The sequence below is a fragment of the Copadichromis virginalis genome, linkage group LG3 (genome assembly GCF_057382275.1).
Source record: "Copadichromis virginalis isolate Kocher_CV1m ecotype Utaka linkage group LG3, C_Virginalis_male_GT1.1, whole genome shotgun sequence".
NCBI lineage: Eukaryota > Metazoa > Chordata > Actinopteri > Cichliformes > Cichlidae > Copadichromis > Copadichromis virginalis.
Window position 1 is genome coordinate 48,570,136 of NC_140620.1, and position 72,089 is coordinate 48,642,224.

The window sequence follows — 72,089 nt, forward strand, 5'->3', positions numbered from 1 at the left end:
TAGATCCTTTTACTGGGAAACAGGACACTTTTCAGTATATTCTAGGGCTGCTCGATTATGGCAAAAATGATAATCACGATTATTTTCACTGAAATTGAGATCTCGATTATTTGACGATATTTATTTAACCCTTTAAGACCTACTATAGAACCAAGTCCGCCAGAGCTTATATTATTTTTTTACATGTTGTAGTGCCATTTGTGGGAGCATTTCAAGTTGCTATACAACTGTTATATCCCATATTTTAATAACATGTATGCATTAAGTCCATAGTAACTACATTAATTGCAAAAAAGTGCAATAAACTACAAAAAAATTGAAAATCGTTTTAGTTTTGTTTTTTACATATATTTCTACTTCGAGAAATTTAAGAGGCTTATCCCTCAAAACTTTAAATACAAAAAAGTTGCAAAAAATAGTTTACAACAACAGGAAATTTATTTTGAGTGTCTTCATAGTTTTATTTTGGAGATACAGCAATTTTTATATACTGCAGGAAAAACGAAAAAACAATCCTATGATGCAAATTTGCAAAGAAAACAGCAGGTGCATCAAAATAAACTATTTCCAGCAGTGCAATTCGAGTTCTAAGCATCCCAGAAACTATTCAGAAAAGTCAAACATGACTTATAAAAATACCAGTGTACGGTTTTTTACTAAGTTAACTACCTTTAATTTAGCAAACTCCCACCGTAAGGGTGTGTTTTAACTGATGAAACTGTGTCGTACTCAGGCTCGGACATCTGATTGCTGCCTTTTATAAATTTTATTGCACAAGCATAAACTAACACCAGTACAGTAACCGTGCCTTTACAGAAGCCAGGTAATCAACTGAAAGACACAAAATAAAACAACCATACAACATTAACAAAGCAACACTATTAATGACAGTACAGTTTAGTAATAGTCATATTTATAGCTTTAACACGTTACTTAGTTAACACAGAAACTCACCAGCTCGGCTTCATCAGTCATAACAGCAATATCAATGAACAGAAGATCCGGCAGGTAGGATCTATGAGCGACCGTTAATACGTACCATCCCAGACTTACATAAATCACTCCGTCTTAAATAAATTTGTCATTTAAAGCAAATATGAGTCTGGCTGATAATAAATCACAACAAACAAATTGGCATGTTGGTAATATGGGAAAAACCACACAACCAGTATAGGCTTTTAAGGCCTACAAGTAAAAAAATACATTTTCCGTGAAAATGATGTCACTTCCGGTTTCGGGCAGGAAATGGCGGACATACGATAGTTCACGCTGACGTCTGTTTCACTGTGGGAAGTGTTACGAACAGCTGATCGGATCGGCAAAACGTGTTTCTGGAATATTATGTTCTTGTTCCTGCAAGCGCTTTTTATGCAATTTTTGCAAAGCTATATGTGGAAGGAAACCGTGACCGAGGACAAGCTGATGGCATAAGATGTAAGTACAACTCCTCCGGTTTCATATGCAAAACAAATTATTGCGCTAGCTTACGCGGTTCCGGTTCTACAGGGATTTAAAGGGTTAACAATAACAATGTATTGAATAATGATTTTAAAAAATAATATAAAATAGTTTGCAACACCACTGAAGTTTTTTTTTACCTCTCTTTTCAACCAACGGCAGTCACTCTCCTCTCCAAATAACTTCTGCTTAGCTTTCCGAGCTTCCCTCGGGCCCTGTCTTAATTGTTGTGACACGTGTTCGAAATGCAGAGAGGTGCGCTGGATTTGCCACACGGAGCAGCGCGAGAGTAAAGCATGAGGGAGGGGCTAATAATCGGCTCAGTCATTTTTAATGATCGTTGAAAGCCCAGATCGTAATCGTGATTAAAATTCGATTAATTGAGCAGCCCTAGTATATTCCACTTCTAAAAGTCTTAGAATTAATATGTAATGATCCTAACATTTTAAGACAAAATTTTAGGCCAGATCCCCGTGCTCCTGAAACCTTTACAGATTTTAGTGATGGGAAAATTTACAAAGAAAGTGAATTTTTTTAACACAGACAACCCACATTTGAGAATTCAGTTGTACACTGATGAATTTGAAGTTGCTAATCCAATAGGATCAAAGACACTTCTACATAAAGTGTCTGCATTTTATTTTACTTTGGGAAATATTCCACCAAAAGACAGATCTGTTTTAAGACATATTCATCTGTTGATACTTGTCAAACATAGATTGGTGAAAACATATGGATTTGAGAAAATATTAGAACCATTAATTTGTGACCTACAGGTTTTGCAAGAACGTGGATTACGATTAAAATTTGAAGACAGACAGTACTGCATCAAAGGTGGTCTGGCCGCAATATCTGCAGACAACCTAACCTCTCACACACTTGCCGGTTTTAGCTGCTCATTCAGTAATGGTAGAATATGCAGGTTTTGTATGTGTCATTACGAGGACCTGTCTAAGATCATTAGTGAGGGAGATTGTATTCTTAGGACAAAGACTGTTCATGCATACCATCTGCAATGTGTTGAGGATGACCCCCACTGTAGGTCAGTGTATGGTGTAACTGGCCCATGTGCCTTCAACAAGCTGTCATATTTTGATACCACAAATGCATTCCCACCTGATGTAATGCATGATTTTCTTGAGGGGGTCATTCCTCTTGTTTTGAAGTCTGTTTTAAAAGCTTTGCTCAATGACAAAACCGTTACTATCCAAGAGGTTAATGACAACATAAGGAATTTTAGTTTTGGACAGAATGACTGCACCTCCAAACCTGCTCTAATACCTGAGAAGGTAGCACTGGATGGAAATATCTCTGGAACTGCTGTTGAGAAATGGACATTATTTAGGACTCTGCCTTTCCTCATAGGCTCCAGGATTGAAAAGGGTAACAAGTTTTGTCAGCTTTATCTTTTGGTTCGAGAAATAGGAGAGATTATTCTTGCTCCAACCATCAAAGATTTAAAATGGTTCTTTAAAGAACCACTCAGAAAAGGGTTCTTTAAGATGGGTCTTTAAAGAACCATTTGAAAGACCTTTTTAAAACTAGTTCTTCAAAGAACCATTTTAAAAAAGGTTCTTTGAAGAACCTTTAATGGTGCCCCAAAGAACCATTTCTTGATTGTTCTTTGGGGCACCATTAAAGGTTCTTCAATGAACCACTGAAAGAAATGGTTCTTCAAAGAACCATTGTTTGAAAGGTTCTTTGTGGCACCACAAAATGTTCTTCTATGGCATCAGTCTAAAGAACCGCTTTTGGTTCCAGTTGGCAACTTTATTTTTCTGAGTGCATGATAAAATCTCTCTCTCTCTCTCTCTCTCTCTCTCTACTTCAAGAACAGTTTCCTGTCTAAAAATCTATTTTCTGCATTATTCGCTTGCTTGTTACGCACAAGTCTACCGTTGTTTACAGCGCTGTCGGCCGCTGTTTTATTTTCCTTTTACATACTTCTGAAAAGAAAACCTAATTTCTGCCGTTCAATACTCAACAAATTATGCAAAATGCAAAACGCTTAGCTGTGTCTCTAATAAAACCGCTGTAACTTCAGAGGTAATGTTTATAAGTTGATTAATAGTTTTCTTTCATTTTTGATGTACTGCAGAATATTTTTATAAAATCCCAGGCCAGGAAAACCACCTTCATGTTTTTCTGTGTTTTATCTTGAGGTGCTTTGACACAAAGGCATCTGCTGTGACGCTAACACATTTGATAAAGTCTTGCATTTGTCAGCTTCCTTTTTATAGATACAAAAATATGTAAATGTACTGATCTGAATTATATTTCTGACTGTCAAAATTTCCCAGATTCAAATCTAATTGAATCAAATTGAATCGATTCGAATCGTGGATCGAATCGATTCGGGACCTTGTAAATCGGAATTTAATCGATTCTAGAAATCAGTGACGATACCCAGCCCTAAGTGGCCTCCATCATCTATAGATGGAAGACGTTTGGAACCACCAGGACTCTTCCTAGAGTTGACTGCCCAGCCAATCTGAGTGATCAGGGGTAGAAGAGCCATAGTCATGGACGTGACCAATAACCCGATGCCACTCTGACAAAGCTCCAGCATTGCTGTGTGGAGAATGGAGAACCTTTAAGAAGGACAATGACTTCTGCAGCTCTCCACCAATCAGGCGTGTATGGTTGAGTGGCCAGATGGAAGCCACTCTTCAGTAAAAGGCACATGACAGTTTACCTGGAGTTTCGCAGAAACAAAATTCTTTGGTCTGACAGAGGGAGATCCATAGTGCTGTGTGATTTGAACCTTCAGCTGTTTAATAATGTTTGAAACTTACATTTCGGGTTTGCTTATCTTCTCCCAGAAATGAGACACGACATGCGTTTCAAACTGCTCAACAAACATAAGCAAACACACAAACTGTTTGTGTGCTGTAGAGATCACTCTGCATTTCTTCCACCGCTTCTTGTAGAGATCCGGTTCCCAGTAGTTCAATTCCTTGGAATTGTTAGTCTGCTTGCCTATTGATTCTCATCGGTTCCACTTGTACTTGTACTACAATCTGCTAATTTCAGTTCATGCCAAAGAAGGAAAACAGCGGTGCAGTCTAGAGCGTGGATATTACTTTTTTGTGTGGAAACTGTATCCAGGGCAGAAACACGGCAGTATGGTGGTAACACAACTTCAGCTCTTTGCAAGCATCAGCACCAGTCATTGGTCTGCACAGATATGCATTATAATCTACAGCATCTACAAAGACACCTTCCAACAAACCTAACTGTTTGTAAAAGTTTACAATTTACTCTGAGTAGAACATTGTGTTCCAACAGTGTCTCATTTGTTTATTAATACTTATCATCATTCAGGTTTGCACATGGCCAATTCAGTAATGAGCCACAGCTGTCGTCTTTCTTTGTGAGTTTCAAAATTTGTAAAACTAGGCAATTATAATAATTTGAATGTCTTTTACTAATGCTACTTAACAAACTACACAGACATGTGGTTTAAGTTTACATACAAATCACAGATTCAGACAAGAATAAGCCTCTGCTTTTAGTCCAGCAGCACTGAAGGGAGCTTAACTATATAGCTCATTATCCTCATCACCTGGCATTGAGGTAAAACCAGAAAAAATAACCTGGCCCTTTTATTAAAAAAATAATAATAATCCAGCAGTTCAGGAGGCCGACCACATGGCCAGCAATGCTCCACTGGGGAACGGCGGAGGTGATGGGACACCTTGGGCGGCTTGGCAGGTGCCTGCTTAGTGCAGACTTCTGGCTCATCCAGAGCAGGACTAGCAGTCTGCTCTGGATGCTGGTACTAGTGCTCATGTTGACGGCTGGCCATTCTCTCCCTGGGAGCAGGTACGGGTGCTGGGACTGACCAAATGCAAGGACTTGCAGGCTGGCTTGGAATATGAACAGTTGTATTATAGGAGCTAAGAGACCTGAACACAAATGGCTAAATTAAACAGTCGCACACACGAGGAGTAACGTGACCAGGAGCAGAGACAAACTGAGGGCTAAATAGAAAGGATAATGAGTGTATAAAAGCCCCCAAACATCATAGGACAAGTCTATTCTGTTCTTATACAGATGTTTATAAGTTTATATACCAGTTTATATGCTGTTCATTTAGCATTTAACCTTCTGTTAGTTTGAGCCAGCACAACGATGTCATCCAACTAGTAAGGTGGGCAGTTTTAGTGTCGGATGAGCGTGTTGGTCCAGTGGGGGTGCAGTGATTCCTGTGGGATGTGATGTGTGCGTGAAGGATAAAGAAAAACACACACACATGTGATTACAGCCACAGGATTTAAACTGTGAAAGAATAAACGGCCTCAGAACAAACCTCGAGTTTCTTCTTCTATACTCTGAGACAGTTTGGCCTTAAATGGTGTTGTGGCCGACACACCGGGGTGACCGTAGTGCTAAAGACTGAATCAGTGCCACAACCGTGTAAATAAAAATATTTCTCAGTAACCTTACAATCATAGGATCTCAGGCAATGGGCACTACCATTATATAAGTACCACTTCTGTTCTCCTGAAAATATTCATGAAGGTAAAAAAAAAAAAGAAAAAGATCTATTCATCTATTTGGATTTATCTTTTTAATTTATTTCTAATATTTTTGTTCTAATAGTTTTGTGGATACAAAATAATATGACAGGACTTGAAGGAAAGTAACACATTTACTCTCATTTGGGGCGACTGAGGATGGATCAGATGAGTTTGCCACCTACCTTGTGTCCTCATACCTGGTGGTAATGGACAGCATGTTGCCTTATCAGCACTGGGGTCTTTTGTTTGATGGTTCCACAGTGCCTCCCTCTGGCCGTGATGAAGTATCACACCCCTCTGCGCTTTCTAATACAGGGAATGTCTAGAAAGCACAAACCTTTAATAATCACAGCTGAGATCATAAACTGTAGTTATCCTTCCTTCCTTTCCTTCTTCCTTCCTCTTAAGCACTTAAGGGTTGCTTGAGATGGCTTGAAGACTATCCCAGCTTTTACAAGGTAAAACTCAGGGTACACACTATACAGTTCACCACTCATGATCACATTCCCAATAGATGATTGTATTTCCCAAAAGAATCAACAATTAACCTAAAAAAGCGAGTTGTTGGACTGTGAGAGGGAGCCGGAGCACCCTCAGAGAACACAACATGCAAACAGCAGCCAGCAGATTCACATGCACGACCTTCTTGCTGTGAGGCAACAGTACCAACCACTGCACCACCGTGCTGACCTTAGAGTGCAGTCGTATGGTGGAAAATGTTACTGTGGATGCTTTAGATTATATTACATACAGAAAAAAGTACTGATTTATTATTTTAGTGGGCAAAAGAGTCAAGATTGGATCTAAAGGATGTAAATGGAGAAGCACAGTGCATTTCTACTCAGTCTGAACACTTGACACAGCCTCATTCACACAGCTGCACACACATGATTAGGGGAAACTCAACGTTCAGTATCTTCTTTTTTCATCAAAAGACTTTCTCTGTATCTCTGCTCTGTTTGTTTTTGACTTGAAACACTAAATAAAAGTTTTACTACACATCTGTCTCTATTGTTTAATCAGCAGCTGTAATACTAAACTGTCCGAAATGTAAAAGTCTACATTTAGTAGATTTAGAGATATTTATTTCACTACTTTTAGTTAATGATACTTTATAAACCTATTCTGCTGTTTAACAAAGACAGTATCATCATGTTTAAAGCACTTTTAAATCTGACAGCAGCACTCAGTTCTCCTGCACATGTGTGATCTTGGAGTGAACTGAAGGTTCAGATGCATCTCTCAGGTCCTGTGTGGAGACTTTGCTGGACTTTGTCTGTCTGTTAAAGATGTGATTTTCAGATGCTATTCAGCTGGTGTAGATAGTGGGGGTTTAGGTCTGAAACATCTTCTTTTGTCCTCCATTCATCCAGTTTCATGAGATAACTTTTTGGTACAAGGACTGGACTGAAAACGACTGAAAAGAAGAAACTTTGAAAGAGTTTTAGAAGCCTGGAGGAAAAGCAGTGCTTGTTTAATCAAATGTAATAATACACATTGTTTAAATATCCCAAAGTAAAGAGATCTCTCTGTGAACCTTTAATTCATCACCCTCTTGTGGCAGCAGCTGGCTACTGTTTGCACATGTGCATTGTGGTTTTTTATTCCGTTATAATTTAATACAAAACCCTTTAATTAAATTAGTGAGTTGAAGTAATATGTGAAATATTAGTGTTAGGTAAGTCCCAGAGTTCAGTTTATTTGACATTAGCTACATTTAACAAGAAGATATGAGATCCAAATATATGCTTATGTCAACACATGTTCATTTTGATGAAGTTTAGTGAGAAAATTTGAATCATCACAACAACCAAAATGTTAGCAACACACCATAAGTCATGTGGGGGGGTGTCATGTGACAAACTCTTTGGCTTCCAGAATCGTGACACTTTTTACACTTTCCAACATGTCTCTGAAAAAACACACAAGAAAAGAAAAATTACAGCCCAGCTCTTCTCTTCTGGCTCAAGAAGACAACATTCAAGTTCAGAAGATGTGCTTGGAAGAAATGCATGAGGAAAATCTCATGAATAAGCACAACAAACAACACCCGGCCCAGGCAGAGAGTTTCTTTAAATAACGAAAGGAGATTATCTTCCTCAGAGAAGAAAATGAGAGAAAGACTGCTGAAGTAGATAAATTGTTCAGCCAGCTTCTTGAAAAGGAAGATATTCAGAAGGAGAAAGAAATGGAACTCCAAGACGTGCGTGGAAGGAACTTTGAGCTCAAAGCAAAGATAAAGCAATAGAAAAACTCAAAGAAATCCTCCAGCAGAAGAAAAATGAGAAAGACAAGGACAAAAAGGATCAGGAGCTGCAATTAAAGCTTGATGAAGCTCTGCTAAAAAATACAGAAATCCTCCAAGAGAAGAAACGGCAGGACATAGAACTCCAAAACTTGGGGATAAAATACAAAGCATTGCTTCAAGAGAAAAAGCAACAACAGAAAGAAAGCAAGCTTGAAAGCGAGCTGAAAACAAAGCTTGATAAAGCACTGCAAAGAAATGACCAGATTCTTCAAGAAAAAGAACAACTGGAAATAAACCAGAGAGAAATGCGGTGCCAACTCCAAAGCATGGAGGAAAAATGCAGAGTCCTTGAAGTAAAACTTGATAAAACTGCAGTGCACAAGCAGAAATATCAAGAGCTGCTTCAAGAGAAAGAACAACAGGACATAAAGCAGAAAGAAGACAAACGTTTACTCCTGCACTTTGAGAGAGAAAACCAAAAGCTGCAAGAACTTTACAAGAAAATGAACTACAAAGCAACTGAGATGGAAGGAGAGAAGGAGAAACTGCAAAAACAGTGCTCAGCAATGCAGAGTCAGCTCAATGACATGCTGACAAAAACACCGAACTCAAGGAACTTTCAAACACCTTGAAGCGCAAAAACACTGAGGTGCAGCTGCTAAAGCAGCAGCTCGAGAAAACAAATGAAGACCTGCAGTGCAAACTTCAAGAAACCGAGAGGAAAAGTCAGCAGTTAGAAGACACTCACAACAAATTACAAGAGCGTTATACAGAGATGCAGGAGGCAAAGGTAATGCAGGAGGCAACATCTAATGAGTTGAAAGAAAGGCTCAAAGACAAACAAGCCGAATTAGAAGAAGTGGAGAAAACATGCAGGAGACTTGAGAAGGAGAATACCGAAACAATCGATCAGCTGAGAACCCTGATCCTAGAGAAAAAGGTTCTCGTGGAAAAGCTCCTGTAAAAGAAGAAGAAACGGTTCCGCTTTTTCTGGAGGAAGGACACTCCTGCTTTTTCTTCTCTTTCTACTTTTTCCACTGCTGATGTCACCTCGTCTTCCTCCACCTCTGTTCCATCGTAATTTTGACCTCCCCTCTCCCTCTCTCCTGACACCTTGACACCTCTCCCTCCCCTAGCTCCCTTGAACTCCGAACACCTGTCCCATCTCCCTCCCCCCTCTCCCTCTCTTTTCACCCTCACCCCCCAACCAGTCCCGACAGTTGACTGCCCCCTCTAGAGCCTGGTTCTGTCATAGGTTTCTTCCTTTACAGGGAGTTTTTCCTATCCACTGTCGCACCTAGTGCTTGCTCAGAGGGGATTGTTGGGGTTTTCTCTCCTCTATCTCTTTCCTCCTTTCTATCCCTTTCTTTTACCCTCTACTTTACACCCACCCTCCCACCCTTCTATTTCCTCAATAATTTAATAATAAACACAATTGGCTGCATTTTAAATGTGTCTGATCAACGTCTTCATTCAAGAATGAATTGTCTTTGTCACAGAGTCATGTGTATTTTGTGTTTTCCTCGGGCTGGTGATCCTCACGGTCGTTCAGCCCAGGAGTCCAGATCATTCGTGTTTTAATCACATTTAGTGTTACATTTTAGATCATCACAACAGGATATCCACAATTTAGGATTCAGGCATTTGTTTTAGTTTGATATCGTAATCATTCTATGATTGAGTAGTTTACAGAACCAGCAGTTAGCAGCAATAAATTCAAATCAATGATATTTGCAAGCATTCCTTTATACACAGCATTTCAGTCAGGTTGAGGTCTGGACTTCCATGCTGTAGATTTGCTGCTGAGCTTGGGGTCATTATCCTGCTGCATGGCCTAATTTAGAAGAAGCTTTATCTGTCAGACAGACAGCCTCACATTTGACTCTAAAAAACTTTGGCATACAGAGGAGTTCGTTGACTGCAAGGTGCTTTATTGCTTGTGTCTGCAGAAGAAGCTCAAATCGCCACACTTGAACCAGCATATTTGACAGTGGGTTTGAGGTGTTTAAGTGTTTGAATGTCTGAAATACTGACATGTGAACGGCAGAATATAATGGTGAGATTTTAGTGCTGGTCAGATTGCATACGGACTGCACATTATCAGGTTTTACACTTTTGGATCTGTGACCATTCAAACACCAGACAGTACTGTTTCTTCTTTCTTTGTGCAACTTTACAATCATAATCTGTTTTGGGGGTTTTTTTTAGGGAAAGAAGGGAAGTTTTATTTTTAATGATCAGTGTCAGGGATTAATCACTACAGTGACACAAAAAAAACTCGAATTATAACCATAATCCTGATTATCAGTCAACACAAAACACATTCAGAAGTCATGTTTTCACAGATTTATTTTGACATTACATCATATTTTTAAGAGGAACATTCATTAGGCTTAAACAAAATCATACAAAAGAATTTTTAACGCTTGCATATTGTTAACCTAGAAGCACTTTTAGTCTTTGTTAGGTTTATCTAAAAAGAATTTGGCAAACACCCTTTTTTGAATGTCATGCACTTGCAGGCTGCAGTAACATTTGAGTTTTGTAAGTGCAAAGGTCCATTCAAACAGGTGGTGACATTACAATCCTTGGTTTATGTACATTTTGGAGCTTGTCAACATTCAGCATTTCCAAAAGCAGAATAAAAATTTGAAAGCTTGAAGATATATTTACATGTACATTTATTTTCCTTCCTTGTGGTCATACAAATTTGGCCTCTGATTCTTCTGACTTCAGATGTTAGTAAAAAAAAAATTGTTAATTGGGCAAAACTGTTTTTTTAAACATATCAGGAGATTTATTTTCCCTGACATCATCTAAACACAGCTCCTTTGCAATACTGATAAAGTTTCTCTGTACTTATATTACAGCAGATCTAGAAGCTGTATCTAAATGGCGATTCTCTGTTGTGTTTCCCTGTATGTGTCTGCACATATACTTGGCCAATAAACACGATTCTGATTCTCCGTTAATGAATTTGTATAAGGTCAAGTCCTGGATATTTTACTAACTGTAACAACAAACCACTGCTTCCTACTCTATGCATTATAATCTACAGCATCTACAAAGACACCTTCCAACAAACAGCTACACTCTATGATCTCAGCTAAGTTAATTAAAGGTTTGTGCTTTCTAGACATTCCCTGTAATGGAAAGAGCAGAGGGGTGTGGTACTTCATCACGGCCAGAAGGAGGCGCTGTGTAACCATCAAACAAAAGACCCCAGTGTTGATAAGGCAAGGTACTGTACGTTACCACAGGGTATGAGGATACAGGTAGGTGGCAAAAATCAATCAATCCATCATCAGTCACCACAAATCAGATTAAATTTGTTACGTTCATTCAGGTCCTGATGTATTTTTAGCTGCATAAAACTACTGAGAGAAAGATATTAAACAAAAAAAAGAGAAATCCAAATAGATTCAATTAAATGTCTCTTTTTTAACCCGTCATAAACTTCAGTGGTATTTTTAAGAGAATAGTAGTAGTTATGAAAGGGTAGTACTTCAGAAAGTCTGAGGATCCATGAGTGCAAGGCCATTCAGAAATAGTCACGGTACATCTTGACCCTGCTCTACTTTGTGAGTGAAAACTATGAAGGTGTGGATATTTAACAGTTTATAAGGTCCTTTCTCTTTTGTTTCCTTCTTGAATTTGTCTTTCAAGTGGAAGACATTTGATTTCAGAAGGGACAATAAGGCACAGCCCCTCACAAGCTCAGGTCGATGATGATGTGCTCAAAGATCTGCGTGTTTCCCTTGAAGCTCGAGGAAAAAATAAAGTCCCTGCGGTCGGTAGATACCACGGTGAAAGAGCGTGGAGCTTGGATGTACACCTCCTTAAAGCGGTCAAAGATTTTGTTGTCCTCGTCCCACAGGTAGATCTGTGAGAAGGTGTAGTCGCTTCCCAGAGCCAGATAGTAACGTTCCTTGAAAGAGAATGGCTGGAGAATCATGGAGCCTCGAGAGGGCAAAGCTTGGATCTCAGCAAACTGTTTGGTGCCCCAACGCAGAACTTTGGAATCACCGATATACCGCGTCATAGCCAGGTAGAGCTCTTCCTTGATCCGGAAGTGTTTCACAACCACTACATCCTCCATGTTGGGGATCTCACCCTGCAGGATGAACTTCTGGTTGCTCCGGCTCCACTGGTAGATCACTGGAACCTGTGAGCGGCTCGCTAGAATAAGGTGAGCTTTCCCATCCAAGTCGAGAAACTCTACATCCGTGTCGCGGTACCACTCGTGCAGTGACTGGTACGAATAAAAGCCATTATCATTCCACTTGTAGAGGGTGGAGAGGCCGGCTTTTGAGCTGTCAGCAATCACAAAGAACCAATCAGAGCCAATCTGGAAGGCCTCAATATCATTGGGCTTAGAGATCTTGGACACCTCGATATCCTGGAACTTATTGAACCTGCTTTGGTCGTCATCAAACTTGTAAATGTGGGAACCACCAAACAGCTGAGCCACAATGACAAACACCTCATTTTCGATGATGACAGATTTGCACCCCACAATGGACTGACCTAAAGGGCAGAGAAACAAATGAATCGCGTGAGAATGAAACTGGAAGCATTCTGGGAGTGTTTGTTAGCCTAATGTGGTATTTAGACTTCCTAACTTACAGTGTCACTGGAAATGCCCTTTAACCCTTCACCTAACCTTCCACGTAACCTGACATGCACCTCCTGAGAGATGTAACTACACGTTGGGTCGACACAGCCTGCAAGGACTTAAACGGTTAGAAGGTTGCGCTGCAGGATCAAGAGGGGTTTCCAGTTATGTCGTAAGTTAGGACACATTTCCTGCAGAAGGCGAAATCAAACTTTACCTGTGATGTTATCATAAGTCCTGAAGTTCATTTCTATGTGGTCCCACTGGAAAATCATACAGCTCTCTGTGCTGGGAGCAGAAATGGCCACGTAGACATCATTCTTATAGCTGAATGTGTCAACAGACAACGATTCTGAGGCAACAGACTGATGAAGGATGAAATCTGTGGAAAGGAACATTGGGAAATGTATTTTACACAAACCAACAAAGCCACGTTAAATGAATAACCTCTACACTTCTTAGAATGACTTTGCTGAGTCCTCTGATCCTGATCTCAACTGGACATGAGAGAAGGGCAGCTGGCTCAGGTGTTTCTCACCTGTGGAGACACACTCATTCTGCAGGCTAGTCATATCATTGAGGCGCTTGCCCTTCATGTCCTCTGGTCCAGCACACATAACATCTGACACTGTGGCATTGGTGTTCTTTAACCACGTCATAAGCCACTTGGCTCTGCATTCACATTCAAAGGCATTGCCTCGCAGGTCCCTGCAGAAAGAGAATATTGTATTTCACAGCTGGACAGGGAGAAAGACAGACTGCAAGAATTACACAGTACGCTATTTACCTATTACTATGTACAAACTCACAGCTCTATAAGGGAGTCAAGGTCAATGAAGAGGTCCCTGGGCAAGGCTTTAATGTTATTGTTTGCCAAAGACCTGGAAACAAATGCAGTTGATTATGAAAAGAGACATCATTAAATCATGCATCAGTTGTATTTTCAGTCACTGGAACATACAAGTGAGTCAGGTCCCTGAGTCCTCTGAAGGCATATTTTGATGTAGTCTCTAGTTTGTTACTCTCAATGAATCTGTGGATCAACAAGAAGAAAAAGAAAAGTATATTTTTGATCAATTTCAACATTTTGCCAGCTAAATGGTAAATGGCCTGTATTTATATAGCGCTTTACTAGTCCCTAAGGACCCCAAAGCGCTTTACATATCCAGTCATCCACCCATTCACACACACATTCACACACTGGTGATGGCAGCTACAGCTAGTAAACCAAATGGTAAGTGGACTGGTTCTTGTACAGCACTTTTCTATTCTACCTGAGCACTTGAAATCCTTGAAACCTGTCTAATTCAGACCAGGACTTTTTTCTGTGCATATTCTATTGATGTGTTTTCTATCAAACACTGACACTGATGGATACAACCGAGAGGAACTTGAGTATCTTGCCCAAGAATATTTGGCATGCAGACTGGAGCTGCTCTGCCTCCCTAGCTACAGCTACCAATTAAAAGAAGGTTCAAAAAAGCAGCTACACACACTTTATATAATGTACATATTTTCTTTTTTTACAATAATCAAACAATTTGAAAACATACAAGACAATATATAACGAGGCCTGTTGGGGGGATGTTGAGCGCACTTTCTATATTCTTGCTATTTCAGTTTCAGAAAGAATATTTCTGACATTGTACTGAATCTGGTGAGCTTTCCAGAGTCAATTTATACCATAATGTTTGTAAAGGTTGTGTAAGAGCTGATTGTGATCATAGCTACCCTTGTATTTGATGTTTCTGTTAAATAGCAATAACTTGATGCTACAGTCACATGTATTTGTTCTGGGGCAATGGTTCAGTGAAAGGCTTTGTTTATTTTGTTATTTGCAAGACTTTGGAATATGTGCATATAGACTCACCAGTAACGTTTTAGGTACACTTGTTCCACTATCATATGGCAGCTACTCAATACATTTATGCACATAGACATGGTCAAGGCGACTTTCCGAAAATCAAACTGAGCATCAAAATGGGGAAGAAAGGGGATTTGAATGTGGCATGGTTGTGGAGTATTTCAGAAACTGCTGATCTGCTGGGATGAGCAGGGGTTCTCTGGGTAGAAATGCCTTTTTGCTGCCAAAGGTCAGAGGAGAATGGCTAGACTACTTAATGTTGATAGGAAGGCAATAGAAACTCTAATAACAACAGGTTAAACCGATGTGTGCGGAAGACCATCTCTGAACACACAAGTTGCTGAACCTTGAAGCGGACAACTGCAGAAGACCCCACCTAGTGCCGCTCTGTCAGCTGAGAGGAACGGGAAACTGAGGCTACAATGACAGGGGCTCACCAAAAATGGACAGCAGAAGACTGGAAAAACGATGCCTGGTCTGATAAGTCTCACCTTCTGCTTTAACATTTGGATACTAGGATCAGAATGTGCAAGCAGATGAAAACATGGTTCCATCCTGCCTTATGTTAATGGTTCAGGATATTTACTTGGCACACTTTGGGCCACATCATCTAAACATCACAGCCTACCTGAGTATTGTTGCTGACCATGTGCATCCCTTTTTGACTACAGTGTACCATCTTCTGAAGGCTGCTTCCAGTAGGCTAATTCGCCATGTCACAAAACTCAAATGATCTCAAACTGGTTTCTTGAACGTGACAATAAGTTCACAGTTCTCAAATGGCCTCCACAATCACGAGGTCTCAGTCCAATAGAGCATCTTTTGGGAGGGGGGGGGGTGTACCCAGTAAAGAAGCTGGTGTACTTTGGTGTGATGAATGAAAAGAGAAACAAAGATTGTTTTCTAGTTGTACTGGAACCACTAGAGGGCGTGTAACCAACAACTGCCTACCCCACTGGAAAAATGCCAGCATCCAACAGAAAAGCTTCATTCCCATTAAAACAACCTCGCAAGTCTATTTTCACCAAACTGATGTAGAGAACTGAATATTCAGTTATTTTCTTTAAACTACTTTCATTAAAAAACAAACAAACAAAGAAACTCACAGGTACTCCAGATGTGGTAGCCCTGAGAATGCATCATCTCTTACAGTTGTCAGGGAATTGGAATTCAGAAGCCTGCAAAAAAAATAAGCATACAATCAATTACAGTGCAGCCAACTGCAGAAATGCAACGCTTCAGGCTTTTCTCTAAAACATAGAACAGATTAAAATGTTTCAGCTTCCAAAAGCAGAGCCAAATGCTGTAAGCACAATTATTAAAGCAATGTCCAAACAAAATTGAGTTAAATTAGTTATTATATTATCATATTTTATGGCCTCTTGTCATTTGAATTCAATGTTTTACTGAAAAAAAAACCACCCTACATCTTACCAAATAAAGTATTCAGCTGAGAATTATTGTGTATGATGACTTTGGCTAGTGCCACGCCTTTGTTTAGGCTGACATCACAGCTGTCACTTGTGTTGTAACAAAGCAGACTGATGGTTGAGCACACTGTAGGTACTGGGCAGCACTAAAAGCTCAGATTTGGGTTTCCATTATTTATTTCCAGGTGTGCACCATTTGAAAAGCCCCGGCTACTAAAAAGCTTAACCATGCACCAAACAGTCTTTATAAATCGTTACTTTATCTCCACTAAAGTAATACCCCATGTGCTACAGAAGCATAAATGCCTCATTTGATTCGTGCTGCTATAACCAATGCTTTATGTATAATGACCGTCGTGACTCCATTATTGGCCATCTGCCATTTTAATGCCCAACATTTGAAACTGATGCTTTATGTACTAAAAGTAACTAATTTGAAATCTGCCCGATAAGAACCTTTACTTAAAAATGTCAACCAATCAAATCATTTTAGAAGTATCAAAGGCTGGCAAAGTATCCTTACAATAGCTGGAGAGATGGTATGTGGGAAAACATCGCCTCTTTGACCTCGCTGAAAGTCCCATTCACGATACTCCTAAAAACAAGGAGCAAGCAGGAGAAAGTAAAATGCTGAAAAGTGATCGGCGAGGAAACAGGGAGAAAAACACTGCATTGCTTTTTGCGATCAGCTCTTATTTTATAGGGTGTTATAAAATGCGCACAGCTATAGAATCATACTTGAGGCTGTGGCTCGAGCATATATTGCATGTATGCACTGCGGAAAACGTACTGTTCCATTTAAAACATATATCTTTACAGTGCAGGCCATCTACTCACAAAGAAGTGATTTCGTTGGGGGTCATTCTTGGGATATAGGAGGACCCGACGCAGATGATGGACTCCTTGGAGCAGCTGCATGTTGAAGGGCATCGGAAAGGCTTTTTTAAATGTCCCGGCTGACACAGGCAGCACAGCGACACGAGGAACAATGCCCAAATGTTGAGAGCTGGCGGCATCTTTCCTGTCGGGCTTTCATGTGTGAGGGTTGCAGAGAGCACGGATCGAGGCAGATGGCAGCGCGCGTTTCCACCCTGCACCATGAAATGCTGCACTGGCTCCCTGACATCAGCAAATCAGCTGCGACTCCCCTCCGTCCACTTTAAATATTTATTAAGTCAGCGCTCCAGTCTGGTAACTGTTGGTTAAACAGCCACACGCGGGAATTGATTAGACGTTATTAGTCAGCTTGTGACCACCACGTCTCTTCTGAGCTGATCTGTTTTTGCCCCTACGTTTCATATGTGGTCAGCGTCGCTTGCCTTTTTATTTTTTTGAAGATAGGTGTAGTTTATGGAGCTGTGGTGTATTATTATCTCCAAACAAGCACGCTAATTATAGATTTCAGAAATTAATTTCGAGCGTCATGTTTATCCCCAAGTGCATTTTGTTGCCAGTTTACACGTAATTTGAATGTTCTTTGTGTTATTTCTGGCAGTATTTAAACACAGCTGGCTGCTCAGTCTGAATAACACGAAGTCAAACCATTTGACTCACACGTAGGATGTTATATAATGTCGGCATACCGTAAGCTGTAGATGCTTCCTTCATATAGAAGGTCAGAGGCGCATAATTGCAGCACCAAGGACAGCGCCTCCCCCAGCGCCCTGCAGCCATCCTGCACAGGCTGTAAAGGAAACGCTGAGCAAATCACGAGTAAACAGCGGCTTTTTAAAATATCTGGACAGGCCAACATTTGATCTTGTTAAGCAGTAAATGCAGATAAGGATGGCTGCTGATCTGCATGTTTGAAGGAGTACATGCACCATACTTATCTGCACTCACTGCTTCACAAAATCAAATATTTCAGAAAGGATGGTATATATACAGATGTTCTCAAATGTGCATTTATGACACATACATGTTAAATAACACAGATCAGCTAGAAATTTGTTGCCAGTTTTCACGTAAGAACCTGTCTTAGTGACTGATTCAGTACAACAGAAGTCCCTGTGAACCCCACAAACACCAGTGTGAAGCAAGAAGAGCAGCAGTCCAGCGTAAACACTAGAGCAAATCCACTGTGTTCCACTGAACATGCAGACACAGGTGAGGGCTTTTTGTGGCCACTCACTCCACCCTCTTTCCTTTTCGGCCTGTTGTGTCTGACCTGTGGGCACTGAGGAGGTGCTGTTGCTCGTTTCCAATCAGTGACACTAGCCAGAGCTCAGTGCTCAGTCGCTGGGTGGCTCTCCTCCCTGACACACTTTTTTGGGTTTTGGTCCCTCAATGGTTTGGGTTTTTTTGCATTTACAACACTCTGTGCACCATTTCTTCACCCATGCAGTACTGATGTCACTCACCATAGTTAGTTAAAGTAGATTCCTTGTTTCTTTCGTTTACAAGTCTTTTAACTGGCATTTGGTGCCGACCAAAGAAAGATGCTGAGGAAAAGCACCTCATACCAACTGTGAAGCACCTTTAAGGCTGAGTGACTCAGATTCAGTTCTGCATCATATCAAAGAGTGCCTATCATCTTTCTGAAGGTTAGACCTGAACCAGAAGTGGACCCTTAATTCCCACATTAGGAAACCCAGTATGGAATGATTCAAATGGAAGTGGAGGGTTCAAAAAAGCCCACTGAAAGACCAGGTTTGCACTGAAATGCAGTAAGATTAAATATGTAAGAAAACACTCAAACATCATGCACCTCGAGTGATCAAAACTTTCAGTAAACAGCCAGATTCAGCCAATTAAGCAAACTTTTCCCTGAACTATATTCCGCCTGTTTATCTACTATCGCTGCCCTTCTGGGACCAGTCTGCATATCTGCGGCCCTTTTTTTGTGCCACTCTGGCGCTCCATCATCACTGCACTCTTCCTGGCAGCAGCAGACAACCGAAAGAGAAGAGCCATTTGTCATGCAGCAACATCCCTGGGGTACTTAAGACTTATGATTGAGTGGGCGCAGCGCAGACTCAGGAGTAGTATATTTAAAGGTTGTCTTTTTTGGTGAGGAGCGATGACGGTATATAGTATTTTGGGTTTAAAAGCAGTAAGTGGCTTTGGAAATTTGAAACCACTTTCACTTCGATTACTTCTTTGGTAGCACGGAGGGGGGGAGCAATGATTTATGCAAGGTTCTCTCTCACTGAAATCCTTACCTGATTTACACACTAAAGAAACTATTAATTCCCCTATAAGTCACCCGAGATCCAGAGTCCAAAAATATAAAACAAAAACGACAATATTATATCAGTGCACAGCAAATGCACTTCAAAATCCACCCACACCTGATCACTTATTAATTCAGACTAAAGCTGATGAAGAGATACATTTTTTCTGCGTTCATTAAAAAAAATCATCTGTGAAAGCCACGTCTGCTCTTCAGAGTGCTGCATTGTACCAGCATGCGGTGTTTTTCCACTGTTTTGTTAACGACTCAGTACAGCTTGGAACAGTGAAAGTGTGCTGATACAGCAGTCATATCTATCAGAGCTCAGCCCGCTTTCAAAGGCTGCTGGCTGGATTCGCTCTGCTGCTGCTTTTAGCATTTAGCAATGCAGGTCAGGAAACGTGTAGCAGCTGGAAAAACAAAAATACTCATACAGCTGCTGACTGTGTACATTTGTGGACACAAGCACACCTGGGCCCAGCACTGCTGCGGAGGCTTGCCCCGGACTCTTCACAGCGCAGTATTTCTTGATAATGTATGGAGAATGGAGGGACTTGGACAATGCAGTGTTGAAATATGGATTAGACGGGAGTTGGCAGGAGTGAATGTTTGTGCCTGAGGCCACTACCTGCTGTGCTTCCCAATGATTGTGATTACAAAGCAAAGGGATTAACACACAAGACTCAAGAAAACTGCTGAACTCCACAAATACAGTGAAGCCTGACGTGATTAAAGATCAAGTCCCTGGTGAAGCTCTCAGTGTAATTACAATTTGCCCATTGCTCCATAACAGCAAAACACGCAATTAAAATCTAATTACAGATCTCTTAAATTGTTAAATGGACAATTCATCATTCGTCATTCTTCCAGCTTAATTTCTTTTGGTGTGAGCTGCCTGATTTTGGGTGAGTTAAAGCCTCATATCTCTGCTTTCTTCTGCAGAGAGGTTTGTTTGATGGCTACAGTTTAGTAGGAGGAAAACTCCACACAGATAAAACACAGCAGGCCAGAGGGACAAACGTGTTAATTCGATTTCACAATGAACTGTCCTTTTAATGCTGCGAACATTACGGGCTCTTACCGAGACTAACAGTGAGTATTTGTTTTGCTGGACACGTGAGTGATCTGTGCTTGATGTACATCATTGATTATCTGCTCTGTGTGATCTGTTGCAGAGCCTAAAAATAAATGAGCTTATTGAATAAAAAGGGTTCAGACAGAGTTAATGGCTCAGTACCACTGGCATCACGTTACCGTACACTGGAGAAGGCATGGTAAAACATATGACATTACAAAGATGCACTATTTTATGTAACGATGAGGGGAAAGTGTACGAGAAAAAGAGATTGTTTTCAAAGTGAAAGAAAGAAGAGACACATGAGAGGTCCTTTTATAAAGGCTGGATGTGTAATTAGCTTTAAATTAAAGTTAAACATACACAGTCAACAACAGTCTTTGCATACATTTGGTCTATGACCAGATGCTCCTAAGCAGCATGTGTATGCACGTTTTGTCCTATTATCACTTGATGAGGGAATTAATCAGTGACACGTGCTTGCATTATTTTGGTTTATGACCACCTGGACAGTGTTTCACTGCCAGAAGTAATGACTCATAACACAAACACAGTCCAAATCAGAAAGAACTGCATGAAGGCAGCGCAAGGTCAAAGTCTTCCTGTTGAAATGTTCAGCCTCAGTTCAGTCACTCTCCTATAGAGACCTCTTGGTCCGACGAAGACACCGCACCGCCCTCTTTCTTCAGAGTTTTCAGGCATTTGTCGAGCCTTTTGATGCAGACCGTCACATCTTCTCGAGTGATACCCACAGCGGAGGCAGCGTTGAGGTAAGGACAGGGGTACGACTCCGAGTGGGACATAAACCCGCGAAACGTGTGTCCGCTTACGGTCTGCTCCTTGCCCAGTGGTATCACCCTGGAAACACGAGTGAACATAGTAACACAGAGCAATGGGATTTTAACAATAATGTAAAAAAACAACAAAAATAACCTCTTTATTTTATGCAATATTTACCGCAGATCAACATGTCTCACAAATAAAACCAACACTGCAATGTACACTCATGGGCCACTTAATTAGGTACACCTGTTCAAGTGCTTCTTAAAGCAAATATCTAATCAGCCAGTCACATGGCAGAAACTCAGAGAATTTAGGAAGAAGGCCTGGTGAAGTTCAAACTCTGCATCAGAACTGGGAAGAATGGTGATTTAAGATGCTTTGAATGTGACGTGTTTGCCGGTGCCAGATGGGCTGGTCTGAGTATTTCAGAAACTGCTGATCTGCTGGAATCTTCCCACACAACCATACGCCCAACATTCAGATGGTAGGGTCAGAATTTATCATAAACAACATGATCCATCCTGCTTTGTTCAGGCAGCTGGTGGTGGTTTCTTGGCATACTTTGGGCCGCTTAGTACCAAATAAGCATTGTTTAAAAACTTTAGCTTACAATAAGTATTGTTGCTGACCACGTGAATCCCTTTAGGATCACAGTGTGCAGGACCCATATTCTGAGGGCTGCTTACAACACGTCATGAAGCTCAAATAATCTCAAACTGAGTTCTTGAACATGAAAATGAGCTGAGCTCAGAGTCCCCAGATCTCAATCCAACAGAGCACCTTTGAAATGTGCTGGACCAGGATGTGCGGGGACTTCACCTGGTTTCAACTGCAATACTGTAAATAATAATCGTGGCCATAAATTCTGGCAAGGTTTCACCACTGTCAGCAGAGTTTAGACTCACTTTAATGTGAAATCAATTACTGCCCAGCTATAAGGACTGTGCACGCAGCACAATGGCAGCAGAATGCACTAGAATCAGATGAAGATCTCTATTAATCTCTTCAGCTGGAGAAGAGAAAAGCTCACTACTGATGTGAAAATGCAAAGCCGGGTGCCTCCCATTCATGTTTGGCTCTGAGAGCATTTCATTTAATGCCACGTCCACAGCTGCAAACTGTTCACGAAACTCAAATCTTAAACATTTCTTTTCTTTTATGAAAACACAACATGCTCAGGACGTACAAGGCTAAAACATTTGACTACACTTCACACTAGGACCTTGGAAAAATCCAACTGGGAGCATTAAATTCCAAACAACACTATAAACAATCGTGACAGAATGACCCAAATAAATCTTTTATTCTGGATATATAAAATATTTAGATTAGCTCTCATGCACGATTGAAAACTATAAAGGGAAAAAACACAAAATGAAATGTGCGGGGGTGGTGGGGGCCATGCTCCTAATTTGACATTGTGTATTTATGCAGATCCATCGATTCATGTGACAGAGTGAGAACGAAACAGTTAAAAACTGACAAATCCTCCTCACTAATGCTGCTGCTTTCAGAGCTGGTGCCCGCTGCCCCAGAGGAGACCACATCCTTCAACATCTAATGGAAACATCCTGTTTTATTTAGGATGCGGCTGTGATAGGAAGGGCTGTCTTAATTTTCTAAAGTAGTTTCCGCTGCTCAGTATTCAGCAGATCCATCTGCCTGATTGCTGATTTTGCCGAGCAAAATGCAACATCTTTCTAAACCCACTCAAACACACACACACACTCCCCTATCCTGTTATTCTCTCTCTCCCCCCTCCATGTCCATTTCCAGGCCACATCATCAACATGGCCTTACCTGGCTCCTGACACTTGTCGGGTGAACAACATGGATCCTAGCTGAGTCACCGCCTTGTCGCTGTTGGCCTGGAGACCATCTAGAGACATGGCTGGAAGAGAGAGGAGCATAGTGAAGTCAGTAAACATCTGAGACAAAACACAAAGCCAGAAAGACTTACGCCATTTCAGAAAAGCAGAGTGAGGATCAATTGATACCCAACCAGCAGCTTACCCAGAGAAATGGGGTTGTGAGGGGTGTGAAGCAACCTCTCCCCGTGTGCAGAAGCCAGACTCTTCAGCTGCTCAGCCAGGAACGAATAAATCTCCTGCACACCATGCCAATACACACAAGAAGGATGAAGACACAGAACAACACACAAGATCTATAAATAGCACTACAATACTCCTTTTTGCATACAGACACAGCCTTATTTTAACAGCAGCGGCAGCCTTGGTTTTATTGCTAATCAAGCAAATCTTCCAACAAAGCAGGTGGATGCATGACCAAACTCTTCCCTATTTGCCTGACCCTGTATGTGTGTCTGTTTCAGTCTAAGCTTCAGTACAAGCACTATGTTCATTTCCTGTCCAGCTTGTTCTTAACACATCCACCTCTGGGATCAATTAGAGAGGCCAGGAGAGTAAAAGAAGAGGACTGCAGGCTCTTAAACACAGTTTTTGATATTCACATGCTTCAAATACGCTGATTAAGCACCGAGAGTCTCAGAGCAGCGTGTGGAAGACTGAAATAGAACGATGATGTTCAGGACACAAACGTTCAAACAGGGAAGCTACACGACAACTAAACACAGTGCGTTTGTTGCTAGCTACCAGCTCCAGATTCCCCAAAGAAGCTCTTTTCACTGCGTCTGTGTGTGTGAGCGAGGGCACACTCTGCTGACTCATACTGTCCTTGTTTGAAAGCATCAAGAGGGAAAATATTTTCCCTGTCAAGAGTCAAACACAAACAGCATTTCAATGATGTCAAGTGTCTCTAAGTGTCCATTGTCCTCTAATAACAAAGGATGACTTTATTATGCTGCAGGAGGAGAACAGCGTAAGTGGTGGTGAGAGTGCAGGACAATAAGTTTGTGTTTGTGACGAGTCAAAGGCCGCCCCGACTAAAACAAAAGCACGCGCATCACCCGTTTCTTCTTTTCATTATGCAGACATTATCTAAACCGGTGGTACACACGAGGCAGTAAATGAACCTAAACAGATGAAACGCTTGAATTATTAAAAGCTCGTGATTCTGGGAGAGACGTTCTGCAGACTCTATGGGGAAAAAAATGGTTCTGTACATTAATTATGCATAAAGTGGACCGAGAGGAATCAATAAGCTCTGATGGTGTGTCGGGTCAGGCAAGAGGCCACAGGAATCTCCTAGGTATACATTTCAGCTACGGATTAGGTTGTACACCGATATCCCACTTTGAGTATTGTATGGCATCATTTTTAAATACGTGTAATTTCTGTATATGAATCCGGGGTAATTTCTAAAAAAACTTCTACTTTAAAGTGTTATTCCTTTTCGAGTTTCTGTGCTCTGAGTGTGAGGACAAACAGATTCTCTCAGTTGCAGCACATTTACGGCGCAGCAGCAGTTTAGAGGAGAGAGAATGCTGCAGTGCCGATCATCTAAAGAGGAGGATGCTGCATTGTGAGTAACTCTGCTTTAAAGCAGGAAGCCACCAGGGGAGGTTTTCTCAAACTCTCAAAGAATCAATTTTATCTTTCTATAGTGGACTCCTTCCTTCACAGAGCTCACTACACACAAGTCCACAGTCTCTATCATCAGTGAGAACGCAGGTGAAGCAAAAAAGGACACACACACAGAAAACTGTAACATCTAGCCAACTGCAACTCAATACAACTTATATAAGTTATTGCCATTTTTAGTAGGAAAGACGCTGACACGGCACAGAGACATATTCAGACCGACTACAATATACACCTGATACTCCTGCAGTCCCATAATGTTCTCATCATACATGTTGGAAACATCCAGCAGACATAACAGCCACGTTTAACTAAGTGAGGAACTATTTTTAGCCGTATAAAAAGGTGACGTGTGCACCACTCTCACCTTTCTTTCTGACAAGTATTTCTTATAGCCACAGACTCCCAGCGTGAGAAGGGTAATGAGGACGTCGAGGGAAGGTGAGGCTGATGCTCTCCCTGGAAGAGAAGCCAGAAGCTGCTGTCAAACTGAACTAGAAGCTTGTTATTAATGTTTAACAACAATCCAATTTGACTTACACAGATGAGGATAAAATTATTAGCCCCCTGACAGGATTTAAACATAACATAACATTTCTAAACACACTAGATTTCTTCACACAGTACACAAGAAGCCCGGCAGAGGTAGGAAGGAAAACATTTCAAAGACTCTTGAAAGAAAATTAGAGAGATGTGTCTAAAATGCCCCAGAACAGCTGCTGACACATTGGTGAATGAGTTAGCCGGCTTGTGCTTCACGCATCCACCTCTGGGATCAATTAGAAAGGGCAGGAGAGTAAAAGAAGATGAGTGCAGGCTTTTAAACAGTTTTTGACATTCATATGCTTCAAATACGCTGTTAAGCATCAAGAGCCTCAGAGCAGTGTGTCGAGGACTGTAGAAGGGCGATGGAGCTCAGGACACAGACGTCCAGGCAGGGAAGCTGCACGACAACTAAACGCAGAGTCTTTGTTGACCTCGAGATTTCAGACAGAGAAAATCTCCACGTTGTCAGAAGAGTCACATTCAAGCCAGACTGGACTATCCCAACAATAGCCTGGAGGAGGACTATGCATACTGGAAGCACGGCTTTGGTTAGATGAGATTAAACTACGGCTGTTTGGCTGCAGAGACGCTGCTCGTGTTTGGAGGGAGAGGCATACGACCCAAAGAACAGTCCCCAAAGTGAAACACGGTGGTGGGAGTATTTTGCTGTGGGGACGCTGCAATGTGTCTGGAACTGTGATCTCATCAGGGTGGCAGGAAAAAAACCTCAAGCAGTCAGCATCGCTTTGACTTCCAGCACAACAACAAATCAAAACATACGTCACTCCTGACTGGCCTGCATAAAGCCCTGAGTTGAATCCCACTGGAGTATCGGGTAATAAGTTTGACCCTGATAGTTTGAGGTTTTGGTGAAATAATTTAGTGTCTTTTTGACAAGTAAAGAAACTAAAAACCGAAAATAAAATAAGACGCTTGCCGGGGTTACTGAGGGTTCATCGGTCTGATTGCTGGCGGGATGAACCTAAAGTGTTTTGAATGCAAAGTCCTGTGCATTTCTACAGCGGGCCTGGTGTCATTTTTCTATGAGCTGGTATAACTTCAGTTCAGATTTGGCCTGACAGAAAAGAAAATGTGTAACAGTATACCCACAGATGACAGTTAGTGGAAGGTATCAGAGCTGGACACTTTCCAAGCACTGACAGAAGCTCAACTGCAGCATGAGAAAATTAAACAAATAAACCAAAGTGAAAAGCTGGCTTAGGCAGATTCCGATTAGTCGCACAGAGCAGTGCACAGTCTTACTGCTGCTTTCTGAGAGTTACCCAAAATGTTTAAAAAGCACGTCAATGAACTTCTCTAGATATTATCTGATGGCAGTGACAACACAGTTGTCCAGTGCAGCTGGTTTAAACATTGGCCTTTAACCTCCCAGTTCCCTCGTGCAAAGTTCATACCATCTCTGATTGGATGGATTTGTGACAGTGTGAGAACAGTGCAGGTAGGATTGTAGCGAATTCAGTTACCATGGGGACATCAACAGTCCCAATGAAATGCACCCCAGTTTCAGCGATGATGGTTAAAATGCACTAGTGGTGAGATTTTGTTAGAAATCATGGATCTAACATTTAGAACGGGAACAATGCGGTTGCCTTTGCAGTCTCGGGTCAAGAAGAAAAAGTAGGAAAGAGGGAAATTTGTGCTGAAAAGGTTTGAAGTTAAACAAACAACAACAAAAAAGAACAAAAACAACAACAAGACCCTGTTTCTTCATACTACATCAGTTATCCCATTTTATAGCCCAGTGCCTCTCGATGGACTGGACTTTTTTCTTTTCATTTCCAATTCCTGTAATATATTTATTATTAAACATTTACATGTTAACAAGTCCTCAGAGCTAATAGAGAAACGACGGGGACTTTACTGCTTTATGATTGTAGCACCCTGAACAAGGAAATCAACAAAAGATCAAGAATAAAATGCTTGATTGCAGCCCTGCGTGTTAATCAGAGTAGGGCACAATAAACACAAAGTGGGCTGCAGGATTTTTATGTTTGTGAACAGTCATCTTATGTTTAAGCATGAAAACGAATCATTCAAACATTTTCATGCTTTATTACCAATTTACTAAAATATGGCAGTGCATAAAAACTAAAAACTGTGCTCTACACTTTGAAACTTTCAAAACATTTGCTTTTATGTAAATACACAAATCTGCATGGGTACACATGCCCACCTGGTTATTGTTTCATACCAGTGAGCGTTAACACTCACCTGGGTACATCTTGCTTATCTCCTGTATGAACGACTCATCAAAGCCTGCAATTATAGCACCACCTACTGGAACCATAAAGTTCTTGTCCAGGCTCTGTACAAAGGCATCGATTCTTCCCACACGAGCGCCCTGATGACAGACAATCCGAGAAAATCACATCGTAGCATTCAAAGGTGAGCTCCAGATCAACTTGCTACATGCACTGTGCAGTGAAGAGTGTTGATACCTGTTGAATGAGGTGCATGCATTTGGACGACTGTACGCCATATGCATTGTTAACTATGTGGGGGATGTCATGCTTGCTGCAGAGAGATGACAGCTCCTCAAGCCTGCAAGACCCCAAAACAAACAGTATTCGAAATGGTGCATACCTTATTCCCACACCATGAGCCAAAACAAGCAACATACATTTTCCTTTGAAAGTAAGAAATCCTGCAGGCAGCCTACATCAACACATACATAACATGACATAATAAAACCTGAGGGCATGAATGAAAGCTTACAAGACCTGTCAGGGACCCGTGGGGCGAAGCAAGAAGTCGTTGAATGAACACACAGGATATTTTCAGCTCCGAGCTCTTCAATCTTGCGTTCAACTGCTTCCAAATCTGTCCGCAGCTCATCACCCTCGAGCACATTCTCCACGACCACAGGTTCAAAGCCTGAGAAAACAGTAAGTCTTAATGTAAGCAAACGATTTAAAGATGGCAATAAAGTGAAACACTTTCACAATTAATCTGAACCCTTCAAGATCCATGACATTTCAAACACAGACGTGCTCGCTGATCAGGATGTAAGGTTGACAGGACACTGGATACGAGTCATATGGTCACCTGCTGTGATCATAGACTTGAAACAGGACTTCTGGTCGATGCGAGGCCAAATGATGTAGCGAGCTTTGGGTCTCCTGTGACGAAGGGTCAGAAAGCAGAGAGTCAAACTCATCCCTGTAGCCATGGGTACCACGAAGCAGCTGGCCACACTCCGGACGCCTGTAACGCACAAGCAGCAGACAACTGAAAATAAGACTTCGAAACCTTTCGTTAATTCTACATAAAGACTTCCATACACTTTACCAAGTGGACATTTGGGAGGAAAAGGCAAAATTTAACATCTAGCTTATCACAAATACTAGTGTAACTGATAAGAGCTACACACCTGCAAGCTTTAAAACATCCAGGACAACTGAGTTGGTCAGTTTGTTAAGCAGACTGGATCCTGCAGCTTTAGGCTGAATAGCAGCGATGTCACCTGACCGGCCGATGCCGTGGATCAGCCTAGACAAAACAGCTGGATGTCACAACACGAGCAGTTAAACGACCTCCTAAACTCCGTGATGAGCACAAAGCTGACATTTCACAGCCCAGTGTAATAAATCTGCGTGCAAGGCCAATTTAAAAAAAACCCACAGATACAGGTGAGGACAGAATTATTAGCTCCCCTATGAAACATCCTTGTTTTATTAAGTATTTTGAAAGCCCAGGTAAACAGAGCAAGCAATTTATTTTTTTCCTTCTTTTGTTAAACGCAGCATTTTCAAACATCCTGTTTTACTTTGGACGCTCATGTTACTTTGCACAAATAAATAAAATCATTATCCATCTCCTGCAACAAATCCTTTTCTCTAAACTTATTGTTTTTGGAATGATGCTTTTTCAAGTGACAGCTCAAACTCTGACGTTTTTATACTGTATGTAAATTGGAAGAAAACTTTCAGTTTTACCTTGATTTTACAAGCAGTGAGCGTTACAAAGTTAAAGCACATTCTTGATTTTCAGGGGGCTAATAATATTCACCCCGGTAAAGTTTGTTTACTGAAGAAAACTTCAGATAAATGCTACATTGAAAATCACTTGTTCTGTTAAAAAGGCCAATTACATTTCATAAGGGGGCTAATAATTTTGTCCTTATCTGTATATCAGTATAGGTGCTTTTACCTCGTTACAGACAAACTGCAACAAAATCTATTAGAATTACAAAAGGTTTTGCACTTATTATTCATGAAATGTGTTCAAAAAGCAAACATAAGTCTTTTTAAACTAATAACACACAAAAAGTTTTCATGTCTTTATCAAACACAGTAAATTTCAGTTAGCCATTCCCCAAAAGCAACCTGGAATCAAGTGTTCCTGTTAAGGAAATGAGGTCTGAAGTGTGTATAGCACAGCTCCCCCAATTCTCCCTAGGATCACACCAAGTTTGGAGGTGACAAAGAATCACAACAAAACTGCAGAGCAACGTGTAAGCCTCATAAAATAAATTTTAAAAGATAACTTTAGAACAAGAAAAGCTTGGTGCACGCAATAAAACAATTAAACAAAACACACAGAGGCTGAAACAAAGAAAATCATGGTTTTGGAACGGCCGAGTCAGCATCCTGACCTCAAACCAATTTATGGCTGACGGTCAGACCCATAATCATGTGGATGATGACACAGATTTTGTAGTTTTGCCTCTATATACCACCACAGTGACAATCAGAGTGTCAGTTAACTTTAGACGTTTAACTTTAATTCAAGGGGTTTAACAAAAAATGTGGTATCTGTGCACTGGAACTCTTAATGTCAAAGATGTGGAAAATCTTTTTCTTTATTTTTAGCTGTCATTCAACAATCTGGCACACTCTTAGAAAGAAGCCATGCACTGATCACCCCAGCAACACATAAAGGCCTTAAAGAGCACCGACTATAATTAGGAAAGATTTCAAATTCTTTTCATAGCTAAGAAAAAAACTTCACAACTTCAAGTCAAATGAAAAACACTCAAGGAGGTAGGCATATCGTTGACAAAGCCCAAAATCAAGCGATGCATTTATGAACAGAAATATGGAGGGTTTACAGTGATGTGCTGCTGGTTACACTCAAGAACGGGAAGAACAGACTTTACAAGAAAGCATCTAACAGAGCCTGCACGGACATGGAGAAAATCCTGGGACAGATGAAACCAGCATGTACGGCAGAGTAGCAGTACTGTACTGCATAGCTGCCAAAGGAATCGAGTACGTAACATTGCAAATAGATGTTGAATCAATGCACACTGCAAAAGCAACCAAGAGTTTTTCATGGCAAAGAAACTGGATATTCCTAAATCGCCAAGGTGGTCATCTGATCGTAGCCCAACAGAGCAGCTTTTCAGTTACTTAAGCACAAACTGAAGGTGGCTGAGGTAAAGGCCTGACCGAGAACAGAAGACCATGTCCATGGCTTTTACACTTCATCCAGTCACTGACGGCAAAAGATTTTAATCCAACTATTTCCTAAACAGTTAAAGCGAAATATTTAAAATACTTTTTTTAAATTAAAAATGAAAGTTTTAACTTCAATCACATCTTGATTGTCTTATTTAAAATCCACTGTGGTGATGTACGTAGGCAACATAAAAAAGTGTGTCTCCAAGTGTGACAGAGATGGGCGCAGAGTGTGTTTTTCTTCCAACTATTCTAAATCAGAATCGCTTTAAGCACAATCCTGCACTACGAAATATTTGTCGTAGAGACAAAACAACAACAACAAAAGATCCGCTTGCTTTTTATCTGCCTCACAATCCATCACTCGGGGTTTAAAAGTGAATCGCTAATAACGCATAAGGCCTGGCGGGCAAACTTGAACCTGTAATGTCGTCTTGCCACAAGGCTGGATGCCACCCGGCCTTCTCTCTCTCCTACTCCACAGTTACCCAAGAAGTTGTTGCTGTCCATCACAGCTAGCTCGCTGAGGAAGAGCTCAACAGTGCTCTCGCTCCATCCCTCCTCGGGACACTTTCCCTGCAACACACACAACATGAAAGAGGAAGTGTCTTCACTGCAGTGGTATGAGGAAACAAAAGAAAGCTTTGAGCGTACTTGTTCCAGTAACTGTCTGATGAGTTGCTCATGGCCACGGCGAGCCTGCGATCCCTGACGGATGTAGGAAGGTGACACAATCTTCTCGCTCAGGTTAAAGTTGTCGCTGTTCATCTGTGTTAAACACACAACTTTGTGGTAAGTCAGTGCAGTGGGTGTCCAAACCGTTCTACAAATGCTTATTTCTCAAAATTAACCAATAGGGGAAAATAATAACATTTATGAAAAGTGAAAAGGTTTGAAATCTTTCACTTTTCCTTCAAGCTTTGACAAAATCGTCTGTTTATGTTCATAAAGGCCAAACTGCGGTAATGTGGCTTCTTCCTGTTGTAGGAGCAAAACACTCCTCAGTTTCCGTTCCTTCACACTGGCACCAAGGATGTGTTTTTACTGTAACTCTTAACTTCCGCGATCATTAGGTAAGTTTACTAATTATTATCGCACAAAGCTCACGACAAACTGCTCATTGAATGTTTCATACAGGGACAGGTTTCTTAAAAATGCCAAAGTTACACCAGACCTTTTTACCAACGCATCCCTAAATTTTATCTTAGCGCCCCTAAAAATAACCGCATTAATAACATATTTTAATATTATTAGACATCTTTTTCTAAGGTTATATTCCGAAAAACGTCTATCAGAGACATCAGATTAGAAGGAGAACAGGTTTAAATAGGGCTGCTCGATTATGGCAAAAATGATAATCACGATTATTTTCACTGAAATTGAGATCACGATTATTTGACGATATTTATTTAACCCTTTAAGACCTACTATAGAACCAAGTCCGCCAGAGCTTATATTATTTTTTTACATGTTGTAGTGCCATTTGTGGGAGCATTTCAAGTTGCTAAATAACTGTTATAGCCCATATTTTAATAATATGTATGCATTAAGTCCATAGTAATTACATTCATTGCAAAAAAGTGCAATAAACTACAAAAAAATTTATATCGTTTTTGTTTTGTTTTTTTACATATATATTTCTACTTGGAGAAATTTAAGAGGTTTATTCCTCAAAACTTTAAATACAAAAAAGTTGCAAAAAATAGTTTACAACAACAGGAAATTTATTTTGAGTGTCTTCATAGTTTTATTTTGGAGATACACCAATTTTTATATACTGCAGGAAAAACAAAAAAAACAATCCTATGATGCAAATTTGCAAAGAAAACAGCACGTGCATCAAAATAAATTATTTCCAGCAGTGCAATTTGAGTTCTAAGCATCCCAGCAACTATTCAGAAAAGTCAAACATGACCAGTGTAGGTTTTTAAGGCCTACAAGTAAAAAACTACATTGCCGCGAAAATGACGTCACTTCCGGTTTCGGCCAGGAAATGGCGGACATGCGACAGTTCGCGCTGACGTCTGTTTCACTGTGGGAAGTGTTACGAACAGCTGATCGGATCGGCAAAGCGTGTTTCTGGAATATTATGTTTTCGTTCCTGCAAGCGCTTTTTATGCAATTTTTGCAAAGCTATATGTGGAAGGAAACCGTGACCGAGGACAAGCTGATGGCATAAGATGTAAGTACAACTCCTCCGGTTTCATATGCAAAACAAATTATTGCGCTAGCTTACACGGTTCAGGTTCTACAGGGATTTAAAAATAGTTACACAAAACGGAGCGTGCTGCTCTGACCGGATTTAAAGGGTTAACAATGACTTTAAAAAAATAATATAAAATAGTGTGCAACACCACTGAAGTTTTTTTTTTAAACTCTTTTCAACCAACAGCAGTCACTCTCCTCTCCAAATAACTTCTGCTTAGCTTTCCGAGCTTCCCTCGGGTCCTCTTAATCAGCGGTCTCCAACCTTTTTTGCGCCACGGACCGGCCCGACAATATTTTCACGGACCGGCCTTTAAGGCGTCGCGGATAAATGAGGGAGGGGCTAATAATCGGCTCAGTCATTTTTAATGATCGTTGAAAGCCCAGATCGTAATCGTGATTAAAATTCGATTAATTGAGCAGCCCTAGGTTTAAAAGTCCAGCATTCCCAATATTATGATAAGACCTGCGTTGTTCATGACAGAAAGGAGATGAAGAAGTAATTTCATGACACAAGCCGGCACGGATTTAAAACACCAACTGAAACGTTAGCAAGAAAAAGTGCAAATTTTTCTGATGCTGCAGGGTCATTACTATTAAGTATATTTATTCTCAAAATAGTGTCAAAAATGTTAGCTAATATAGTCTAGAATAGAGATGATGAGCCAGTTTTTTTCACTTTGTCAAAGTTTCCTATTCTGGTGGAGCTAAGCTTGTTTATTTAAAGAACTAATTTAAAGAAACTACAGTTTATTACAAATGTATTTTTTTTCATGAATTGACAAATGTGTTTTCTAAAATAAATGATTAAAACAAACTAACATATAACTGGATTCTAATGAGAGAAAGTCAAGAGGGCTTTACCTCAGCGGTCCCCAAACCCCCGGGCCACGGACCGGAGTCGTGTGTTACCGGGCCGTGAGAGTTGAGGCCCGGGTGTGAACTTTATCGTTTTCTGGGTCTTTTCCCGTGTTGTAATTGTGTGTCTTATTTTGAAATAAATATTTACGCATTACCATAGTGACCAGAGAGCATTAAGGGGCAGAGAGGGGGATGTTACTCTCAATGTTGTTGGTGCATTTCAGGAGGATGCTGCTAAAAAAGTTACACAATTACACAGTGAATTCGCGTTTATTAATATATTTACAAAATACCACAGTTGCTGTCTTGGTCGTATCATTTTATTTTGTTGTATTTATCTGTGACACATTAAAAAAGGTCCGTGAAAATACTGTCTGACATTAAACCGGTTCGTGGCACAAGAAAGGTTGGGGGCCGCTGCTTTACCTCATATATCAGTATCAGTGCAATACTGAATCTGAACATTGCAATTGACATAGATGGATAATTAATATGGATCAGTTTATGCCTTTCACTGGGTTTTAAATACTGTTTCAGTGTTACATGTACTTTTTAATGACAGCATAAAGACTAAGAGGAAAATAGAGACGGGGAGTGAGGGCAAAAGCAGGATGATGTCAGTGAAGAGAAACCAGTAAGAGCGGATGAGTGACCAAAGTCTACCACGCTGTTATCAAGCCAAGGTGCCTTCTGTTTTGCCTGCATTCACTGATTAATGTTTCACATAACTAAGCAGTGTGCTAAATGTGGATTCTTCCTAACCTTTCAGTAACTTATGTCACAAATACTATGTTCATTTACCTTATTTACAGGTAGTAAAATTAAATGGAAACCTTAACTGTATTTCCAAAAAGAAATAAGCCAAAAAAAGTGTGCTTTTCAGTAGCACACTTGAAATGGAGTGCCTAATGCCCTCTGTTGAGTCGTTACAACAAAATGAGGCTTTGTATTCAAAAACCTGTATGTAAAAGCAACTTTATTATCAGATTGCTTCTTGTACAGGTACATGGAGTGGCAGTCTTTCTGTTAAGAGGCTGAAACAATGTTGTGCATGTTTATCGTCACATGTCCTTTGCAGCAAATCGGTTTCCGCCTTACTCAGGAAAACTCTGGTCACCATGACTGAGCCTTTCCCTCAGGTTTACGGACCCACCCTAAAGCAGGTGCAAGTGAAATGACCTGTTTAAATCACCTGCAATCGTCATCCTTCTAACGAATTGACGATTGCAGTTTATGTCATTATTTATTTTCTTTATAAAATATCTCGTGGTATACGACTCGTGATAGTTACAGCGCTGTATTAACTATATATATCATATATGCATTAACTATTCTTATTTGATTCATGTAAAAATTGCAATATGTAACACTAAATGAATGTTTTCCCCATTAGAAGCTGAGCCCTACCTAAACGTTTGAGCCTAAAACTGTCCCTGTGCTAACTTACTCAGTGCTAGAAGTCTGGTTTCAATCCAGAGTTTGCTTAGGAACAGAGTACAGGCTAGCTCCGCCAAGCTAAGCTAATGTGTTCCGGGCCGGAAAATAAAACACGGCGCATCTTCGTCAGAGCCGCTCTGGTAACTCACGGTGCGTGCTCTTACCTCGCGGTTTTCCAAAAAATGTCTTCACGTGGACGCCAAACAAACCGCAGACATGTACGCACACATCTGAATGAGAAAGTAGCACACAGACAGACTGCAGGACGCCTTCACGTGACCACCAAGCGTTGCTCACGTGGTCAACGCCGTGCAAAGTCATGCTCCAGCGTGAAGAGAGAAGAGAAGCCGGTCGGTGGCCGCCTGCAGAAATAGAATGTGCAAGCCGGTCAGCTTTAACTTTTATGGCAAATGCTGTTTTTGAGATATATATATATATATATATATATATATATATATATATATATATATATATATATATATAATTTTTTTATTTATTTATTATCTATTGCTACAGTAAATAAATAAAAACACTTAACTTTATTTGAAAGTTAAGATTTTGGTCAAAGTAAACTTTTAGCAGAAACCAGTAGCTTAAATAAAGTCACAGTTACACACCGTCATTCTTTAAAATATAACTGTGGTTTTTAAACAGACATATAACAACAGACACAGAATAACAGACATATCAGAAAAATAAACAATAAAATTTTTTTTTAAAAAGCCTAACTGCTAAAAATGTAGAATGTCAACAAAATACAATAAATTTGTTCTACATGCAAATGTTACTGTATACATATTCATTAAAATACACTCTATCACATATATTTCTTATGTATTTTTTATGCACATAAAGGGCAGTGGGAACTTTTACTGTCTGACAGTCTGATTGCTGTTAGGACCTGTGTTATGTTACATTTAACCTTTGCATTACTTCACACTACTGATGCATTTTGAAATAATATCATATGCCGGTCCTTTAATTTCAGCTCTCAAACAATGTCAAGATATTAGAATTATTTCTAATATTAGCTGAATGAGTAAACTGTGACAGCGTTGCATCAAAATAAGCTGCCACAAATAATTATAAGATCAGGACCAATAATGAGGCACTTTCAAAGTGTGGCAGGAGCAAAGATGTCCTGTAGTGGAAATATAGGCCAATATACTACTGAAAAAAGTATGCCTCCAAGAAAACAAACAAATAAAGGTAAAATTGTCATCTGTAAAAATTTCATTAAAAATCAAATAAGCAGATATTGTAAAGAAAAGGTAACAATATGGAGCGTTACCTTTTTATGCACACACTAAAACACACACACACACATCACACACACACACATCACACTTGTGTAGGTTTCAATCCAAACAAAGCTGTAGGGAGCACTGAAGTTAAAATCTATGATGTATACACTCATACTTCCTTATGTTTCTTACTGTGCTATTATAAGTAACATCAAAGCAAATTCACCGCCACTTCCAGAATGTGAAGTCTTTTTTCAGTGCAGGAAAGCAAACATGATCTGAGAGGCAGTAACTTAACTGTTAAGAAAGAACATCTATTTCTATTTAATGTTGACACACTCAGTATAACATGTGATTAAAATAGGTTTACCAACTCACTAAAGTTTTGCTGACACAATAATGAATACTTAAAAATTAAATATCAAGATCAAAAAATCAGGTCAGTAATGGACTTATGATAATATCACATATTATTGTCTAATCATTCTTCTTATATACTATTATACAGGTGCTTACAGACTCTGTCGTCTTGTCCATGCACTTTTATTTTGAGTTTGATTCATTTGCCAAAAGAAAACTTTGAATAAGCAAAGTTACAGGTGAATTTGTCATATATCATAGTAGCTAACTCCTTTTTTCCCAGATTTTTTCTCTCAGTGTTGTGATATGAATGTTGCGAATTCTTCTTACCACGATAATCGCTTCACGGTTGAAGTCAGTTAAGATGCAACACATTTTCATTATTTCTCTAATCCTGAGCACTTAAATATCTAACAGGCTATCTTACCTTGCAAATACACCATGCTTTTCATCTACCAAAATAACAAGGAAAAACAGCTGTCAGCTAGAAGTAGGTTAAGCATAGAACGGAAACACTCAAACGTAGCTGCTTGTTTTGCTTGCTTTGTTACATTTTTGCCTGTAAGGATGAGGTAAAGCTTTAATTTAATAATCGATGATTATTGAATCATCAGAGGGGGAATAAAATGCGCTATTATGACAAAAGCAGTTGGGTCATGAGAGAAAAAAAAAGGATGATGGAAGGATATGAGTAAAAACTTAAAAAAAATTGTAACAATATTTAACAGAATGTGTCATAAAGAGATTAATGTTACACTGACAAAAAATTAGAACGTTGCACCAAAAAGTTTCTTTGCAATCATCAGAAAGAAAAAACACTTTTGTGAAATTATATGTAATGAACTTTATGACACACACACACACACACAGAGTGAGAGAGAGAGAGAGAGTAAACCATGCATTTTGTTTTGTCTGCTTACTGTAAATGATGTATACATAATCAGTGCCTGTGCTGTGTGAACCTGTAGGTTGCCCCAGTAACAGGTAGATTATACACAGTTAGCCCACATTTAACAGCATACATCACATTCTATCTGCATAGAAAGAGTTCGCACATGTTCAAAACAAAAATGAAAGCGACATTTAAAAAATATGCATATATATTCCTGGAGGGTTTTGAGCGCAGGTATAGCTAAATAAATAAATAAATCTAAAAACAACAACAACAACAACAAATTCACTGTTTGTTTGGCAGCATAGGGGAGAGAAAGATGGCAATTTGTCGGCATAGCAGGGTTTTCAACTCAACAGCTATGCCAACATCTTGCCTTCCTTCCTGAACCCGTGGTCTAGTAACACGTTCCGCACGGTCCGCGCTTCAAGGTCCGCACCATGCTGTTCCCCACTCCCGTGTGGAAGATGAAAAATGTTGCTGGAGATGTTTTAAAGATTGGGAGGAAATAAAATAAAAATTAAAAAGGTGGATGTCTGAAAACAACGAGCGCAAGTGCCACGCCGATCTAAGAGGTAGGATTACTCCATCTCAAATGAACTCCAAAAACACCCAGTTCGGCATTTCCAAAATAGGATTTTCGTGGTCCTTGAAAAAGGAAACAGAAAAGTCGAGAAGAAAGAGTCTCCTGTAGTGTATGAGACAACTTAACTGGGCCTTCATTCCTCTTCCCTGCACATGGCACTGCCCTGTAGGTGTATCATCACATCTACCTGTGGGAAAACTGCAACTAGTAGAGCTCTCTCTCTCCGGTGTCCGTCGTCCAAGATCCACCGCCAGTGTCGGACATCCGCGAGTCAAAGTAAAAGTAGGCTCAGGGTTGAAAAGACAGGTTTGCCTTCCGCCACCCACTTTTGTAGCAGCACTGTCGGCGGCTGACTGTTGCAGGAGGTGTGTTCTTTGCCCCAAAGAACTCTGGAGTGCGGCTTCCGGCACCTTTGGGCGCTGGCAAGGAATCCGATTGGTCCAATGATTAAGCAGGACAATCTTCCGAGGAGAAATCCGTCCAAACCTGTCCGGTCTGAAGAATCTCCCAAAAATCCCCAAGTACTTCCACAGTAAAATAATGTTATGTTTAAAAAAAAACAGAACAAAAAAAAATGACAAAGAAAAGCCTGCAAACCTTACTCGACTTCTGGATGTTGCTGTAAGGTCATGCAATTTAAACAGTCCCACTTTAGCAGGAAATTTTGCTGATGTCTACAGGACACGGTTTGTTAATGAATCACACAGAATGATTCAAACATCGTCTAGACCAGAAAGTGGTCGCCATCCACGACAGGAAACGCTGTCAGTGTATGAAAGCGCACTTTCTGACCATTCATCATCATCTGTTTCATTTAGATGTTGCTCAGCGGATAGACTTATAACTTCCACACTGCTTTATTTATATAACGTTTTAAAAAAAACCCTTCTTTCTTTTAGATAGTCACTCATTTACAGCCGTTGTAAATGAGTGAATCATGATGTGGGAACAGTCACCACCAACTAGCAAAAAAAGGGACATTTGTGTTCCTCCACACAAGCGTAAAAGTGGAGGGTTCTATGGTTTGTGAGTATTTCTATTTAAAGTTGATACTACTTCACTACATTCATACAATTCATTAAAAAGAACATCTTGGAACCTTTTATTAAACCTAATCACTACTAAAAGCCAGTCGGAGCGTTTATGCTTTATGTATATAGTACCTCAATCACTGATGTCAGCTGACCCAAGTGTATGTATATATATATATATATATATATATATATATATATATATATATATATATATATATATATATATATATACACACAACAAAATAAAATACATTTTCCATTTAGATTTTTTAGGGCAGCACAAAAAACATTAAAGTGTTATTTACAGTCAGTATGTAATAATTTAACAGCACAGGGTTTTTAAATTCCTTTGCTGTATTTACTCTAAACCTATTTTGCCGCTGCCCCTCACAGGTGCTAAATAGACCATCCTCCCAGCATTTAGCTTAATTTTTTTAAATGAAGTTAAAACAACATATTTAGCTGACCCGTGATCAAGCCTAAGCTAGTGAGAAGGTCAAGATTCTGTCTTTTTAAAAGAAAAACGACAATCTTTCAGTTCATTTCAGTTTGGTCGGGGCTGATGATTCACTTCCCAAGGTAGGTGTCAACTCTGGACACACCTGTCAACTCCCAGAGAACAAGGATAAAAAGACAAAAATGATCTGTCAGGCTCAGTGTTTCCATTTCGTACAGTAAGCAGTTGTTTACCATGGCAACCACACTGTAAACAATACTTATCAGTACAAATGTGTGCTGCAGGGAATGTAAATTTATTTTAAAAGGTAGGTCCGTTAAGGGGAAGGTTGCATATTTTCCAGTGTTTAAATCACACTGAAGCAGTAAATCCATTCTGAGAGAGCAAGAACTACAGGAGTGACACAACAGAAACTTGTAATATCGCAAGTGAACATTAAACAGCACAGAAAGCATGTCACCACACATCCAATATACTAGATATACATCTGAAACTTGTCAGGAATACTCCAGGAGAGAAGCTCTAATCAAGGTCAAAATAACAGCAACACAAAGGGGCTCATTCCTGTCATAAAAACACAGAATCACATCTGAATCTGAAGAGAAAACATGGGAATCAAATGGAAATCACCGGTGTGAGGATCAAGATACAAGTCACTGTTATAACACCTGCGAAACGAGGTGTAAACACACAGTTGTGAGGAATAGTGCTTCACATTTTTTCCCAGGGAAAATGTAAGGTGTGCTTGATTGTGGTTATACATGAATCAGTACGTAGGAACTTTTAGTGAATGGAAGAATTTGCCTCTATGGATATTCTAACTGTTGATTGCAGCGGGGGACAAGGACAAGCAACAGCCTCATTTACAGAGAGCTTATAAACTAGTTTGCATGGTTTTGCTGAGTGGACGTCAACAAAAGGAAACAATATGAAGTATGGAATATAACAAGCACTGTTCAGAATGATATGATGAAATTACTAAATTACTAATGCTTTAAAAACAATCTGTCCCAAGAAGAATTTACTTATTTTTTTAATTATAGGTTTTTGATTTTAAAAATAATAACTGCAATCACTTTTTTTTCTTTCTAGACGCTTCATGTAACTGGTCTGTTGCATGAAATGCATCAAATATGTGACGTGCTGCAACAGTTGCACACTAATGACATATACTAAAACGTATTCTGATAGTAGCATGCAAACCAGCCATTAGCAGCTATAAGTAAATTTGTAGTAGCAAAGAGGGTTTTATTTCCCACCGTTTGTTAAACTTACATAATTGTCAATATAAAAAGAATTACTGTAATGACTATTCTGCTCATTTCTGAAACATAAAGTTCCTCAAGGACTATAAAATGATTTTGTCACATGTCTGTGAAGGTTCTCAGTCATCCAGGTCATCATAGTCTAAGGAGCTTGGAAAGAGAAGCATCTGGATTTCTTTACATTTCCTTGAAGATGTTTCACCTCATCCGAGAAGCTTCTTCAGTTCTAAGAACAATTGGTGGAGTCCCAAATTTTAAGCCAGACTTAAAAAAAACATCTTCTTTTTTTTTTTTTTTTTTTTTTTTTTTTTTTAAATGACATCAGAAACAGCAGTATGCGACATTACGTGATGGCAGAGCTTCAGTTCATCCTTTGTCATTTAAAAAAAAAAAAAAAAAAAAAAAAAAAAAAAAAAAAAAAACATCTTCAAGGAAACCTAAAGAAGTCCAGACACTTTTCTTTCCAAGCTCATTAGATTTTGTCACATGACATTTTTTTTCCTGCTCCTATAGCCGCAACATGTTGAAGTTGTAACCCTTAAAATCAGTTTAGTTTAAACCAGCTGCTGTGTTTTGTCTATATTTGCTGTTTTTCCGCTCTTTCTGAGTCAGCTTGAAATCTCATGCTGACATATCAGTGCATGTCAGCTTGCATGGTTATTATTATACATCATTTTCTCTGTGCAGCTAACCAAAACCCTCTTTCAAACCGGGCTCATGCTGAATCACACGGCCACATGTGCAGCAGTTACAAATCAGATCAACAGAGGCCCTGCTGTGAGTCATCATATGATCTCAGGTCCACCGAGACCCCCTTTTGAAATTGGTGATCTCGACTCCCCACACAAGTTTCCAAAAACAGCTAATTGGGGCATCTTTAAGCGGTGACACGCATGAGTGTGACATATTTGTAAAATTATGCTCTCACTCTGTCTGCCTCAGACAAGAGTCTGCTGCCACACTTGTAACAGGATCAAATGAGTGTAGAGGATTTGGCTTAGGTGTATTTTGCTGAGTCAATCGTAAGCACGCCCTGTAGCAGTGAGCAGATGAAGTCACTGGGCAAAAGTCTGATCGATAAAAAGTTGTCTTGCTGAACCAGCCACCCTCTGTACTCCACGAGGAGTTCATTAAAAGCTGACAAATTAGCTACATTAGCTTCACAAAAATGTGAAGGGTAAGATGGGAACTCCCCACTGACTACAACACTGTCACTGACTAACACTTTTAAGAGGAAACTAGATTTGATTCTTCTGCACTGGTTTTTATATTGTTTTGTCTATTTTCATATTATACATATCCGTATATAAAGAGAGAGGGAGCAGAGCTTTGTGTTATATTAATGGTATTATGACTTTATTGTTACCAATGGTTTCACATTAAAGTGTTTGGGGTGCTGCTAATGTTTGCCTTACTTCATAACATATAAAACAGTAATCCAGACACGGTTGTACTAAGTAAATACAACTAACTGGTTATTTACAGTAAGTCCAACTGAAAAAATAATCATTAATTCCCATGAAGAATTAAGAGAAAAAATTTTAATTTACAAAAGTGGATCTTTTTTGTTAAAAAAAAGCAAAAATGCAAGTGTAAAAGAGACTGTAGGAGATCTTTACAGCTTGTGACATATGAGGCTCACAGTACTCCGTTGTGATTTATGGACAATATGAACTAAATATCCCTCTAGCTTAGGTGAAGGATGTGTTCCTCTATAATTTATCATGGCTCCAGTGACAAAAACCTGTGGGGGTTTTTCTCTTTAAGCCGCAGGTGATTTTTAAGAAAGTGATGACATTTGAAGTGGAGGTGATTTATGGTAGTGAAATTGAGATTACAGCGTCACAAAAAAAAGCATTTTTGACATTTAGTAAATCTTATCTCAGTTTACAGTAAGCTGTGAACTGAATTATTAATGCCTGCCAAAAGACAGGTTTGGGTGCTTAAATTTTACTCTTAAGTTAAGAAACTTTGGCTCCCTTTTTTAATATAGTTTTTGCGCTTACTTGGTTTCCCTACCCTCTTCAAATTCCTTAGAAATTTCATATAAAATACACTCAACAAGGCATTAAATCTCAGTGCTTAGTTTTTGTTAGATCTGTCAAACTTGATATTTGACCATGTAGTAAACCACTTCAGCGTTAATTTAGTGTTTCACAACTCTGCTGCCTTAACTGTGACGACTACCAGATGATCTGCTTCCCCACTCAGTGTTTCCATGAACAGCACTGTTCACTCAACACACGTATCAAACAGCCACCCCTGAATAAGCAACACTTAAAAATGAATTCCATCAGCCTTACCGTGACATCGTGTATTTCAAGCTAGAGTTTTGGGTATGTCCAGAAAAAGTAGAGGAGAATACCTGGAGAGCTTTGAAACTTAGCACTACTAACATGGTCATGACAGGAGATAAAGAGAGCTAGCACTACAAAAAGTCAAACGACTCTTATCCAGGGGAATACCAGGAGGTTCATTTTTTAACATGTTCAAAAATCCCAAATTTTCTGAGTAAATTACTTCAGCGATGATTCGGCCTTACTCACGGTTTCCAGTGAAACGTGCTGGTGACACCACTCAAAGTGATAAACATGAAAAAACTGGGAACACTTGGGGGAGTGAAACATGCTTCTGAGGAAAGATAAGAGATGTTGTTAGGTGTAGGTTTAAAAAGTTCACACAGACTGTGGTTGTTTTTGGTGTTGTAGACTAGCAGCGACCTTTTATCTGCACATCTAATTGATTTCTGATGAAAACTCTTTGATGTGCAAGTGCAGGAAAAGTTATCGAGAATCGGGCTGTGTTTGACTATCCCAGTGGATTTAGCAGGAAACACCCGGGAAATTCTTTGCCTCCCTGGAAGCACATCAGACAATAGCCAGTTCATCGTGCCTTGCCCCCATCAAAGTTTGGCTTCACCTTATAGAATCCAATGCATGTCCTATCAAGTTCAGTAATCCAAATCTCTTACTATCTGTCATCTCACCCACATTCTTACCCTTCTCCCCTCACCCCCCCACAACCAGTGTCTCGCCAGTGTGTGTGCCTTGAACTAGATTTTATGCCTTACAACATGCAACCAGGTGAGTCTCCAGGCTATGCAGGGTTTGTGCTTCCTTTTCAATTTGGGTTCACACTGTAATTCAGGACCAAACTGCCCTTAAAAATAACAATGAAACATTGACATTAAAGTCGATTTCTTTATGAATGAACTTATTTATTTCTTTTCTTTTTCAGTAGCAGAAGTAATCAGTTACATAGACCAGCCTTCATGTTCACGTTCATAAATGGATGGATGTTAGGAGTAACATATTTTTTTCACAATAACTACTTGAGCGTATGTTTAAAAGGGGAAATTTGTAGATTTCGTGCAGGGGGCGTTTGTGTCCGTTTTACCAGAGAAATTCTTTATGTTTCCTACAAGACGGATTGTAATAACAACAACACTCGTTTAATCCACCAGAGAGAATGGGGGGTAAAAAAGGTTTGAGTTTTATTCTATCTCTCTCCAGTTATAATGAACTGGGGAAAATCACACCAAGTAAATATAGAAGTTCGTGGAAAACTGTGAGGCAGGTTTCTATAGAAAGCCAAGCACTTTGCAATTCGGTAGAAATCTTAATAGCTGGAGGACAATTTTAAGTGGGTGGAACACGTCGAAGTGATGATTGCGTAACTTTCGCTCTTAGTCACAGTGACGTGTCAGTGTTTGAACAGAAGAGGGCGCCCTGTATCCACAGTTTACCCAGACAAACACAGAAGGCACAATGTGAAGCAAAGAGAATCAGTGCCCTTACTTATATTAGACTATGCTTAAGGCCACTAATAAAAACTTCTATCATCATTGATGATCTCAAACAACAATATAAAACGTTTCATTGAGGATGAAAGGGGGGCAGCTTATCTAAGCATAATAGCAGTATAGAGTCTATTGTATTCATACAGAGCCAAATTAATTCCAAATTAAAACTAATTACTCAGCTCCTCCCGAGGAAGTGGAAGTTGCAGCATGCAATGGAGAAATCAAATAAATCTGGAGGATGACAGACAGTGGGGTGTATCCTTTTACCAGCTAGAGAAAGTGTTCAGTAGAACATCAAAAAGCATTAAGGCAGTACAGAAAACTGTATAGACAGGCCATTGCCACTCCCAGGGCATTAAAGACGGGTGCACTTTGACGTAGGTGATGTGACTCAGTCTTTGTAGCAAAAGTGAGAGGATGTCACTCCCAGTTTGTAGCATACTCCTTCTGCAGGGTTGTGTCCAAAGAAAGGGTTGTGGGGTGGGGCGGCCCCCAGAGTAGACTGCTGTTAGCACCACTGCATGAGAGCACGGATAGCATCATGCACTCATTGTCTTTACTGAGGTCAAAGTTAGTTATGTGTTAGTTTATTGACAATATATTTTGTTGTATTATTTCAGATAACGCTAACCATCAGCATGTACCTAATTAAAATAATCTCCAGCTACACTAACATTTTATATATATACATATATATGTGAATTGTAAGTGTAGCTGAGCACAATGCTATTAATAAAGTAGGGTTATGACTTTTACACAGGTAAAACGTTTAAAAATGCCAATATTTTTTCATGATCAAATGCAAATCTTGATTTTGCACATCTCTGCTGAAGTGCACCATTTAAAAAAAATAATAAATAGACACATCCCTGTTGTTCAGGGAGCTTGGCAACCTAGCCACAGGGTAGCATTATGATTTTTCTACATGCACAGTTGTAAATAGAGATAGATAAAAGTGAAATCAGGAGATGAAATCACAAAACTCCCAAAGAGGACTCCTGGTTGAGTTTTTTTCCCACCTTGTCTGTCTCTGGGATCAGAACACTTTGTTAAAGACCTGGAGTGCACTCTGACGCACAGTTATACGTGACTTAATGACACTTTTTTATGCTGGTACGCGAATGTACCGAACAATACATTTCTGCTTAAAAATGCTTGAAAAGTAGGCTACACCTCTTTATCACACTCTCAAATCCGTAAAAGCAGAATCAGTGTTTCAGATAAGAGAGAACCTCTTTTATTTAAATGTCCCTGAGGTTACCCGCTCCACCTGCCAAAGTATCTTTGGGGAAGATATTAAACCCCGAGACGCTCTCTAAAGCGTTCACTGGAGTGTCAGTGTGTATGATTGTCAGATAGAAAAGCAGAAAAGCCCAGAAAAAAGTACTTTTCTGAATGTGTGTCAATGAGTCAGCGAGGCACGTTGTATAAAGTGCTTTGAGTGCTTGAGTAGAATAAAAAAAAAAGCGCTATATAAGGCCCTGTCCATTTATCATTTATCATCCGACATCTTGGGTCTGCCACTATCTTTGCTATTTAAGTATATGGTGCTTTAATCAACACAACATTGTAACTCCACAAATTACCAGGCATGGGTAGCAATGGAAAAATTTAGAAACTTTAATCATCTTTAATCAGCTCAGACTGCATGCCAATGTACTTACATTACAGTGTCATTGTCTTAGTGCTTAATAGCAGTCCTATTACGTCTTTAAAATATGGATAGAAACAGTCTGGCATCACTGCCAAGAAAGTCTTTTTTGTAGTGGCATGCATCTCGACTTACCACTTTTTATGCAAAGCGGAGCATTTGCATAAGCAGCCCTGCATGCCAGGACTGCTTTTCCAGAGGCAGCAGAACTGGTTATCAAGAAAGAGTTTCACAATTTTAAAATTAGCACCGTAGAAGTCCAGAGTTTGAAACATTACATGACTTTAATTCTCTAATGTGGAACTTAAAGTTGCCATGACTCCATATAGTTTACTTCATCAGATAAGTTGATGTAATGGCGAGAAATAAAGAGTATTATTTTTACAACAACAACAAAAGACATCAAACACACTATTGCATATTTGAAGCATCTTTATTCGTTTTTATTATATACTTTGTGTTTTTACATAAAGAGACATATTTCTTTTACACATATAGTTTATATGGTTAATTTGTATCTGTATATATGTACACCTTAAATAAATCTTACATTAACACCAAGAAAATAAAACATTTACAGTGCAAGAATGTTCATTAGTGGTCAACTTTCATGGTCGCTTACCCTGGTAAACCACAATCACTTCCAAGCTCATGTGCTAAGTCGCTTCTATGTTTTTTTTCTCTTCTTTCTTTTTTGGTTTATTTTTTCTTGTTCTTCTCCCCATTCATGCTCTCAGTCAAAAAAGAAAAAGACATAAAATTTGGAAATTTGCTGACTTGATGGGAGGGGCTTTGGAGGAATGGAACAAATGAAATGACCAGAGTATGCACATGTACCACATGACCGACCAAACTCAGATTACCTGTAAACACGTTGAGGGTAGTTGAGACATTTTAGGAAATTTGCTTGTTTGCTTTGTTGCTTATAGTTAGACAAGAAGAAACAGCCACATGTAACTAAGTTTCCTTAATTTTAGGCTTTTTTTTTACATATTTTTGTGGAGATTAAACAGATGAGAAAACATGTTACGAAACACTTGGAGAAACTGCAGCGTGATTCGCTGAAAGCTGCTGCAGCTCTTGAAACGCAGAAGCTAATTGCTTATAAACCAGCCCTGTAATGCCAGGTGTATAATATTTGATACGTGAGTTTTTATGAGTTTTTGAGACCTCTACATCATCAGTGTGAATTTTATTCCTCTGAAAAACTTACAAATTGCACAACTATGCCAGATGTAGCAAAACAAACATGCAAATTAAAACTCATATATGCAAACTGATATTTTAATTTATTATTTTTCTTCATTTTCAGAAGGTTCAATAAGCACTCCAGCTTCAAAAAGACAGAATTTTCTGGAATTTATTTAATGGTTCAGGCTAGTTTGACCTTTTTAAGAAGTCTAAACTCTGTTTCTATTCTTAAGCAATAAAAGTAATTAGGATGAAGTAATTTTCTTGTCTTGCCTTCTGTTTTTCTTATTCGGCCTGAGCTGAATTAGGTCAAGCTAGACAAAAAGTTGTAGCAGTTTGAGATAACTTGCTCACACCCACAAACCTTTGATACCTAATTAGCAGAAAAAAATGATATGATGACATGATATCTCTATCCAAGGTTGTCCAAACACTCAAATACGCAGTGGAATTTGTAGAATAGAGTCACATTTCAATAACACAAATGGGTGAGGCCTATAGATAAATCTTTCAGCAATCACACTTATTAGCAAAGTGTTGGATTTTTAAATTTTTTTTACCTGCTCCGGCCGTCTTCTCATCTAACTCTCCGCAAGAAGCTAAATCTCCCACAATGTCAAACTATTCTTTTAAAGAAAAGGTGGTTGAAGAAACTTGAGGTGTGATCACATTAACCCGAGTGCGTGGGAGCTCTGAGGAATGGGTTTTAATGGTGAGTGTGCGCAGGATAATTTCAGAAAGTACATGAGTCATCGCAGAGGCCATAAACCGACTGTTTGAATGCGGCTGCTAGAAATGCTCAAAGAAATATAACATGTGAGAACACGCCAAGCACAGCGGTTTATCGTGAGCACGGTCTGGACAGGCACTAGAGTTTTGTTTGCCCTGTGCATCTGTAACTTTAAATGGCAACATCGCTCACGTCTACATTTGTTTAATCAGAGGAGGCAATGTGGTATTTAAAGCCCTCGTTTTCTGAACTGAAGAGACACATTTTTAATCTGATGTTTAGCCTTAAAATGAATTCTTATGTTGTTTCTGTAATATTATGATAATAAAGGGCCGCCAGCTTTTTCCATCCACTATTGCAAAGAAATAAATACCTATTAAAAAAATCAAACACGTTTGTTATTTACAAAGTAAAACCAATGAGTTCCTAGTGTTTGTCTCTGAATGGGTGCATAAAAGTGAACGTCTATTCTAAGCTCCGCTGTACAGTCAGTGGGTAACCAGCCCGAACGCCTCGCATGCATTTCCCCGCACACATTCAGAGAATCTATTTACTACTATTTTACAGTTAACTCCTACTAAGCTACTGTACAGAGGCTGTGTTGAGGTAAAGCAGGTGTTCCTGGCCAGCTCTAACAGGAAGGGGTTCGTTTTAGGAGAAATGGTCGCCCACTTTATGAAGTGGGGCTTTTTCTTTTTTTTCTTTTTTTGTATGTTTTTTATGTCTGGACAGGACAGCGAGGGAGGGCAGGGCACTGACGCATGATGGAGGGGTGTCTTTCAACACGACACACACTATATTGCTGTTGAGTCGATGATTTCCACATTCTATGCTTAAAGAGAGTTCGTGATTATGATTTATTTTCCCAGTATAAAACACAGATCGGGGTATATATTTATATATATATTTTTTTGCAGTTAGTTGCAAAACACGGGTAGTATGACCTCTATGAATCGTCATCGTGTCGTGACTTTAAATGCAGATTGCACACATGCACACAAAAGCACCTTTGATTAGAAAAGAAATTGCACAAGTTTGATAGATATCGTCGACCGTACAATGTTGACATTTTCTACATAGAGACTGAGCACTCGTTTGCATTAAGAAGTTATGAAGCATGTCTGGAAAGTATACATTTCGGTATACAACTTCTTAAATGTTGATTGGTATAATTCACCTCCAGGTGGCTTTTTTTTTTTGTTTCCTTTTTTTTCCCTACATGCAGTTGACTCCTTGAAACTTCTACCCCAGGAGCTTAACCAGCCGGTGATTTGAGCCCAGTTCTACTGTGAACAAAGCACTACACACTGACTAATCTAAATCAATCATGACGCTTTAACACAGTAAAGTTATTTTCAAATGTATTATCTTGACATTGACTTTGTTTATGGATCTTTAATGAGCCTAAGTATTCATGCTTTTGTTTTTGCCCCCTTAACCAGTACAAGATATTGAAGGCTAGCATATGTAGCTAACTTTCATTTAGGCTTTTCTTTTGTTTGTTCTTGCCTTTGTCCATCGGTGCACGTGAAATGGAAATCTCTTTACAATCCTAATGTTTGCTCAATGGGTGAAGAAAAAAAGGAGCAGATTGTCATGCTACAGTTTATCTAATGCTACTAATGAATTAAAAAAAAAATAATTTAAAAGAAAAAAGGACTCATTCAGTGGTGAAAAATGACACCCTGACAGGGGGCGAGGAGAAGCTTCAACTCTGAGCACAGACAAGTTTGCAAGAAAGAAATAAGAAAATAGAAGTTCATCTGTCCTTCGCCGCGCTCCTTGCTGCTCAGGCGCGAAGCTCAAAAGAGAGTCGTCCCCATCGACCATTAAACAACATGTTTCGAAGAACACATTCATCCGCACGCTGCGCCGTTTCTCTCATTCATTAGTTCGTCCACATCACGATTCACTCACGACGTCTCAGTCAGTTCAACCAGTATGTGCTTTCAAATGTGATCACAAATTTGAGCTCAGCCGTATTTGTTGTTAAGAGTTTTAAACAGTGCATCTCACGTTTGTTTGTTTCTCCCTCCGAACTTCACAGGAGGTCATTCTTCTCAACCTACCTTCATTTCTCGTCTAGTTAAACTAATGGCATGCATAATACTTCTATATTTGGCATAAACCCATAACCCACCCACCCACCCAAACCCTCTACCCTACTCACCTGCCAGTGAAAATAACAACATATTTAAAATCCACTCTTGTTAAGCCTATGTTAAACCAGCCAAGCCGTAGTCTTGTCCCTTAATGGTTTAAGCGCTCCCCACCACCACCTGCTCACTGAAAATAAAGGGAGATCCCACAGTTTTCATTCATCTCTTGTACAGTTCTTCTTATTTGTCTTTTGTTCTCGGTGTAAAGGATCGCAAAGGGTCGGGTGAGACGGACAGCAGACAAATAGGATGGTTATGGTGGTGAGGGTGACGGAGGGGATGTAGGTCCCTGAAAGGTCCTTAAATAGTCACCGGGCAGCTAATGACCTTGTTCTCTAGCATGACACTGACCACCAGGAAGACGAAGTACAACATGAACATGATGAAGCCGAGCAGCTTGCTCATGCGCCACTTGCAGGCGGCGATGGAGATGATGACGAAGAGGAGCATGAGGAAGAGGAGCACGATTGCACAGAAGAGGCCGTTGGAGCTGACTTGCACCGGTCTCAAGCCTTTGAATAGGGACCAGAGGAGCCAGGGGAGCGGCAGTCTGCAAGTACACAAGCACACGATATGTTACAGGCTGACCACGTGAGCTGCTGAGAGCCGATAACAGCATGAAGATACGCGTCTATGTCCTGGATAAACTGACCCTTTAAATGATATATGCCTGTTTATAATTTAGTCTTTTTTTAGTCAAAGCTGCTTAACAAATATGCACGTGGTTGCCACATCTAACGCGGTACATTTGCTTTACTATCTTGTTGCTATTAGAAGAAATGATACAGGTTTAGCCACGAAACCGAACCTAATCTTGTGTAAAGACTTTGGAAATCAAAATTGCGCTGCAAAAATGTCATTACAGCCTGAAAGCCATCTTACTCCGGCCCATAGAGCCCGTAATAGTTTACTTATGATGCTACAGTAATTCAAGGCTTTGAGAGGAGTCATCGTCAGAGCAAAAAGTACTGCTTTCTCTGTGCTTCTCCTAAACATCACATACGGATCCCTACCCAGATCATGCTTGGATAACATACCCAACAGTAATGTCAAAGATGTTGGAGCCTACAGAGCTGGATACAGCCATATCACCCAGCCCCTTGCGTGCCACAATAACACTGGTGATGAGGTCAGGGATAGAGGTTCCAGCTGCTAATATAGTCAGTCCCATAATCTCCTCTGTAATCCCAATGGTCTCTCCAACCTGCAAAAAAAAAAAAAAAAAAAAAAAAAAAAAAAGAAAGCTAAGCTTTAGGGTAAATAAAAACTAATCTTTGTTCTGGCTATTTTTAATTTCCTTGTGCTTAGAAGCTGAAGGAGGTGATAAAAGTATCTCTGACAATCTTTGTTTTAAACAAGACAGCTGTAATTATGCGTGAGTGGATGGGAATGGAGGGTTATTATAAATGTCAAGAACGAGAAATGAAGGAAAATATATTTTGTAAGGATTATTCTTATATCATTAGGCTTTTGGGCTGCTGTTATGATCACATAACATCAGTTCTTTTTACAGAGTCTTGTGTACCTGATGGGCCCACCACACCATTAGGTAGGAGAATCCTGCAATCCAGCAGATGGCACCCAGGAATGTAATGGGGAAGAACTTCTTTGATGACTGGAAAATAAAAAAAGAAGGATTGAGCAGCACACGTACACACAGACACACGCACACGGCATTCTTGTTCAGGAGAATTTAGTCGCATACCGTTTTCCTGACGTCAGGCAGCGTTAGCCACAGGGGAAGGACAATAGGCATGATCAGGAGGTAGGTGAAGCGCTTGCGGCAAGATTCAGGCCAGGACAGGCTCAGAGGCTGGTCCTCTTCTTCTTCATCCTCAGCCTGAGAGCAGAAAAAAGGGAAGGAGATACTGGTCAAAATGTATCATTTTGAAAACAATATCAGGTGAACAAGAGGGAATAACTGAAAAATAAAAACATTGGAAGTGTCCCTTTTAGCTTCATATACTCACTACCCACAGAGGCAGGGATCAGTTTGACAACACCGCTGTTATGAAGGAATTCAAACGTCAGCAGAGATTAATCGCAGGAACTGGATGTGTGCTACCATGACTTTAAAGGGGAGCCATTCTGCTCATTTCCATGGCTCTCTTTTCATTTTGGGAATTTACCAGGGTAGTTTTGCATGACTCGTAGCTGAAAATAATATGTCTTATACTGGACCATGTTGCAACCACATCGGATCATCCTCTGTCTGAAACGAGCAGTGTGATCTCCCGGAAAGCCCACTTTCTTTTTCTTCTGATTGGCTGCCCCTCATAAACCGGCTTCGTTTGATACAGAGCAACACTCAGAGATTTGATTCAAAATATAAAGTAGAAAACAGTCTGAAGAGTGGGCACTTGGCCTCATTATTTGAAACTTTGGCCATTGCAAGAGTATGACATAAATTTAAAAAAACAAACACATAACAGGTCTACTTTAAGAGAGAGGTGGCTGTGATTTCTGAGACTCCACTGAACCTGAAGGGCTGAGTGTCAGCAGTCATCGGGGGCTCATCACTGCTGACTGGTGATGTTGGCTGCATCAGCAGATCCTTAGGGTGTGACTGGACGTGCTGCTGGAATGCCAAGTGAGACAAAAGTTGACGGCACCCTGCGATTCGCATGAAATCAGATTCCAGGAAAGATGACTAAATCATCATTTTATCTACCTTCTTACAGGCTGTCACTTAAACATCCAGGTAATAGTTAAATAGTACAACAACTAAGCTTTTTCTATTCAGAAAGATCCCGAGGTCCCTTAGCAACTAATTATAGAAGATGATAAGGAGCCAAGGGGACTTGCAGAGAACAAGTCCATGCACGCAGGCCAGACTAGAACATGTGAGTGATCTAAAATTCATCCCCTGCCCTTTTGAGAATAAATAGGTATAAAAACATGAAGTGAAGGGGTGCAGAAGATACACTGGGCAGAAAAACAAAGTAAAACAGATGCTGATAACAGATGTGATACGCTGGGTAGTAATTTTCTCAAGGAAATCATTTCAGGCCTTAACAAATTTAATCAGATCAGCTAAACAAGGCCACAGTGAAGCAGAAATCTTTAAAGATGGTTGCTGCACGAATCATGAATCATATGGCGCTTATCCTGCTGTGACAGCGACTGCTGTTGAGTATTGCCTGGTAACCTTGGTAATCAGAGCTGCCAAACAAAAGGGCTTGCATCACTTATGTTCAGCATTCTGATTTCTCCTCCTCTCCATATCCAGATGGCTGCATTGTTGTCTTTTAAAAGCTCTAAAAAGCAAAACAAAAACACCCGAAGCTTTGCAAAGATCAATTCTGGACCAAATCCACTGCTTTTAAAAGATGCAAAGATTGTTATTTTGGCTCACTGCAGAATCCAAAAACGCAGCAAAAGCTTCTTCTTATGTTCAATCACAATATTGACAGTCCACTCCACACGGTTTTGCTCTGCAGCTCTTTCATGGGCATGTTGACTGCATGCAGACTACTGTTTCTGGATGACACTGCTCACCATGAATCCAGCATTTGACTATTTATGATTTGCTTTAGTTACTTTCTATGCTAAAGTACCCCATTGAGCTGGTGCTCCCTGGTCTAACTTGGTTCCTAAATGCCAGCCCCTTGGGGGCCTTTCCTGCCCTGTGGTGGCTCAGTTGGTAACACTGCCAACTCTGTGCTTAAAGGCACTGACTTTTATCAGACACCACAGAGCTGCGAGGGGAGGCGTGACATTTGCTTTTTTTTTTTTCCTTTCTTCCTGGAGGGAAGCATTTGCTCTGGTACCCGGTGTGAGGCAACAAAGCTACAATAGTTGAAATGGTCAAAAAAGTGCAGAACAGCTGCAGCAAGGCTGGAAATGCAAATGGTGCGTTTGCATTAGTTTAACCAGAAGAAGGAAAACACTGCTGATCTGACAGGTTCGCCTCCATGGGCATCTCCAGTTAATAAATAATGCAAGTACAATAATGGAAAAAAACACAGAGGAATTTGGTCTTCAAGTAAAATAATATCTCAGCCACAGAGTCGACAGATTATTGTTATTTTCATCAGCAGTGAATTCTGGGATCACACCTCTCTAGGCTTTTTATGTGCATGCACAGAAAGCCAGAGCAGGGATTGTTGCCAACAGATACGACATCCGTCAAATCACACACAGTATTAAAAAAAAGAGTAGCTGGGGTGAAGACGGGTTGCAAAGCAGCTTGCAACTGCAACTGCAGGCAGGCTAAAGCAGCCTAAACTGCACGCCATATAGGTTATTGGGGTGTTTACGTGGATATCAGCTTCGCCGTGGGTGTGGGTCGATGTTGAAATCAGCTGATCTGAGGTGAAACGTCTAAATTTGTTGTTTTGGTTTTTGGGTTCAGAGTGTTCCATTGTGAGTGTTGCATTATTTTCTTGATTCAACTTTGAGTATCCAGGAATTGACAAAATGCAGCCATCTGTTTAAAACTAAGATGCTATGTGTAATTCACAAAGAAAGCCTCAAACACACACTGTGATTTGAAACTTCACACATTTCCATTCACTATTTGCCTGTCTGACAGCAGTGTCTCATTCTTCACATGAAACATTCATCTTCATAGATGCCCTAACAGCTGCAATGGCATGAATATTTTTTTTGTCCCCCACACACACAGGCTCCATCTGGATATAAAATTCTCATCCTATTTAGGAAAAGAAAAAGCAAGCAAATCTTCAAACTGAATGGTACTTCCACCCAGGAACTCCTGAACACTGTTTTTTTTTCCACATCGCTTTAGTTGTGATAGAAGACGTAGGATGAGTCATGAGATCCCGTGGTTATGATTTTCTTTAGTTTTCCCGAATGTTATTTAAATAATTGATTACAGGAGCTTTATAAATATTCAAAATGTATGCTACTGAAAGCAGAAAAATCTAGAACATGTTGTTGCAGATAGACAATTGAGTGAGACATAGCTTTAATGTCACCATCAAAATTAGAACCAGATGCAGATTTTAAAATGAAAAATCTGCTGCTCAGAGAAAAATTACAGCACATGACTACTTTTCTTGGCTTGCTTCTCAAGGGTTTAGACAGTAAGTCGTGCAAAACTCTGCTGCAAATTTTAATTTGACCTTAACTATCTCCTTATTCCCCAGTCTTGGTTGCCAAGACATCCAGGAGAAATTGAACAATTAGCGTGATGGGGCCTCTGGCGGCAATATGAAGGTGTGAGCTGTTTCCAGCTACTTCCTGGCTGACACAGGCAGGTGCACTGTGCAGGATCTAAAAATAACAGCATGTAGGAATCAAGAATGCCAATAAGCATCCAGGTCTTTCAAAGTTTGTGAATCATCACCTGAAAAAAAAGGTGTTTTTAAACTCCATCTACCTGCTGTTCTGCTTCCTGCCAAACATTAATCACAAGAATATCATTTTTTTAGCATCATATCAGGTTATGATGTTATGATGTCTGTGTTTAGGAGAGGAAAATGTCAGGATCTTGAGACCATGCACTGATTTCTATAACAGAATCATGCCTGTTTTTAATGAAGTGTTTCCTGAGGATCCAAACCCATGAGATGCTCTGTAAGATGCTCTTTTTATACCCAATCGTGCTACCGAGCCGTTGCCATTTAAACTAAATAGTTTCATGTATTAGTTTTGTTTTAATTTAGTATTAGTACTTAAACTAATCAATTTAAAAATGTTTCTTCCGCTGTGGTAACGCTCACTTTTCCAGTTTTTTGCTCCATCAAATTCAAAATGAGATAATATTTTTCATTAAACTGTAAAATGTGTTAAACATTTGATATGTTTTATATGTCCTATTGTGAATAAAATGTTGATCTCTGAGATTGGTAAATTATTACGTTATGTTTTATTTACATTTTCCAGTATTAGCTTTGTACAGTATTATTTGTGCTTTTAATCAAGTAGGACTTCATAGTATTGTGGACACCACTGTATGCAAAGCTGCTTCACATATTACACTTTATACAATATATCAGATATATACATATATTTATATAATGAACTTTATGTACATTTCATACTAAATAACCTAAATTAAACTATACACTCTCTCAAATACAAAACTACCGCTGATGCACCAACACTTCTGTTGTATTTTTAATAATGTAAGTCCAGAATTTAAAAAGGAAAAAAAACAAAACATGTTACTTCTTAGATTTTAAACTTTTCACGTGCCAGTGTTTTTTGTTTCATATTTATCTACCTTGTCTTTAAATTTTACACACAGCACGATGTTAGTAAAACTGTAATTTCGTCATGCTTATACATGCAATTTTCTTCAATATGAAAGACTTTTACAAATCTCTATGATATGAGATAAACTGGATAAAGGACTGGAAGCTTGAGGCAAGAAAAAATGCTTCTGAAAGAAAGCAGTCTGAGCCTGCATAATTGTTAACAGAATAAAAACTCTCTCCATATCATGCATTAATTGTAAAGGATAATAAAGGATAACTGGAGCTAATTTGTTCATGTGACGTTTGTGAGAATATCAACAAAATCGTTCCCATTTTTTCCCCTTTCCCCCCCCAATTGCATATATATTTATGAAGAATGATTAGCCAAACCACTGATTATTACAACCAAAGCACTTTGGCTAATGCATGTCCTCCAGTTGGAGGAAACATTGCAGTAATTAAAGACCACAAGCAACATCAGTTGAATGTCTCCTTGTAGTAAGTCGTCTGCCCAAAGAGACTTACAAGCTGTGTGATTTCCATCAAGCTTAGAGTTAAATATATTAGCACACAGTTCCTGTTATGTTTTCCTTTTCCTTTTTTCCACTATTGTTCACCCAGCTGAAACTGGCTGAACATTAGTTGGAACATTAGCAGGCTTTTGGGATTACTCTTGTTGATAGCAATTTAAAAGTTGAAAATCCAGCAGGATGACCGACACCCTCGCCTCCTCTGTCTGTTCTCCTCTCAGTGTACATATTTTGATTGGCTGCCTGGTTGCCGTCTGCTGGCTTGGCGGGTTGCTGCATCCCGCCGTCGTCGTTAATGCCAGCGATTCTGGTTCAGGTGCCGTTATGAGACTCGCTGAGCCTGGCCACACGTCAAAGACCGAGTGTGTGTTTGTGTTGACGTACGTGTGCGAGTGTGTTTGTTTCGAGCATCCAGTGGCGGGGAGCAGCAGGTGAGTGAGGAGTGTGATTACAGAACTCAGAGGGAGGAGGCGGGTCTTTGGCAGGTCTGGCTGAAGATGGAGGAACTCGCCCGAGTGCATGCTGGGAAATTATCAGCAGTAGTGACCTGTGCCATAGTTGGTGCAACCTTTGCATCAATCACACTCAAGGTGGAACACAGACACAGATGAGAGGCATAAAATATTCATAAATGCCTCTCTTACTTTGATGTTTGTCTCACAGTTTCGTTGCCTTCTCACCCAGTTAGGTGGACAGGCGACGAACTGGTATAAATAGATTTTCCACATACTGCGATTTGTGAGTGCCCTTTCATTTCTTACCGTCTCCCCCTCTTGCCCTGCTGTTCCATTCATAGGTGGGGTCACCTCCACTTCCACACTGGAGCTGTTAGGAAGGTTCTTATCTGCAGGAAAAATAATGAATTAATATAATAATAATAATGAATTTGTTTTTGACAACTCTGAAAGACAAAGTGTTCGTTTTTATGGTCTGAAGAAAAGTGGACAAATCATTTCTGCATAGCAATTCTATCCAGGTAAAATGATTCAGCTCCTTTTTTAATTATTAGGGAATCCTCACATTGTGGTAAATAAAGTAAGTAAAGTTGTTTATATAGCCCTTTTTCTTAGACATAAAAGTCACAAAGTGCTGTAAAACAACTACAACACATTTATAATATCATAGAGAACCCTGTTAAAATAGAACAAAAATAAATGAAACGCATAAAGAACAACAGAAAATGTCAGCAGAAGGCCTGATTAAACAGAAAACTGTTGTTTAGTTAAGTAAATTATGAGGTGTGATCAAAATGTTCTACGACTGCACCTGTAAAAATAACAAAAACCTGTTTTTCCAGATTTGACTGAAACTCCCTCAAAGACACACCTAATGTTCCTGCTCTGTTTAGATTGCTCTCTAGAAGCACCATTCCCAACATGCACGTATGCTTCTGTATCACCTGAACTTCATGACCTGATCTGCCACCACTTGACATGAACATTGCAACATTTTCAATGGAAGAGTTATCGGGTCTCTCAGTCTTAGCTACAGACTCTGTCTTCATAGCCACAGTTTCTCATATTGAAATTTAGAACGCTGTAACACTACAGTTGATATTTGCTCTTCATGCAAGCAGTGAAGTTGCAAATGCTCATGTGCAAGTGGTGTGAATGCATCCTCCAGGGAAGTTTCCATGTACTAGTGCAGAGCTGCACAAGAAGCTGTCCATGAAGGGGGCAGCAGTCGTTTCTGCTTTTTATGCCCAAAAAGTTGTTGAACTTTTAATAACACCTTTTTATTCCAGGTCGTCTTTTTGCCAAATAACTAACCTTTATTTCAATCAAGTAACCGACTTAGCATTTCAGTACCAACATCTGTTTCAACCCTTATTTGCTTCTTTCAGATTTCTGTTTTGTAGTCAGAAGAAAAACACATTTATGGAACTGCTGGAAAGTTAGACCTAAATGTCATATATTTATTAAAAAAAAAAATGTTGTAACAACAGAAATAATGGCAAAAAGTACATCAAGGCACCCCCATGTGTGTGAACATACATGTGCATGTCTGAGGCTAACACTATCTCACCTTATCAAATGCTAGTGGCTGCTTTAAATCCATTTCAATTGAGGCCCGACTTACTTAACTTACCCTTATTAAAATACAAAGAGCCGAAAGCCATGTAATCAGATGATTAAACTATAATTGCTGTGGAAATTGCTTTAATCCAAGTATGGTTGTGATACAATTAGCAGATTCTCAGACAGATAATGTGCCTCGATACCACTTTGGTCCACCACATGACCTCCCTCCCTACCTTGCTCGCTCAGATGTGACAATATTACAACTAAAAATGTGATACCTGGACTGAGTCACAGTAAATATTCTTTTGCAACAACCTAAAAAGTGAAGTTAGCTGTGGTGACCACCAGTCGAGCACTTTGATCAAGAGGGTAATATGTTAATGTGGTGCGGTTAGCATAATTTTGCCTTGTTGATCATCAGCTATGTCTCGCTTTGATTCTCCTGCTTTGCCTCCATTGTGGCCATGAAAGTGTTTCCTCTGGCCTCCTGTTTGTTCTTTGGTCCAGCGCTCTTTGAAGTGAAAAACACAAATTACTTTTGGCAGTGACTGTGATTGATTAAATACTGCTTGAAGACAACGCTTGCAATCAATTTGGCTGCTCTTGATCATGTCGTGTTTGTTTAACAACAGATGATCGTTTCAGTAGGGAATCTAATAACTAACGCACATGAGCTCGGTTATTCTAGCGATACCCGCTTCTCCTTGAAGGTCGTGAGAGGCCAAAGCTGATCAGCGATCAGTGGACAGTGCAGACCTATTCATCGCTATGTTTTTCCATCAAGGCATGCCTTTACTGCACTGACAGCATGTTTGGGATCAAAGTCATTCTGAATAATCGTTCCACATGGAATTTCATGGTGGATAAATATTCTTTTTTGTTCAAAACTCCATAAATTTTGACAAGATCCCCAACACCACTGACTGAAATGGAACTCCAAACCATGACAGAGCCTCCACCGTGTTTTACAGCCAGCCGTTACACTCCCTGTCGTAGCTTTCTCTTGAAATCCTGACCTGTTGCCACAGATGTTGAGTTCAGTTCTTGAGTAGTTTTGCTTATCTCAGCCTTTTCTCATCATTTCCCTTCCTTAAGTATGGCTTTTTGACAGCCACCCTTCCACTTACGCCATTTCTGATAAGGCTTCAGTGAACAGTAGACAGGTCAACTGATTTTTCCCATTTCTTTAAGACATAACTTTCAAATACTGTTGATCTGCGGCTGATGGTATTTGTAGGCCTTTCACTTCGTTTGTCCTCCATCTGCCCAGGTTTCGCAAATTCTTTTAAAGGACACGCTTTCCACCATGTTCAGATATATCAAGTTTAAGCTAACAGCTCTTTGCAATTCACCTTGATGGTGCAAAAATAAAATTTTATTGCTGTAACACTGTTATCTTTGGCATTTTAGTAGATTCTGTTAGAGAAAAAGGGAATAAATCATGTGTTTTTGTGACAGGTTGTTAGTAACAAAGTATCTAAAGACAATGTAAAATTGTTTCTTTGTCTTATGTGTAGACACAATACTAGTTCATCGCTTGAGTTAAGATCCTGATTCATGGGATCCTTTGGAAATGGTCTTCCAAGGTCTTCCTTGGAAAGGAAAGGTCTTCCAAAGAAAAGAGACATTTTGGGAAATATCAGACCGACACCACTCAGCCAGTGTAGCTGTGTATGTGTAACATAAAGACTGACATTTTTTTTTATTGTACAGACAATTTTGAGCCAGAAAATAAACAAAGGTATTTCCTATGATTTCATACTACTGCAATAAGATCTAAAGGATATTAAAGTTTTATTTACCTGAACGACTCGCTACTCCATTGGCCTTTTCACTATCCTCCACTTGGCATTTCTTTTTAGCAATCTTGTGCAGAATAGACGCCTTCTCTCGAAATTTACCTGCAAAGAGGAAACGAAAAGAGAAAACACAACACTGGTCAAATTCGGACCAAAGCGCTGCGTACCGTACCATCCACAAAGCCTTTCGGCCTCGTCCCAGTCAGCGCTCCTTCGTTGTCACCTTCGACCCCAGATGGGTCGCGTTTCAAAAGCACAGAACAAACAGGGTGGCGGCTTTACACAAAACTGCAGTTGCAAGAACACATAGTCAATATGACATAGCATATCATATACTGATGATCCTGCAATGTCCTGGTCCTTGGCGGAGGCAAAGCAGAGAGAATCTCTTGTGAAAAGATCTGCCTTCTGGAGCTCAGATTAAGTCCTGGTTTTGTTCGGTTCTCATTTCAGATCAAAAAGTCACAAGAGATGCCAGAGGCTAGCAGGGAACTTAAAAGCAAACAAAAGTTCGGGACGGCATGTCACAAATCACAAATTTAAAGATTCAAGAGGCTGTGTTCAAATTTTTAATCCAGGAAGCAACTAATTTGATCATTATCACAGCTAATCTCTTACTCCAAGACAAAAAAATTATCATAACTATAAATGTAGAGAATTTGAACAGATGTTTCTAAAACTGCTGGTACGTATTAGTTTGTAGATAACATTAACTGATTCTGTGAAACCATTTTGTAATGGTGTGATGCAGTGGACTGGATTGAAGCCTTGACCTTGTGGCTCATATAATTTGTGTGCATTCTTGATATTGTAAATAATGGCTCATCCAAGGCAATTTTAATCACTAGCAATAACTGAGGAGCAATAGAGTTTTGATAAAATCCCTACAGCCTGAAATCCCCCCAAAAGACCACAAATATAGCCTAGAAACAAGGAGAAATACGATTCCAGCACTAAGTTGTGCAGCTTCCAGGTCAGAGTTCAGCAGTAGTGGTTGCTCTCAGTATTTATTTATTTATTTTTTTTTACACCAGCCTGTAATATAAGAGACTTTATCCTATGCAGCACGTACTTTCTGTGCGCATCATTAATCGTTGTGCTGTCGTGCATCCGTGCTTAATTTAACTGTGCGTGTCAATCCTTCCCTTTTTTCCTGCCTCATCCAAATCACCCGGCTGCAATCAATGCAAAAGATTTTTTTTGTTTCATTTTACAAATGCATGGCTGATTCGTCAGTGCTTGACACAGTGATGCGTCAATACGAATACTCCGCCCAGCCATGTGAACGCTGTCTGTGACCTTCTGGCAAAATCATTAACCACCCTAAGTCACTGTCGGCCGCCTTCGTGCCTCCTCTGTCTCACTCTACATTTCTCTATCACCTCGGATTTTCTCACTCATTCGTCTTTGGCAAACACCATCTTTCTCTCACTTTGTCTTTTTGTTGTTTGGCAACGCTCAGCCCCTCCCTGCCCTTCCTCCACACACATGCGCACAAATACACACACATACACTCCCGACTTTCACAAGACAGAATCACACATTCCTCTGTCTTGACGACACTCACCTTAGGCGGTCATTGTCAGTTAGTTGTCTTAGCGAGTGTGTGTTTGTGCGCGTTTATTCATGGATAAGTGGGTGTTTATTTATGGATGGGGGAGTCTGAGATCATCATCTTGTTACTTGGGCATAAAACTGACAGGGTTGTGCTTTCTGCTGTAGGTATGCAAAAGAAATGCTAAAAAAAACAAAACACTGGCGTCATGTTTCAGATCTAACTTTGAACATACTTTGATAAAGACCTGTGAAAGCAAAGAGCCGTTACTACAGAAGCTGCAAGAAGAAGGAAGTTTATCATTTTAGATACATAATCCACAGAATCTGAGATCACCTCAGCAAGTTAGCTTTAGCAGGAATCTAGCTATTTATTTCTCTCAGTTATCACTGGTATTGTAACAAAGTATAAAGAAACTTGTTTAGGTGTTCTGATTCTTTATTTATTTAATTGTTTGTTTGTTTTAACGAATGTGCAAATTAAAGCAATTAAGTGGATCAGATTAATTGGTTAATTATTCGAATGAGCAATCAGTTACCATATACCGTTGTGTCTTTTGTTGTCTGATGACATCACACCATTTCTTTTGCCTTTCCACTCCTTGAAGTATGTTGCATGTACTAGTAGAAGGCTTTCAATCCTCAGGCTGTGTAAGTGTGCATGTTAAGCTCAGTTAGTGATATGGCAAAGGTGGCAGGATTTATCTTGTGGGAAGATGTGTTTTAATTAGTGTCATGGTTATAATTTTTAGATATTGAAAAAGCACCTCCAGGCCTCAGTCACACAGGCGTAGAGACCAGTCAGTGACCCCACGGCAACCTCTGGTCACTTCAGAAAATGTGTATTCCCCAAGTTGCAGGAAAGCGGTTGTTGGAGGTTGGTGGCTGTCGCCACTCAAAAACAGGGAGCTGAAAACAAAAAAACCTTCTCATGATTGGCTTGGTCAGAATCAGACTGGCGCAGTCGCTCACAGTTTGTGTGGAAGACGTCGACTTGTCTGCAAAAACTTGACATTTACTCTCAAAGCTGAAAATAAACCGAAAATGAAAAACATTCACCTTCAAAGTAAAAGCTTTGCCTTAAAACGTCAACCACAAACAATTTCAAAAGGCGACTTTGCATCACATTTTTCAGTTTCACTACAGCTTAGCAAGTAGTTTGCAAGTATCTGCAGGCAGTTTGGCGTCTTCCATGGAAACTACTTCTCACCCTGGAAACCTACTAGCAACCAAAGCAATCACAAAGACGTTTTTGGTGTAGCATAGCAAATCTCTTTGCAATCAGTTTCACACCCGCTGGTTGTGGAATACACACTTTTTTCTAGTGACTGGTGGTTTACAGAGTTTCAATTAAGATCTCTAGACCTGCTCCAATGTGGTTTTGTGAATCAATTTCACAGGAAATACATAATTTCCCCTTGCAACTAGTGGATGCCACAAGGTTGTTGAAAGGTCTCTAGGCCTGAGTGATTGAGGTCTAAGCTCAACTAGTTACAAAGGTGGCGAGGCGATGTTGAGGAGGAGGAATATGCAAGTGCTACAGCTCTGAAGCGGAAAGATTTTAGTTAGCTGTGATGAGGAAAATTAACAAGCTTGTTGTCACCATGAACTCACCATGAGGTAAAGTTAGTATACTCAGAGGTTAAACTGGACAACATAACCAGCTTACTAGAGATTACTATAAAGTTAAATCTGGTAAGATAAAATAAAACATGAATTTTCTCAGCAGCTAACATTATAACGCAACACATTACCCTTTAATGACAGTGATATTCAAAACTAATAAATTGCTTTTAAAAGTAAAGCTACCAAATGCAGTTTATAACAATTTTTTTGCCATTTCCACCTTATTTATTGTTATTTGGAAACAGAGCTTTTACTTAATATGGTTACATTTTTTGATTTTTTTTTTACGCAAATTTTAAAAATGTGTTTTTCTGTCACTTTGTTTTAGCATAAAAGCACAAATATCAAAAATAACACTCCACCCAAATTATAAATATGTGATTGCTATGTATGGGAAATGTATGTATTGCCATCTTAAAGGAATTAAAAAAATTAAAAAAAAAAAACACAGTTAGTTAAATTCTTTAACTTAAAAAATATTTAACAAGAAAAAGACCAGTTTGTGAAGTGTGGGTTAAAAAACGTTGTCATTTCTGCCTGTTACACAACCACTGGGTGGATTAGTCACTCCAGTTTGCCAAATTCAGAAACGTTGCTTCTGGTGCAAGTGTAACCTCGAAGTAAGTGCTGGGGAATGGATGATGTGCTGTATTGCTCAGAGACGCAGATGGGTAACAGGGAAAAACAAGCAAAGACGAGAAAACATTAAAAAGACCTTGTGTGTTTTCTGAATGCAATATTGGCCGTGTAAGTGTGCGTTTGTAGTTAAACCAGCCTGCATTATGCATGTCTTAATTTACACAACGTCAAACAAAAGAAGCAAATTTAGAAATTTTCAGAAAATACCTAATAAATAAAATGTCATAATAACACTACACACAGTAACACACAATATGTATGTACATATTCGTAGGGGAAAAAATATAAAAATATGCCAAAAACCAAAAATGGGAACAAAAAGTACAATAAAAAAAAAAAAAATGGCATGGCTACTATGATTTGCACTTATGCCAGTGAAATCTCAGCGAGATTATCAACTTAAAGCAAAATTATGCAAACTGTGTATCACAGGCAAAAAAATAAATAAATAATAATGGGGCTGGATGTGTTGCTTCGTGATGAAGATGGGGGAGTATAAAAACAAGAGGGATGATAGAAGCTGTCTCAAAGAATCAAGTAATGAAAACTTTCAGGCTTACCTTCCTCAGTCATTGAGTGATAATATTTTAGTTTCCCATAAGTCCCAAGCTCTACAACATCACAGCAAAAGACAAGGGTAAGGCAACAAACACACAGAGAAAAGGAAAAGAGTGAACATGACAGAACAAGACAGATCTGCTGGTTCTACTCACATCACATTCTGTACAGAGTCACACAAGAAGCACAAGAAGTCACATACAGAGAGACAAAATCTCCCCAAGTCATCACTGCATAAGTGCAAAGACAAAGCAAGGACTCAACTGCAAATACAAAACATCAAGAGTCTTTCAGCAACTCAGTCTGATAAAGAGCCTGCCAACGGTAAAGGGAGGGGGAAGGGGCAATCAGTATACCACCATTAAAAAAAATGATCAGAGGTTCATAAAAAGATATATTGAAAACAAACAGAAGAGGACAGTCGGAAGAGAATATACTGGGTCAACATGCAACAAAATGATGAGTCCTCCTCTCCTCTGCGCACAAGCTTATTCAGGGGCTTGATGATTCGGCATTTTATTCCCACAATGAAACCCGAACAATTAATTTGATTCCCTTACTGCTGCAGTTCTTCCATGCTACAGTAAATAGACAGTCAGCACATCGGCATGATGAATTAGCTGGGAATTCAAACCTGCAGCAACAGCTGAACGTGAAGCAGCTGAGCAGAGGACACCGGACCGCAGACTTCTGCCTCCCACGCTGTTTCAACAATAAATGGCCAAAAAAAGCGATGATTCGCTTTAAATAGAATAGTAAGTTTATGTTACATTAACTAGATAAACTAACTTAACTCCAGACAGTAGTTATATTCCCTTCTGACCAGAATTAACAATACAGGTCCAGAAGTCAGCACACATTACTGAGATTTATGGAATCCATCCATCCATTTAGCCACTTTCTTAACTGCTTGTCCAATTCAGGGACACGGGGCCACTGAAGCTTATCCCGACTGACTTTAAGATTCATATCTTTTTAATTCATGAGCCACTATTTTCCAGAAGCTCTCTCTGCATGGGGGTTTGTCTTTCTGCGCCACATGCAAATTCAGAAAAAGCAACACCAACCAATTAACACCAAGCAAGACCAACTTGTCCTTAGTCTCCATTCTTCTTTAGAAACTTTTGATAATGAAGCCAGGCATGCTTTCCTCTTCTGCCTGGCTTCAAGAATATGAGAGTCATCCTATGAGGTAATCTGGCATATCCACAGACATTCATGGTGCCATTGATAAATGTCATTCCTTATCACCTTTTGCACTCATACAGCCAAGTATCATCACAGGCTCACCTCCATGCTTCACTACTGGGAGCACGCATTCACCGTTAGTGGTCCTAGCCCCCCAAGCGTGCCGAAATCCATCTAAGCTGAACTCATTTATCTTGCTTTCATCTTACTGGAGCATGTCTTCCCGATATTCAACAGGCTTCTTCTTTTAAGGATATTTATCAAAGTTCGATCTCATAGTTTTCTGCCAAAAAGTAAGTATTGTTAATCAGCAGTTGCCTTCTGATCGTGTAAGCTTTGACAGAAACTCTGATTTCCAGCAAACTCAGAATTCCTTTGACAAATATGAAGCAATTGCCTTGATCTTCAGAGCTAGACTGTTCAAGTTTTTTTTTAGAAAGAAAGCCATTGAGACTCTGATTAGTGGTACTAAGGCTCCCTCTATATCCCTTGATTACTGCTGCTGTGCTTCTACTTATTTTTAGCAATGCACCGATCTTCCTATATACTTTTACATCTTCACGAAATCTCACAACCAGACTTTTAAATTCCCCTTCCTCGTTTCCTCTACCCATGTATTTCAACTGGTGTTTTAACCTGTATGTCAGGTGGTAAAATGTTAAATAAAGCCATTCACAGTATTTGCTTTTGATTGCTCATAAGAGGAAATATTCTAGATCTTTACATTTTTATCCACCATGCAAAACAAATTGGTCTGGTTCCAAATTCATTCTACATACTATACTGATATCACCCCCAAACATACAGTTGCAAAAAACTATTCTCAGCACCAACAAAAATAAAGAGCCCTGCAGCACATGGCCACCACAAGGTCTGATGTTCACATCATGGAGCCAGTCTGGGATTACATAAAGACTGGGAGCACATGAAACAGCTTGAATCCTGAACCATCACAAAAAACCTCGAAAAGAGCGTGAGCAACTATTTTCAACTAAAGAGAACATGGCATGTTCTACTAACTACAGCAAGTTTAACCAAACGTCATCATTGGAAGGACCTCACTGGCAACAAAGTAGAATAACATGTACCTTTTCATTAAAGCTATTCTTGGAAATCTTTCTGTTTGCTGATGTAAAATCCACTCTCCTGTTTCAAACAGCCGTTAGACTGAATCATCACGGTGGCTAATCTCGTTGACGAAGAACCAAGAAGCTGTTTCAAACACTATTTTTTATACAGTGCAAACAATGGGCTTGGAACAAGACGAAAAACTTCCTTTGAAACACTACCATTAAACCACATGTCATTTACAAATAATTTAAACGTTTTAAATCACTTTGTCCTTTTATGCCTCACTTATTGTGCTGCTGTGTTTTTGTCTGACCTTTATCTGACCTCTTTATCTGATTCAGCTGACGGTACTAAGTTGATATTTTTGACCAGGTCTGCCTGTTAACAGAGGCTAGTTCCCAAATAAGTTAATATAAACCTTTTGGTTAACCCTAACTTTGCAAGTATGCCATGTAGTAGGCATCAGTACAATAAGCACTTTATATGTTCCCACCCACATGCCTACATCGCTCACACTAATATCCGACAGTGGGCGACCACTCTGCTAGTGTGTGAGAGGATTATGGTGAAAATCTCATGCCAAATGTGAGACTTGGCAGCCATGAAAACACAATCTAATGAGATGAAATCACATTTCATTGCAAAATGCCTTGCTCATATGCGGTGCTACTTGACAAGCGTCTCAATCCCATATCGTTATATTATTTTTGGTTTGAAGTACACTACCACTCTACGTCCAGTCTCTACAAAGCTGCCCTGAGGGCAATTATCCCCAGACACAATCACTGCCTGCACGGTCCACCCGCTGTAACTCCATAGAGAGAGCGAGGCTTGTTGTTGTTGTTGTTTTTTACCAAGGGACCTCTTGTCCTTGTGGTGTGACCTCTAAACCTCTGGTGAGCCATGCGTGAGAGTGTGCGTGCAAGTCCGCTCCGTCTGCTGGGGGTTGGAGTGTCAGGGAAATTCACAGCCTGTGCAAAAGCAAAAAGGCTTTTAGCATTGATTCTTTCACCCACCCAGTGCGGGGTGGATCAGAGGGCATGGGAGGGGGTGTGACATATGCGTAGTATTTGATTACGTTTGAACAGAGGCCGGTAACTACTTGGTTACAGTTTTTATGCTAAACTAAATTACATTAACTTTATGTCTATGGCTCCTACGGCAACAGCAAGAAATCAAGTCAAACTATCTATCAGGGGTGTCAAACATAAGGCTTGGCGGCCATAATCGGCCCGCCAAAGACTCCAAACTGGCCTACTGGAAAATATGAAGAAGAGCGCAGATTTTCCTCCCAAAGCTTTTCATACAATACCAAAGTACCTGATTAATAGCTAAAAATTCAAATGACAGGAAACTTTTTTCACTATAACTATAGAAATATATTATTTTTACAGTGGGTCCACAGTAAAAAAAAAAGAAAGAAAAATTAACAAAAACTTAGCTAAGAGAATTATTTTCTGTAATTTTATAAATTTATTTCATCCATTTACTCCAGCAGCATTTCTCTATTATGTCGAAAAAGTGAGATGTGCTGTTGAAATTGCACTTCTGTTTTTTACATGACGCTATCTCAGGGATTCAATGTGTAGTTAAACTTCTTTACACTGACAGAAAGGAGGTTTCACTCGTCTAGCCGGCGTAAGGTCTAAGTGGGCTGCATGTGGCCCACAATGTAAAATGAGTTCACATTCCTGCAGGATATGAAACAATATCTCTTCTGATTATATTCTACAGTAAATATGTTAACATGTCATCTTATATTTCAGCTTTCTTTTATGTTTTATGAACATTGTTAAGTTGATACAAAAAAAGATCTAACCCAAAATGTCAATAGACTATATCTGCATACGTGGAAAATATATTTCCGTTGCCCAAGGGGTGGTAGGTCAGTGACAGTGAGTGCATTATTGAACCATGTAATCGATGGTCTGGGTCACGGCACAGACAGTACTGCTGGCAGGCAAGGCAGCTATGTGGGGAAAACTGGAAATGCTTGCTGGAAGAATGGATTAACCCTCATGCTAAATGGCTGTTTTAATAATAACTGCACTGAAAATTCAGACCCTCGTGTAATTTAAGGGGTGTTTTCTGTAATTCGGTACAAACACACACGTGGACCTAAATTGTTGCCCTTTGGTAATTTTCTTCTATACCAACGTCTAAAACTTTAAAGAAAACAACCCCTTTGGTCTCGCTAGGTTACTGAAAAAACAGGCTGTGTGCTGAAATGATTGTTTTTTTAGTTGACCCAAATTTAGTGAGTTTGTCTGTTATTTGCTCAGCCTATGCAAAACTTCCCGTCTACCTCAGGAAAAAAACCTAACAAAGATTACTGAGGTCAACTGCAGCTATGGAAAAGCACAGACTCAGTACCACAGTTCAGATCTGAGAGTGATACATTTTACTGAAGCACGCAGCCTGAATTCTGAGTACTGTTTTGGGAAACTTGTTTCAGCAGTCTGCTGAGGGTTCAGACAGTAGAGTTAGAGCCACTCTTCCCTTCTCCCACCCATTCTCTCTGAGTAGTTCAATATTTGATGCCACTCCTAAGTGATATTGTTTGTAGCTCCACACTGATGGGAAAAAAAAAAAGATGCTGGTCCTTGTGCCCAGAACTAAGTGTACCAGACTAATACAATGTTCCCTGCAATGAAAAACATGCACGTTCTAAGGTCTATTATTAAACTGTAGGAGATTCACCTCAACAACATCAAGAAAGCTGCTGTTTTTTTAAGCTAAATTTAAATGCTGATAGTTTTTTGTCCACAGCTTATTGTAAAAGGCTGCACAAAGAAACACTTTCAGTCCACTGGTTAATTGCTCCATATAGCTTAACCAGAATTCTGACCACGGGGATATAAAAAGGGCTGAGAAATCAACTGACAGCATTTCGCCGTCTTCCAGATAGGCCGTTTCATGACCTAAGCAAAAGGCTGACACATTTACTCTGTCTCTTTCCCACAGCAAATTCTGTCTGCTTAAATATCTGCTTAGCCTCACAGACCTAGAGTGACATACAATGTTGACAGGAACACCCAAAGCACTTATTTTGGGCCTCAACGTGTCTCACAAAAAACAGCACTTATAAAGCTAAAAATCACAAAGGAGTTCATAAGAGGAGAGAGAGGATCAGGGACGATGGGGAAAACAATGTAGAAATGGTAACAGAGGGTTTCCAGGGAAAAAGCACCCACAGGAGAGAATGAGATATCTGAAGAAGAGAGTCTGCAGGGATGGTACGGTACAGAATTGACATACAGCACATCGGCGCTTAGGAAATGTATACATAAGGGACACACTGGGCACAAGAGTTGCCTCCAGGCTGTTGGAATGAGAACAAACATATTGTTTTGGAGCAGGGGGAGATACAGAAATTAGAGGAGTAACTCACCAGAGTCAGCAAATTCTGAAGGGACAGTAAACGAAAGAGAAATAAGAAGACAGAAACAGAGACAAGATAAATCCAGGTGATATTTAGTCCAATAGCGAACATTTAATCATTGATAGGTATTTCCAAGATGAGAAAGGGTTGTGTTAAATTAAATGTCATTAGCTCTTCATTCATGGCATTAAATTAACTCAAAACTTGTTTTGGACGTCTTTGCAGAGAGTTAGATGAGAAAGTAGGTACTACTAGCATTAAAAGGGACAGAAGGAAGGAGATGCTAGCTTAGCTCATGTAGCATGTAGCTCATGTAGCATGTAGCTCATGTAGCATAGTAACAGTGTTTTTTTTAGCTGTTATCCTATGTGTAGCTATGTCCTGTTAATAACAAATAAATATGAGTGCAGTTATTCTCATCTAACTCTGGGCAACAAAGTAAATAATCATATCCCCATGATATGACAGAAACATATACATTGCCACACATAGATTTAAAATCTTAGGTTTTACATGTTTAGATATAAAATGCACTTTGCAATGAAGGCATACGCTGAAGAAACAACACAGATTATATTCAAACTACTTTTTGTGGTCACTACAGACAAAACAGAGCAGAAGAAAGAAAGCTCTAACCTAATATCCTCAAATTAAACTTGTCTTCCCTTGAAAATATGATTTATATCATATCGTTGCTGTTATTTGCTTTTTGTCCCCATAATGTGTAAAAACACTTCAGTCCCCACAATGTTTGCAATACAAGGACCACACACACACACGGACACACACATCTAACAAACTCTAAATCACTAAAACTCTAATAACCAAAAGCTAACCAGCTCTCAGTACTGGCACAAGAACCTTTCAGCACTGAAGCCTGAACAACTTATTTTGAGAAATGCGAATGAAAAATGTATGGAAGGAGCCCTGCCAGCTCCCCACGTCCCTGCTGAGCTACACTTAATGCCTAAGAGCACACAAGGACACACAGCACAAGCCTCTAACTAAAATGGATGCACCTGTTCGTCTTCTCTATGCCGTAAGCTCAC

At 39.7% G+C, this 72,089-nt stretch overlaps 3 protein-coding genes across 7 annotated transcripts in view; all 3 read right to left on the reverse strand.

Annotated features, from left to right (window-relative positions):
* Positions 1–10,560: 10,560 nt before the first annotated feature.
* Positions 10,561–17,446, reverse strand: lgi2a (leucine-rich repeat LGI family, member 2a). Its single transcript, XM_085451460.1, has 8 exons — positions 16,976–17,446; positions 16,662–16,733; positions 15,815–15,886; positions 13,806–13,877; positions 13,654–13,725; positions 13,383–13,552; positions 13,062–13,226; positions 10,561–12,756 (listed from the first exon to the last, which is right to left on the reverse strand). The coding sequence occupies exons 1-8, from the start codon at positions 17,236–17,238 to the stop codon at positions 11,939–11,941; spliced, it is 1,704 nt and encodes a 567-aa protein (XP_085307586.1). The 5' UTR covers positions 17,239–17,446; the 3' UTR covers positions 10,561–11,938.
* A 2,910-nt stretch (positions 17,447–20,356) lies between these two features.
* Positions 20,357–35,496, reverse strand: sepsecs (Sep (O-phosphoserine) tRNA:Sec (selenocysteine) tRNA synthase). Of its 2 annotated transcripts, XM_085451462.1 has the most exons (12): positions 35,302–35,496; positions 31,289–31,402; positions 31,056–31,210; positions 28,606–28,724; positions 28,281–28,439; positions 27,956–28,109; positions 27,674–27,776; positions 27,447–27,576; positions 25,036–25,127; positions 23,182–23,275; positions 22,969–23,059; positions 20,359–21,243 (listed from the first exon to the last, which is right to left on the reverse strand). In XM_085451462.1, the coding sequence occupies exons 2-12, from the start codon at positions 31,400–31,402 to the stop codon at positions 21,015–21,017; spliced, it is 1,440 nt and encodes a 479-aa protein (XP_085307588.1). In that variant the 5' UTR covers positions 35,302–35,496; the 3' UTR covers positions 20,359–21,014. The 2 variants fall into 2 exon arrangements, with proteins under 2 accessions (XP_085307587.1, XP_085307588.1); XM_085451461.1 differs by having other exon boundaries at positions 20,357–21,243; positions 31,056–31,402.
* A 15,010-nt stretch (positions 35,497–50,506) lies between these two features.
* LOC146715044 (sodium/potassium/calcium exchanger 2-like) overlaps positions 50,507–72,089 on the reverse strand; it is a 45,245-nt gene continuing 23,662 nt past the window's right edge. For 2 of the 4 annotated variants that reach the window (XM_085451464.1, XM_085451463.1), the window contains 8 exons: positions 71,050–71,064; positions 65,402–65,452; positions 61,026–61,124; positions 57,964–58,046; positions 52,214–52,348; positions 52,034–52,123; positions 51,546–51,712; positions 50,507–51,058 (listed from right to left, as the gene is read on the reverse strand). In XM_085451464.1, coding sequence (XP_085307590.1) covers positions 50,809–51,058; positions 51,546–51,712; positions 52,034–52,123; positions 52,214–52,348; positions 57,964–58,046; positions 61,026–61,124; positions 65,402–65,452; positions 71,050–71,064 — 890 coding nt within the window. In that variant the 3' untranslated portion in view covers positions 50,507–50,808. The remainder of the gene's footprint in view (positions 51,059–51,545; positions 51,713–52,033; positions 52,124–52,213; positions 52,349–57,963; positions 58,047–61,025; positions 61,125–65,401; positions 65,453–71,049; positions 71,065–72,089) is intronic. The other 2 variants (XM_085451465.1, XM_085451466.1) reach the window with 2 other exon arrangements.

Bases quoted from the DNA above. Each gene is read 5' to 3' on its own strand.
- sepsecs (XM_085451461.1), bottom strand. From the start codon at position 31,402: ATGAACAGCGACAACTTTAACCTGAGCGAGAAGATTGTGTCACCTTCC. The intron at 28,440-28,605 runs GTGTGTAGCTCT...TGTGCGTTACAG, and splicing joins GGATGTTTTAAAGCTTGCAG to GCGTCCGGAGTGTGGCCAGC. The intron at 21,244-22,968 runs GTAAGGCCATGT...TCGTGTTTCCAG, and splicing joins CGACAAGTGTCAGGAGCCAG to GGTGATACCACTGGGCAAGG.
- lgi2a (XM_085451460.1), bottom strand. From the start codon at position 17,238: ATGGTGCAGGGTGGAAACGCGCGCTGCCATCTGCCTCGATCCGTGCTC. The intron at 15,887-16,661 runs GTAAGGATACTT...TTTTTTTTGCAG, and splicing joins ATACCATCTCTCCAGCTATT to GCTTCTGAATTCCAATTCCC. The intron at 12,757-13,061 runs GTAAAGTTTGAT...TCTGCCCTTTAG, and splicing joins GACTTATGATAACATCACAG to GTCAGTCCATTGTGGGGTGC.